The sequence below is a fragment of the Urocitellus parryii genome, chromosome 9, assembly GCF_045843805.1.
Source record: "Urocitellus parryii isolate mUroPar1 chromosome 9, mUroPar1.hap1, whole genome shotgun sequence".
NCBI lineage: Eukaryota > Metazoa > Chordata > Mammalia > Rodentia > Sciuridae > Urocitellus > Urocitellus parryii.
In genome coordinates this window covers 45,475,486-45,547,574 of record NC_135539.1, presented here as the reverse complement: position 1 = coordinate 45,547,574, position 72,089 = coordinate 45,475,486, and the positions used below count along the sequence as shown (strand labels likewise).

Genomic DNA, 72,089 nt, shown 5'->3' with positions numbered 1-72,089 from the left:
TTTCTTTTCTCTTAATGAACTATACTTTTATAATCTTTTAGAACTATTTGCTCCATGTAACTGCTGCCCCCAACCATTCACGCTGTTGCACTTATTAATTACGTGGATGGCACAGTTGACACCTGCTGCTTACTATAATGCTAATTCTTGTCCACAGCTATTTACTGTCTTTGCTGCTGGCAATTGGTGACCTCACCATTACTGTTTCTGGGTAATTAGCACTGTCCATATAGGAGTAGGCACTGGGTATTTGTTTCAATGCTGTATGTTCTTTGCTTCACTTGTTGCTTTTTTTCTCCTTGCCTTTTCTGTGCAGTGCTAGAAATCTACAAACCAACTTCAAGTTCATAGGGAATAAACTCTGCCACTGAAATAAATCCAGAGAAGAGACAGCTCACCTTGACCTACACCCAAATTAACTGTACACAAACTGTGTTAAAAATAATAGAAAAGTCAAAACCCTAGAAGGAATAATCAGGTCCCAATTAGAAACAGCTGACAGAACTCAGTTTCCACTTATGGGCATTCACTTCTACAGAAAATCAGACAGAAGACACTTTAGCAGCAGAAGGTCATGCCCTAAAAAAGACCCACACATAACACAAGAAGAGAAATCAATCCCAAAAGTTATATAAAATCTATCCCAGGAATACATGAAATATGAATAAACAAGGTAACACAATACCTTGTGATGGCAAATTTCATCCTGTAAAATTAACAGTCCTTGACAGAGAAATAAAAGTAATGACCATGTACCTCCTAGGCCTGTTTTCCTGTGCAGTAGCATACCTATTGCCTTCCACCTAAAAGTGTAAAGATGGAGAATTAAAAGAGATTATAGGATAGGAAGGTTAAAAAAAAAAAAACTTTAGAGAATCCCCCACTCACCGCCAAGAAATTGTTGTCCCAAGAAAACAAAGAAGAAATGGGCAGACTCACCTCTCCCCAGAAGAGGTTCTGCCAATTCTTCAGGGCATGCAACCTGTTCAGTTTGTCCTCATGCTCCAAGTGCTCATCAGGAGGTGGAAGTAACAGTTGATATCCTGCAGACTCAGGCTCACCAACTATATGGGCAGGTTGGCTTCAGGAGCCTTTGTTTTCTTGCTGAGAGCATCCAGGCTCCTGAAATCACAGCAAACCTCTGCTATCACTGACCCACACTTTTATGTCACTGTCTTTTGATTTACAGATAACTTCAGAGTTATTTGCTCCCTCTACTACTGTGAAAGGCATATGGAAGGAAGGCCCTCCTGTCTTCTAGCAGCAAGGATGAACTCATCCATTAGCAACTCTATTGCCACAAGGAGGTGCCACATCATAGTATAAAAGCCCCACCTGGAGCTCCTCGCCTAGAGGCATAGGACCAATGATGACAAAAATAAGGATCTAAATATTTAGAAATCAACCAATATTAAGACTTCATTTTAAAGCACTACATCCTTTAAGGCGTGAAGCCACATCTTCCAGGATTCATAATTCTGACATTTTCTTGTTGTTTGTACTTTGATCACTGACACCAGCTACTACACTGTTTAATTCCTAGCAGCTGGAAAATATATTCTATTGATGTTAATCCAAAAATGTAACAGATTAAGGTGTTTTTCTGTTATCCAAAAGAAATGCTTTTAAATACTTTCAAATCTAAAACTTAGATTAAGAAAGATGACTAAGGTGTATTTTCTCCCCTTTGGAGCAAAACTCAAGTGAATAAGAATATGATAATTTGTTGAGTTTACTGAGATTCTTGGTTTTAAAGCTCACAGCTTAGAATGTGTCTGGAAAGCACGGTAAAATGTGATGCTTTTAAATAAAATTGTTCCAAGGTAAAAAGTCTATTAAAACACACAAACAGACAGACACACACACACACACACACAAAAAAAAAAACAAACAGATACCATAAATAGGAGAATAGCACTATTCTAATTGATACAGTAATACTCATTAGTCATGACAAAATTCAATGCTCAAAAATAATTCAAATTCTTGCTCTCTACATCAACAAAATTGTTTGAAAATATTTTAGTGAAAAGAAATATTTTTGACCAAATTTTTCTGACTACATCAAAACTTATATTTTAGAAACAATAAAAGGGTTATTAATAATAACTAACTTAACTTTGTACATTATAATGCTCAAAATATTTAAAATGTATCATCATTTACAAGAAGATAACTGTAGATCTCAACTACAAATTACAAATTACATTTTGAAATATGGTACTTCCCCTTCATAAGTCTATAAAAATAAAACTGCAACTATTATGAAGTTTTTGAATGAAATCCCATACTAATTTTGTCAATAGCATTTCTATTCTCCACTTTCATAATTTCTGTAAATTTTTCTATTTATTACAAGAAGTACTGTATAAAGCAATGGAATTAATTAAGTAATACAAATGATAAATACAATATAAAAATGACACCTACCCCATCTCTAAGTCTCTAAGCCTTATTCCATCTGATGAAGTTTAAAGTTTAAATTAGGCACAGAAATGGAAAAAGCACTCAGGATACTATGAAGCTGCATGCTATGCACATTCTTCAGCCATATAAATGTCCTCCCAACACACACAAACACACACACACACACACACACACACACACACACACATCCTGAGTGGGATGGTTTATAAAAGCAGATAATGATTAAGTGGATAGTAATATAATATTGAATAGGAAAGATCTTTCTTACATTTGAAAGCAAAAATAATTTATTAATTTAGCTATTTTGAGAAAATACTTTAAAAAACTCATAATAGACTTGTAGAGACATTAGCAAGTAGAATACATCAACAAAATTTAAAAATATAAACATAAATATCCATTCCCCAAATATCCAAAAGCAAATTATAGAAACAAGATATATGTGCAAACTTGTTAAAATGTATACATTTTTTAACATCTTCATCATACTGAATTATCTGTATATATAAAAAGTGCATATTTCAGGCTGGGGTTGTGGCTCAGTGGTAGAGCACTTGCCTCACACATGTGAGGCCCTGGGTTGGATCCTCAGCATCAAAAATAAATAAATAAATAAATAAATAAATAAATAAATAAATAAAAGAAAACTTTTGAAAAAGTGCATATTTCAAAAACATTTTCCTCTCATGAAATTTGCAAATTTCAAGAGATAGATGATATCCATCCTGTATACATGACATGGTGTACTAATATATTGGCATCAGAAAACACTTAGGCCACATGTTTGATTTCGTGTGTAGATATGAAATCTTCAGGTGGAAAAATCAGTTATTACATGGACCACTATTTTCTAATGTAGTTCAAAAGCATATAAGTCTTCATTATTCTCTCTGTAAAAGGGAATTAAGTCAGGTTTACACAAAAACAAGTTGCAAAGTAATCCCAACCTGTTGCTCTCAATTAAAAATTACATGCACAACTTCTAAAACCACATTCCTTTATCCTTCACTTAAAAGAAAAACACAATTATCTAAGTAGCATTTTGTATTGTGTTCTGTTCAACTCCCTCAATGTATGTTTACACTTTGAAATTCGGTACTTGTAATCACAGAAAGAAAATGAAAATGAAATATCAAAGTACCAGGACAACAAAAGCAAAAGTACCTTATACATCTACTGAAAAGTGAGACATTGCTCCAGATGACTTGGGCTGTGTATGTTTTTTCATGCTGAGATCTAGAAAAGTTTAAGCCATCATCCAGGTGGCCTTCGTGGTGCATAATAAATAGCCTGTAAGAATGCAGAAGTGATGCCTTCATTCCAGGAATCCCCTTTCCAAGCCACTGTCAACATGATGTGCTCTGAAATCACTGAACAGTAACAGAAACAGAATCAAAAGGTAGGTGGAGGCATCCCAATACCATTGTGTTCAGATTAAATAACACACACAGCACCCTGTACAAACTAGCTTTCAATATATTCATTCAGTTATTATTTTACAAAATGATTCAATAAATATTGACTTGAATAAAACAAACAGCAGGGAATATCCACATATCTACATTCAACAAATGATCTCTGGCCTCAGAAAACTGTGAACAAGCTTCAAAAGGGAGATTACACTTTGCCTCCCACTCCTACAGCATCACAGGCTTCACAGCAGTTCCCAGGAGGCTGACCAATCACCAAGCACCGAGCAATGCTTCTGAAGCCTTGATGTTCAAAACCGAATATTTTTGTTAGCTCTTCTATTAGGCTCTATGTTTTAAACTTTCTTTGAAATGGTGACATTAGGAGAGGTAAATACATAAATCTGAAGTGCATAGTTCAATGAGCCTGATTTTGCCCTTCTGCAGGGACACTTCCAACAAGGTAGCTCAGTATCAAAGAAAAATGACATTTCATAACATATGAAAATGGTATGAAATGCAAATATAATTACCCATGAATAAAACATTTAATTTTCCTTATGAATATAGTCAATAATTCTGAATAAAATAAATACATACAAATCTAGTAGGATTTCAAAATAACAGCACGTTATGGTCAACTATGGCTTATTCTATGAATGTAGGGATTTTTCAACAGTTGGGTATATGGGTAACTTATTTATCAATGAAACAAGGACCCTAAAACATGATTTTTATCTCCTGTAATTGAAAAAAATTCAGCAATTATTGCTAACTTTTAAAAACCTAAGTAAAATCAGATAAGCAAGAGAATGCGTATATATAAAAATAACATCAGTTTTCCTAAGGATGCAAAACTTGTGACTTCTATAATTCAGGAGTGAAAAAAATCTCTCTGGTCAAAGAGGTAGGGGAAAATTTGGGAGGGAATGCTTGGCAACTTTCTTGGGGAAACTTAAGGAAAATGGAAATGTCTCACATGGAGGTATGTGTCTGGGTAGCCCCAGTGCAACCATCTGTCAAAACTCTACAGCTAAGCTTTGATGTTGAAATGTACAGAAAGTTTTCCCCTACTAAATGCAAATAAGGAACAACCAGAAGCTACTATGAAGGGGCAGAAAGATGAAAGTGCCTTAGAATCAAAATGAGAGAATTGTTGATGGTGAACCATGGATTGTGCATCATGCTACTTCTCTGTTTGTTATTTTGTTTGCCTGTATGTATTTAAATTTTTATACAAAATCATTATGTCACTGCCTCTTCTCAATATCTTGGCTCTACATTCTGTTATTACCAATAACCTCACCTTACAAGCAAGGAAGCTGGAGTTCAAGGAGTGACATGACTTGCTCAGGTAGTTAGTTAGCTGCAGAACTGACATTAGAAGCCTTGGCTTCTGATTTTCCATTCCTTTGGTGAATAATACCCTGTCAAATAAACTCTGTTATATAGTGAAAAATACAAGTTGTACAACAACAAATGAAGACTCATAATCAAAGTCAAAATATGATACATGTAGAATTTGTATATGGAAATTTGCATGAATTAGTTCCACTTCAACTGGTTTCCAAAGACAACTCCAGCTCAACTGTACATCTCCTGAGCCAATAAATGCATCACCTTGCAGCACACACATGCACATAACAAGGACTTGAAAGATTCTTATTTTACAAGCTGCACACCTGCACTCTTCCAGAATTTGGCATGGTGACTATTTCCATGCACATCAGCTAGGGGAAATGAGCACAGAAATGCTCAGGCCTTCCAGCAGCTGTGCACCAGCAGATGCTCTTTTTAACTTAACAGTCCCTGCCAGTTACCCAGAGCACAGTTATAGTTTCCCTGTCTTCATCATCACCTTTCTCCATAGAGACAGGAAAACAAAGCCATGCTTCCTAGAAACATTTGAAAACTGGAACTGAAGGTGCTGGTAACTCAAGACACTTACAGCTACCTCAAAGCCACTCTTGTTCCACATTTATAGAGCATATAAATGCCGACTCATTCCTACTTAGGTACACATAAACAACATTTTGATTCATGTCACTGGCAATGCACTCTCTAGAATCCATGTTGTGCTTTCAATGTGCTCTATTTCTGAAATCACCCACGATAACTCAGATATGTCATGTGGGTATTCATGCAAAGCACACAATGTCCCATTTTATGTTTAATTTCTTTTCAACCTTAAAATAAAAGAATGTTTTGCACTGGAATCCTTTACAGGTCCATGGATTCCAATATTCTGTGAATTTACCCATAGGATTGTCAAAACTACAACTTACTAAATAAGTCAAATTAAATATACAATTCCCTCATCAAAAAAGGTCAAAATCCTCCAATGATTAAACAAAACTTTCCCTTCATTTTCCCATTTATGGCCCCTATACTTTGTCTATTTCTCTTTAACATGGCAAGCTTTCCTGATGTAATAATTTTCTTTCATGAATATTAAAATAGGTAATCACAATCTTGTTAATATAGCCTTTATATTAAGCATAAAATAAAGACCAGAGATTGGAACTCCTGATAATACTGAGCTTACATTCTATTCATAGAAGAATCCAGGCACAGGTGTGCTCTCAGGACCATGAACATACCCTTCAATCAAGTGCATGAGGAAGGCTGCTTGAAAGACCTGGTAAGCACTTCCACGCAGGCCACTTCCCTCTCCTACTCATTGTTAATAACTCATCACATAGAGGTACGGGCTTGTGCAACAGCAACTTTCCCAGAAAATTGGCAATATAAACCCTAAAGAGACCATCTCATTGTACTGTCCTTTATCATTACACTAAGCCCATGGTCCTACGGTGCACACTTACCAAGTATTGCTCAAAGGATTTGCTAACTAGGATGAGATCACCTCCAACCCATAGTTTCTCTCCTTCTGATCACTGCTTCAAGGCAGGATGTGTAGTCCACCAACAGGTCTCATCTGCAGAGTGACAGGAGAGTGAAACATTGAGAAGTTGTCTTTTAACTTATAATCCATTTTATTTGTCACTGATTCCATTAACATAACTTCAGAAATGTAAAATTTTTATGCAAATTTCTCTCAGACCATGAAAATCTAAAGAACTTAGTCAATTTAGCTTACAATAAGACATAAGGAAATGCAAAGTTTCTTCTGATAGAAACTGGGTACAACATTTTGAGAAGGTTGGTATCTCTCCCTTTACCCCACTAAAAACTATTTAATATTTATATAAATTCACATGAGACCAAATTTAGCAGCCCCCCAGACCTGATTTCACTCTATGCAATCACATGCCATTCCCTATTCACATTGCTCTTCTATAATAGCATCTAGCTTGGTGTTACTTTAGTATCAGAAGGACTTTGCAATGTGACAGTTTCCATTATGATTATTTTGCTCTCCCAGGTTTGAGATACTTATTCAAAAAAGAATGTCAAGTGTTGTCACCATTCTGTCCCATTTTTGCTTGCTTTATTGTTATTTCAAAATGTAGTTTCTGGGGATGTGACTGTGCCTCAGTGGCAGAGTGCTTGCCTCACATATACCACATAAATGAGACACTGTGTTCGAACCTCAGCACTACATAAAAATAAATAAATAAATAAAAGGATTGTCTCCATCTACAAGTAAAAAAAGTATTTTAAAAAATGTAGTTTCTGTTAATCTCAGAGTACAAAAAGATTCCTACTATATAAGGAATGATTGTGAAAAGATCCAGTTACACATTAAATCAAATAGCTTCTTCTAAATGGGTCAAGCATAACCATAGACCATGTCCATTTATCCTACTGCTGAGGTTAGAGTGTAGGCACATCATCCTTTAATCTGCCAAGACCTGAAGGGAGGTTCTCTCCATATCTATTAGCTAAAAATTACCGTCTTTCCCCTTCCACAGGTTTTTTACTTTTCTATAACACATTTCTTCTTCCTAAACCCTGGATACTATAATGCAAGGCCCCTAATAGCCAGAACTTTGCAACATTTTATTCGCTGTGGTCTTCCCAGCTCCTAACAGCATACTGTAGCCACTCAACATAATCTGATTGAATGAATAAATGACTAATCCAACAATATTTCTTAAGAATCCTTATATTTAATATGTAGCTTGTGCCTCAAGCTAATTTTCTTACACAATATTAATTGCAGGTCACCTGGCAGAATTCCTTATCTTTGTTGATCACGTACACATTTTTAGAGTTGTAGATAGTTTTTCACTCACTCACACAAACATTTACAGTAACTACTATTTGCCAATCACTGCTCCACAACAAAATAAATCACCGGCCTAATCACCCTAATCACCTTCCTGTCTTCTGAACAGGAACCATTTTAGCACATTTAGTAATGTGCTAAAATATATAAAGTGAGAAAAATAAAACCTTAAAAAATACAGAAGAATTACTTCGCCTATAGAAAATGAAATAAAAATGAGAAAGCCTGGCATTCTCAGAATGTATTAATTAGGTTCATAAATATAGCTATTTGTCCATTTGTTGTTTATGAATTTAGAGAATATGGGAAACTATTTTAAATGTATAGCTACATGATGTATAAAATGTAAAAATAATACATACTAACAGGGTACCATGTGATATTTTGATACATGCAAATGATCTGCAATGGTCACATTAGGTTAAAGAACACCTACATCCTCAAACATTTCCTCTTTGCTTATGGTGAAAACATGTGGACCGTTTTCTTCTAGCTTATTGAAATATATCAAACATAACTGGAACCAAGACTCACACTACTGTCCAATAGCATTCCACAATGTGTGTTATGGTTCTGCTTTATTTATTTCAACAGCACCAGGGACTGAACCCAGGACCTTTCAAACACTGAGCAAGTGCTCCACCACAGAGCTAAACCCAGAACCTACCAGAAAGCATTTCTGGAACAAGTGAGAGAAGGGACTGAGTTCTCTCCTATAAAGGAATAAAGTTGGACTACTTCCTTCCATTCTTTTTTCTACTTGGTCTCATGTTTTTTAATTACAAAAGTCATGAGAAGAAGACTAACATTAAACAGGGATGAGAGGTGGGAGGGAAAGGGAGAGAGAAGGGAAATTGCATGGAAATGGAAGGAGACCTCAGGGTTATACAAAATTACATACAAGAGGAAGTGAGGGGAAAGGGAAAAATAATACAAGGGGGAGAAATGAATTACAGTAGAGCGGGTAGAGAGAGAAGAGGGGAGGGGAGGGGAGATAGTAGAGGATAGGAAAGGCAGCAGAATACAACAGACACTAGTATGTCAATATGTAAATCAATGGAAGTGTAACTGATGTGATTCTGCAATCTGTATATGGGGTAAAAATGGGAGTTCATAACCCACTTGAATCAAAGTGTGAAATATGATATATCAAGAACTATGTAATGTTTTGAACAACCAATAAAAAAAGAAAAAAAAGTCATGCAAACTCTTTGTAAAAGATTAAACAGCCAAACTGTACAGAGGTTTATAATATAAGTGTAAAGTCCTCTGAGAACTGAGAAGAGTTCTCTTATTTTGATTTTCCAAAAGAAAAAGTGTGTTAATATATACCTTTTTTGTTTCAAAAACATGGAAATGCACATATCCTTAGATAGATATTCAGCACAATGCCCTTTGGGCAGAGAAATGAAGGAGGTTTTCATTCTCTACTCTTTGTTTGAATGTTGACATTGAGTATCTTACATGTGTATACTTAAAATCTGATTAAAATGAGAGATATGTGGTGATATTTTATAAACTAGCCAGTGAACACCCAGTAAGCTGGATAGTAAGTATTAGTTTTCCCCTCCAAACTCATGAAAGAATAGAGTTTGAAACCTAGCTTGAATATCCAACTAATTACATTAGGAAAAATAGACACTTCTTCACTCTATCAAAATATCAAGTAAGAAAGAATTTTTTCCTGACTCTACCCCAAGGACACTGTTCTAACGTATCTCCAATGGCATCTTATACAATCATCCAACCCAGCCCCAGCCAGGCTCTCCACTGTCCCCAAGTCCTCACCTGTGGTGTCCTCATGCAGGCCAAAGTCAAAAGCTTATCAGTTAAAGAGCACCAAGAGGAGACACACAACAGATACTAAAAACACAGAATAAGTGATGGGGTTGTGGCTCAGTGGTAGAGTGCTTGCCCAGCATGTTCAAGGTCCTGGGTCTGATCCTCAGCACCACATAAGAATAAACAAAGCTATTGTGTCCCAGTAAAAAATAAATTTAAAAAAAAAACAGAACCAGAAGTACTAGCTCAACATTTATAGTCATGGTGGAGTCCTGTTCTGCAACTGATTTGATATGTGTCTCTCTCTTCTGCTTAGCCTTTTTCTTAAAATCTGGATGTCTCTGCACAAAGCCCAGGTTTTTAATGTCTGAAGCAGAACAGCCCTAGCACAGCATTCATTAGGAGTGATATTCTAAAGGTAATATGTCTTTTTTCCCTCATCAAAGATTAAGGAAATGTTCTGTGTCACAACCTCACAAGTAACTGGGGATGTGTTTGTACATCTCTCACTTCATGTGATATTCATGATCCCCAGCTAGAGCACAGCGTGGTCTTACAGTGATAACCAGCTTCCTAGCAGAAATTGAAAAACTATTCAATTTTATCTTCTAGTTCTGTTTTCCCCTCATTTTTAAACTCTCTGAAATCCATCCAGAATTGCTTGATTTTGGAGTGCAGCATGACACTTTACTTAAAATGAACTTTCACTGCGCATGTGTTTCCCTAGGAGGAATTGGACTCTCTCCATACTATCGTCACCCCCCACACCTAGGTTTCCCTAACTAAGTTCATAAAGTTTAGGGTCAATTTTCAGGCCAACTCCCTTACCCCTACTGCAACTCCAAGCACCTTGTTAAGTGCTATAAGGAAGAGGACACAAAATGAATGTAATATGAGCTTGCAGTACATCACCAGCTGCACAAAGCACGCTCACAGCCAGTAATAAGAGGACCCTGTGAAGAGGACACAGAGGTAGTTCTGGGGATTAGGAAAGGCCAGGCCTCTACCCAAAAGCTCTGGACAATTAACGCAAAGGATATAAATTTCCCATTATGGAATAGGGCCCATCCAGCTAATTGGCAGCCAGTAAGTGTGTGAAGGCAGGAGATGAACTGATTGGGGGAAGTCAGCACCACAGGGATGTGCGATCCACTTGACCTGGAGACCCCTTCTTGGCCTGCTGACTATGAAGCACAGGCTCTCATGGTTATAAAAGAGGCTTCAAGGGTCTCCAAACCTGTATTGAGTCAACACACGACTGTGTGTCTGACCTGGAGACAGGATCCCTGAAGTCACAGACTTCAGATACAAACTGTGTTAAATGTCTGTTTTTATTATAGAAAAAGTAGCAACTTTACAATACTTCCCAGACAAAAACAAGGTGATGCCTGTTGAAGTCATCTGCGATTTTCCTCAACAATATTACAGTCCTCAGCACGCAGTTATGAACAGACATACTCTCTTCTAGGCTTCACAGTAACACTGAGGTAGATGCTATAATCATCTTACTAACTTCATTAACTTCCATGGAGACTCAGACTTGGCCTATTCACTCTGTACTCCACACCTAGGATAGTGCCTAGAACAGAAAATTTGATCAAGCAAAGTGAATAAAGGACCCAAAGAAATTTTCAGACACATTTAAAATTTTAAAAAACCCAGCAAAATATCCATGGTTGTGTGGTAGCAAAGCATAACTGTACCCAGACCTCAATACCATGCAGAATAGACTCAACTCTAAGATGCTGTTAATGCTGAAATGCGGAGTAACCTCAGCTTAGCCACCACCAAGTGTGCAGGCTACAGCTCCTGAGTCAACAGATACCTGTAACCAGATAGCTGTCAGGTCAATGTTGATCCAGGATTCTTTTTTCATAGTTTTAACTAATTTGAACTTGGGCATGAACTTTAATGCAATTCATACAAAAAATTCCAATAACAATTCTTCACAGAACTAGAAAAAAGCAGTCATGAAATTCATTTGGAAAAGTAAAAGACCCAGAATAGCCAAAACAATCCTTAGCAAGATGAGTAAAGTAGGACACATAGTAATAGTATAGCTTAAACTGTACTACAGAGCCACAATAACAACAAGGGCATTGTATCAGCACCAAAACAGTCGTGTAGACCCATGAATGGTACAGAATAGAAGACAAAGAGACAAACTCACAAAACACAGTTATCTCATACTAGACAAAGGCGCCAAAAAAATACATTGGAGAAAAGAAAGCCTATTCAACAAATGATGCAGGGAAAATTGGAAAGCTACATGTAACAAAAAGAAAGTAAACCCCTCTCACTCTGAAAAAAAACTCAACTCAAAATGGATCAAAGACTTGGGCACTAGAGTATACCTCCTGTGCCTAACAGAAGGAAAAGTAGGCCAAAATCTTCACTATGTCAGCCTAACATCTAACAGCCTTAACGAGAATCCTACATTCCAAAATGTAATTCAAGAATCAATAAACCAGATGGATTCAAACTAAAAAGCATCTTCTCAGCAAAGGAAACAATCAATAATGTGAAAAGAGAGCCTACAGAATGGGAGAAAATCTTCACCTCATGCACCTCCGATAGAGCACTAATCTCCAGGATATATGCAGAACTCAAAAAACCGAACAACCAAATCAATAAATGGCCTATGGAACTGAACAGACACTTCACAGAAGAAGCAACAAATACATGAAATAATGTTCAACATTTAGCTATTAGAGGAAAGCAAATCAAAACTACTCCAAGATTTCGTCTCACCCCAGGCACAAACATGATTATCAAGAATACAATTAACAAATAACAATAAATGTTGGCAAAGATGTGAGGAAAATGGAGCATACACACATTGCTGGTGGGAGTGAAAATTGGTACAAACATTATGGAAAGCAGTATGGAGATTCCTCAGAAAACGTGGAATGGAACCAACATCTGACACACCTGTCCCTTTCCTCATTTTATACCCAATGGACTTTAAATCAGCATATTACAATAAAACAGCCACATTATGTTTACAGCAGATCACCTCATAACAGCTAAACTATGGAGCTAACCTAGGTGCCTTTCAACAGATAAATGGATAAAGAAAATGAAATGTGGTATGTATGAGTATATATATATATATATATATATATACACACACACACACACACATATATGTGTGTGTATGTGTGGGTGTATATACACACACATATACATAACACACAAAAAACAATTTTATACACATACATATATATATGATAGAATACAACTCAGCCTTGAAGAAGAATGAAATTATGCACTTGCTGGTAAATGGATGGAGTTTATCATTCTGATAAGCCAATCCCCAAAAAACAAAGTTTGAAAGTGTTTCCTGATGCCTTATGCTAATCACAGTAAGGGGGGAGTGGGTATGGAAGAATACATTTGCTTTAGATTGAATAGAGGAGTGAAGAGAGGGGAAGGAGTATAATGAGTAAAATGGATAGTAGAATGAATCATACATAATCATCCAAAGTAATATACAATTACAAGACTGGTGTAATGCTACATTCTGCACAACCAGAACCATGAGAAATCATACTACATTTATGTATGATATGTCAAAGTGCATTATATGGTCATGTAGAATTAGAACAAGTTTTTTTATAAGTAGATTAAAGAAAACATACAAATTTGCAGGAAAAAAATATGACTACAATATCTGCCCATAAATGGATCCACCTAGAGACAATCACGCTAACTGAAGCTAAGCCAGTTTACAAAAAAACAAAGACAAATGTTTTATCTGATATGTGGAAGGGAACCCAAAACAGGAGGGGTGATGGGAATAGAAGTGCAGTAGATTAGACAATGGGGAATGGAGGGAAAGGAGGAGGTATAAACAAAGGAAAGGCAGTGGAAAGACTGTGACACAGCTTTCCCATGTGTATACGTGGAAACAACACAGTGAATCCCACCACCATATATAGCCTAAAAATGCAACTCTAAAGAGATAAGGTATAATTATACAAATATGGACTGTATCAAAATGAATTTTATGGGCCAGGGTTTTGGCTCAGCGGTAGAGCAATTGCCTAGCATGTGTGAGGCACTGGGTTTAATTCTCAGTACCGCATATAAATAAAATAAAATAAATGGTCCATTAATAACTTTAAAAATTTTAAAAAACTGGATTTTATAACTAAAGCAACCAATAAATGAAAATTAATGAAATGAAACATTTCCTAGGTTCCTTTAAACATTTCTATAGCACTGAAATGAACTTCTAATGAATGGGGGAAAAAAAAAGCTTTTTAGAGTGGGTTTAGTCTCTCCCACTTTTCTACCAAATGATGACACAACTATTGAGACAGACTTTTCCCGGTTCTGGCCTCCAGAACTGTGGGAAATAATTTTCTATTGTTTATGAATCTCATAATTTTCACTACTAGAAATTAAAATTAACAAATTTCAATATTTAGATGCTAATTATCTAACATATAACAATACCTTTGAAACCGGAGTTTTAAGATGAACCTCCATGGCTTCTGCTGGCAGGTAGGAGTCTGCGCGCGGGGCGGGGAGGCCTCTGCAGCAGAGAGGAGTCCCAGCTCCTCATGGCGGCCATTCCATCCAGCGTTGCAGCAGACCTCAGCAGATCCTCAACCATTTCTTCTTCTTTCTGCAGTCTCTTTTGTCAAAGAATCTTCTCTGGGAACCAAAGCAGGCTGCAATGTCGGTGGAACTCCGGCTGAACTCGGGAAACTCCGGTGAAACTCCAGAATCTCCAGCGAACTCCAGCTCAGCAACCTTGAAGACCTTGGCAGCTTCTCCTCCTCGGGACAGCCTCCAAGGGGTTTATATAGCGCTTGTTCCAATGCTATTGGTCCAAACTTATGCTAATTAGGACTTGAAAGAAGTTCCAATGCTATTGGCCCAAAGTTATGATAATTGGGTTGGACACACACGAACGCCATTGGTCAGTCTCTTTTTAGTATTCATAATAGATTCATTCATAAAATCAGCCCCGAATTCCCACGCTGACATGAATGAATGGGCTGGGAAGCTGCTCAATGGCAAAGCAGCAAAGCACTTGCCTCGCATTCCCAAAACGATGGGAAATCAGGAAATACAGTAGTGTCAACCCATCGATGCACAGGGAGTACCCATGATATTAAAGCCTGTACAATATGGTTATCCCATGATTTATTTTGTATGTATTCTTGGATTGGGGATGATACTGTAAGAACAATAATTACTTTTATGAAATAATATTACAGATAATAATTTTGTCAAACTTGAGGAACAGAAAATGAAATATTACATTGGAAAACTCAATTTTATTCATTTCTATAATTTGCTAGTGACAGTATGGCTGCAAATAAAAATCTGTTGAATTTTGACTTATCTGGAATAAATAAAAGAAGCACAGCAGAAAATTCATTTGTTGATAATCATCAATACTTAGGTTTTTATTGTATATCCCCAAATAAGAAGTCAGGTTCTGACTTGAATGTATAAGGAATGAGAAGCATTTTTTAAATGAATGCTTCAAATTTTAAAAAAGTGTATCTTTTCATTTTTTTGTTTTTTAAATATTTTATATTTTTACATTGACTGATAAAATTGTACTTGCTATAAACAACATCTTGTGAATATCTATCTATCTATCTATCTATCTATATATATATATACTAAATCTAGGTTATCAACATGTGCAATACCTTGCACAGTATTATAGTGAGAAGATGATAAATATATTAACACTTTTCAAGAACAAAATACATTAATTGAAGACACCCTGTGGTACAATAGAACTCTTGAGTTTATACCTCTTATTTAAGTGAAATTTTGTAATCTAGGAGCAAAATCTCCCCAGCTTTCACCCACAAACATCCTAACCCCTGTTAATTACCATTTACTGTCTGTATCTATGATACCCACTTTTTAGATTTGGTACCTGAATGAAATGGCACAAAATTGACCTTCTGCATCTTACATATTTTATTGAACATGATGTCTCCCTGATTCATTCATGCTGCTGCAACTGACAGGCTTGTTAGTTTCATAGCTTAATGCTATTCTCTTGTACATCACATTTTCACTAGAGATTCATTCACTGATGGACAGGAAAGGTGATTCTACATCTTGACTAATGTGAATAAGGCTGCAACAAACATGGGAGTGCCAGAGTCTCTTAGACATATTGATTTCATTCATTTTGAATATATGAACCCAGAAGTAGGACTGATGGATCAAAATGCAGTTTATTTTTAAAACTCTGAGGACTCTCTATACTTTTTAAAACTATTTTTAAAATTCCCATACTAACATACATTGCCTTCATCATAGTGAAAAGGATTTCTCTAAATCCTTGTCAACAGTATTTAAGTTTTTCTTCTTACTTATAGCCATATTTACTGGGGTAACAAGGTATTGTGGTGTCCATTTTTATAATCCTGATGACTAATTTGATATATTTATATAAACATCTTGAACATTTATATTTTGAGATGACATTTCAGATAACTATTTTTTCACTCTTTTTTCCTTTTGCTGAGTTATTTGTGTTCCTCATGTATTTTCGATAATAATTCCTTATCATCGGTATACTTTACAAGCATTTTCTCCCACTCTATATGTAGGTGATTCCTTCTATGAATTGTTTCTTTTGCTTTGCGGAAGATTCTAGTATGGTATTTAATACCATTTCCCTATTTTTACTTATGTTACATGTACATTTGAGATACTCTCCAATGAGTTATTGTCGAGAACAATGTCCTATAGCATTCCCCTTATCTAATCATTTCATAGTTTTCAGTCTTTAATCTATTTTGAGATTTTTTTTATATATGGTATGAGACAAATGTCTAATTCTATCCTTGAAATGACTGTCATTTTTGTTCTCTTAGCCCCTTTGATCTCATATTTTAATATTCACTCTAAAAGCATAAGTAATTTATGTACCACCATTACAATATCATTACTTTATTCAATATTCTAAATTCCACTTTGCACTTATTTTTCCCTGTGAGTATTATGCTTTCAATTGTTTTTATATTATTTACTAGCATTTATTTATTTCTGGTTTAGGAATTCTTCAGTATTTCTTTTATGTCAGATAGGTTGGGATGAATTCCAACAGCTTTTGTTTATGAGCTAAAGTCCTATCCTCTTCAAGAATTTTACCTTATTATTGCCCTACAACCAGGTTCTATAGCTCTCATCTGCTTTTCTTAGCCACAATGAAGGTATTTTGGAAAATGGAATTCTATTTAAATTGATGTTTCTGTAAGACATACAGTTAAGGGGAGTGCTACTCAACCTTCCTGCTCTGCCTCTACTCCACAAAGTTGTTTTCTAGAAAAGGAGTTGGTGTTAGAGTGAAATCAGTCAGCAAGAGGATTCCTTCATTATACTTGTGTATCTCTTTGAAAATTCCTTATCCAGACTAAAATTTTACATCAGATTTCAACTTTTCTTTGGAGGCAATCTTCACAATCTTTTTTTCTGGGTGTGTAGTTATGTCAGGAGGCTATGTTGAAAGAGTTGCTGAACTTCACCAGCTATAATAAATGCTTTAAAATAATGCACATTGAATTGTATGCTGTGATATATTAAAATTTGAGATTTTACATACAAAATTATAACCATTATTTACTGGCTCTACATCATTCCATCTTAGAGCATCAGAAATTAATTTGAAAATATTCACCAAGGGACTGGGGTTGTGGCTCTGTGGTAAAGTGCTTGCCTTGCACACGTGGGGCACTGGGTTCGATCCTCAGCACCATATAAAAATAAATAAATAAAATAAAGGTATTGTGTCTATCTACAACTAAAAAATACTCAAAAAGAAAATTTTTACCACTATTTTTCTGTCTTAATAGATATTTAATATGACTTATTCCTAGCTGTGAATAACATCCATTGAGTATGTAAATAAGCAGATAAAACATTGTATCTTGTAATTTTCAGGCATTCTTAATGTTTGATATATTGATATTACAAATCCTTTTCATATCTAATTGCTATGAATATATAGCCCAGACTTCCCTTCAATAATCTACAATTTTATCTTTTATCTGTGCATTTGAACTCTTTTGCCTGCTGGATCAAACACTTCCTTTTATCAATAAGATGAAAATATTCTCTATGTATTATTTTCAATTAAAAAATTATCTTGTACAGAGGCAAGTAAAAGAGAAAGTAATTCACAGAATTTCATAAATATTGCATATCTTTTTGTCGAGCATGTTGCACATGAGTTTACTCACATTGCACTAAAATTTGACCTTTTGTCTTGAAAAAGATAGTACATTTTTGTTAAACCCCAAAGATATACTGGCTTATTATACATGTCTAAAATTTCAATAAAATGTGACAAGTAACATATAAACCAAAGGACCTTTAATGACCACTAAACTTATTATTATTCCTTTGTTGATGGTACATGAAATAAAATTATAGACTATAAAAATATCAAATTTTCAGTGCTCTTCATTTCAAATAACTACATCATAGCTAAGTTTGATGAATAACCATTTCCTTTAAAAACTTAGTAAATATTTACCATGCAGAATCTCATTTTAGTGGAAGTCAGATCCTCCTATAATTATTTCTATTCTCATATAAGAAAATATATAGCATTCCTGGACGTTTTGTTTGAAAAAAAGGTGGGGTTATATATTATTTTAGTATTCTGATGATGAAAGACCAAGCAAAATTTTCCTTTTCTCTGTACTTCCAGAGAAAAGGAGGCCTGCAGGTCTGGAGTTGTGGCTCAGCTATAGAGCATGCTCCTAGAACATGTAAAGTGCTGGATTCAAGCATCAGCACCGCATAAAACTAACTAAATAAATAAATAAATGCTTTAAAACTGAAGAACATTTTTAAAAGGGGAGGGCTTGTAAAAACACATTAGATTTAGAGTTCCCTAAAGAAGTACCTTGTATGGAGGCTAGTAATACCGATCTCTCCTAAATGCAGGAAAGCCCTACTTCTTCATTTAATGATGCTACCCACTTTGCACTGTCACATTTTCCATTTTAATTTGTTTTTTTTTTAAAGCTGTTTTTTCATTGTGACATAAATGTCATATTTTTTTTCACAACACTGCTATATGTTCAAAGTTTCTGTCTTGATTTTATTTCACTTTATGTTGTTCCAATCTTGGTCATAGCAATAAATTATCTCCCCTAGTTATGCTCTGGAAAGTAGTTCCCTGGGCCTTGCTACCTCCAAGTAGTAAAATATCACTGTGTCTCATGAATTGGTTTGAAAATTGTATTCAGTTGTGGTCCTGATAACCTACACTTTGCATTCAGATTTTCTCTTCTGGTATAATTGTCTATAATGCAAAGATGTGCATACATGATTGTCTTTGAAAATTATGATTAAGCAATTACTAGATTTTTTTAAATATATTTTTTATTGGTTGTTCAAAACATTACAAAGCTCATGATATATCATCTTTCATACATTTGACTCAACTGGGTTATGAACTCCCATTTTTACCCCAAATACAAATTGCAGAATCACATCAGTTACACACTCACATTTTTACATAATGGTATATTAGTGACTGTTGTATTCTGCTACCTTTCCTATCCCCTACTGTCCCCCCTCCCCTCCCCTCCCATCTTTCCTCTCTACCTCATCTGCTGTTGTTCAATTCTCTCCCTTGTTCCCCCCCCCCTCCCCTCACATCCTCTTCTATGTAATTTTGTGTAACATTGAGGGTCTCCTACCATTTCCATATGCTTTCCCTTCTCTCTCCCTTTCTCTCCCCCCACTCGTCTTTGTTTAATGTTAATCGCTCTTTTTTTCTTATTAACAAGTTTGTCGTTCTGCATCTTATCTCATTTCTTACCCACACATGCTTGAGAGGGATGATATATATATGATATGATCCCTCTCAAGCATGTGTGGGTATATATATATATATATATATATATATATATATATATAGAGAGAGAGAGAGAGAGAGAGAGAGAGAGAGAGATTTTTAAGTTTACTATGACCACAGATTTATTAGAAGATCAAAACCCAATGAGTGGGGATCCTTTTATAATAACATAACATTTTTTTTCTTGAAGGAAGAGATAATAATATACAATTACATTCTCTATGCACTTTATTATAGTAATTATAACTATATTTTTCTTTCTGTAAAGGCCCTGTGTTTAATAAAAATTTTATAAACACTGTGCCTTAGATTTCCTTCCCTAAAGTAGGGATTTGTTGGAAGTAAATTGATCACTTTTAAGAACATTTAAATAAATAATGTTGTTTAAATTATTTTTCTTCTCTATTCAATGTTTTTGTACATGTTTTCCATCTAATTGCTTGGGTATCCATATCTTCCTCCTAATTTGTTTACTGAACAAATATTAATTGATATTCTCCTGTGTTTCAGATTATCTTCTACATTCTGGGAATACATCAGTGAACAAAACAGATAAAAGTTTTTAATGACTCTAATGTTTAGAAAAAATAATCAAATAAACTGAAGTGTGCAGATATGATATTATGAGAAATAAAAGCAAAATGCCAATGGAGGGGAGGAAGTGATGAAGAAGTGAAACATCTAATTTTGATAAGAAAGGATATCCTAGCATAGAAGGTGAAAAGTTGAAAGACAGTAGGGTAAGGACTATGTGAATATTTAGGGGTAAACTGTAGCTGGTAAAGGAAAGAGCCAACTAAAGGTTGGAAAGTTATAAGGCACTTGTCATGCTGGAGGAACAATAAGAAGGTCACCAGAGCTAGGGGAGAATAAGGAGAAAGTAGTGAGAGAGGTGGAGAGAGGTACATTGGGACAAAGGGGTCACAAAATGGCTCTTTGAATTATTCTGTGGGGTGTGGTAGGAAGCCATAGAAGATTTGAATGACTGTAATAAACACAAGAAACTAAAGATAGAAAACAGAGTCTCATGGGGAAATTATCACCATCTTCCGGGAAAGAAGCAACAATGTTGTCAGCCAAAGAGACTGTTGTGCCATTGAAAAGGTAAAATTCTCAAGTTTTAAGGGCAGAGATTCCAGTATGTGCTACTGTACTGCATGGCAAGAAAAAGAAAGGAACAAGGAGCTGAGCATGTGGTGCATGGCTAAAATCTAGGAATTTAGTAGGTAAGGTAGGAGGATAACAAATTTTAGGCCTGCCTGGGCACCTTAACAAAACCTGTTTAATAATAAAATTAAAAGGACTGATGATATAACTCACCAGTACATCCCTGGGTTCAATTTGCAGTACAAAAATAAAAAAAGGGAGGGGTGGGGAAGGGATACTTGGAGTATCTACAAAACTTAGATTAGATAAGATGGAAGGACAATCATTTTGGTTAAGATGGGGAGAAGTTATTTATGCAGGTGTTAACATGGTGGTATCTTGTGTATTGCAGTGTTAATTAGGAGGGTTTTTTAAAACAAATGATAACTAAGTTGATTACTGAATATCAAAATAATATAATCAAGACTACTATCTGCATTCATCCTATAAATATTTAGTTATCTGATTCTTTTTGAATTTTTTTTAGGTTTTTAATCATTCTGGAACCCATGTGTTCTCCCTATTCTAACTAACTGACTTTACTCAATCTTTTTACCACAATTGTTAAAACTGACTATGGATCATCTTCTGAGTTTCTCACTGGCTATTCCACACAGCTTGAACACTGAAGTCAGATAAATACTTTTGAAATACAGAAGTAATTATATATCCACCCTAGATGTTATAAGACTTTACCCTCCCCTCTTCCAATTATCACCTATAGTAATATTGAAGTTATTTTTCACTGGACCCAAATTTTTCTTTTTTTTAATTTTATTAAATTTATTGTTCATTTTAAAGCAAACCAATTACACAGTAACATGACAATTCCAACTTGTTCACAAAAAGTGATAATTGAGCTCTATTCTTCAGCTCAGCTACATTATACCACTTATCACCTGATTAAATAAGATAATGAACATTTACAAAGGCACTGCTGTGTACCTTGACAAATTTAATACATTCAAGATTTCAATTCAGAAGCTTCTTTCCAACATTTTGGGAAATGTGCTCAGATACAGAACGATTAGTCATCCTTTTCCCATCTGTTACTTTAAAGATTTCGGCTGAGTTTGTCTGGCAAAAATAGCATCAAACTTACTAGCCTCTCTTTTTAACTACTATTTTTTTTAAGCTAAGCAGAATACAAAAATCTAAAAATCTCATTTGATAAATAATTTATGAAAATTACTCAATAGATTTCATAGTACAATCTTCAGTCTTGTCTTTTTCAAGCACAGTGATCAGTGCATCTCAAAAGTTGAGGGAATGCCAAAGTAATACATCTTTTTTTTTTTTTTTTTGTTCTTTTTTATTTATTTATTTATTTATTTATTTTTTTAAATTTTTTTTTTTATTGGTCGTTCATAACATTACATAGTTCTTAATACATCATATTACACGGTTTGATTCAAGTGGATTATGAACTCCCGCTTTTACCCCGTATACAAATTGCTGTATCACATCAGTTACCCTTCCATTGATTGACATATTGCCTTTCTAGTGTCTGATGTATTCTGCTGTCTGTCCTATTGTCTACTATCCCCCCTCCCCTCCCCTCCCCTCCCCTCCCCTTTTCTCTCTCTACCCCTTCTACTGTAAATCATGTCTTCCATTTGTATTCTCTTGACTTACCCCTCCTTACCTCTTATATGACATTTTGTATAACCCTGAGGATCGCCTTCCATTTCCATGCAATTTCCCTTCTCACTCCCTTTCCCTCCCACCTCTCATCCCTGTTTACTGTAAATATTCTTCTCAAGCTCTTCGTCCCTACCCTGTCCTTGTTTACACCCCTTATATCAAAGGAGTCATTTGGTATTTGTTTTTTAAAGATTGACTAGCTTCACTTAGCATAATCTGCTCTAATGCCATCCATTTCCCTCCAAATTCTATAATTTTGTCATTTTTTAATGCAGAGTAATACTCCATAGTGTATAAATGCCACATTTTTTTTATCCATTCATCTATTGAAGGGCATCTAGGCTGGTTCCACAGTCTTGCTATCGTGAATTGAGCTGCTATGAACATCGATGTAGCAGTGTCCCTATAGCATGCTCTTGTTAGGGCTTTAGGGAATAGACCGAGAAGGGGAATAGCTGGGTCAAATGGTGGTTCCATTCCCAGCTTTCCGAGAAATCTCCATACTGCTTTCCAAATTGGCTGCACCAATTTGCAGTCCCACCAGCAATGAACAAGAGTGCCCTTTTCCCCGCATCCTCTCCAGCACTTATTGTTGTTTGACTTCCTAATGGCTGCCAGTCTTACTGGAGTGAGATGGTATCTTAGGGTAGTTTTGATTTGCATTTCTCTGACTGCTAGCGATGGTGAGCATTTTTTCATGTACTTGTTGATTGATTATATGTCCTCCTCTGAGAAGTGTCTGTTCAGGTCCTTGGCCCATTTATTGATTGGGTTATTTGTTATCTTATTGTCTAATTTTTTGAGTTCTTTGTATATTCTGGTTATTAGGGCTCTATCTGAAGTGTGTGGAGTAAAGATTTGTTCCCAGGATGTAGGCTCCCTATTTATCTCTCTTATTGTTTCTTTTGCTGAGAAAAAACTTTTTAGTTTGAGTAAGTCCCATTTGTTGATTCTATTTGTTAACTCTAGCGCTATGGGTGTCCTATTGAGGAATTTGGAGCCCGATCCCACAGCGTGTAGATCATAACCAACTTTTTCTTCTATCAGATGCCGTGTCTCTGATTTAATATCAAGCTCCTTGATCCATTTTGAGTTAACTTTTGTGCACGGCGAGAGATAGGGATTCAGATTCATTTTGGTGCAAATGGATTTCCAGTTTTCCCAGCACCATTTGTTGAAGATGCTATCCTTCCTCCATTGCATGCTTTTAGCCCCTTTATCAAAAATAAGATAGTTGTAGTTTTGTGGATTGGTTACTGTGTCCTCTATTCTGTACCATTGGTCCACCCGCCTGTTTTGGTACCAGTACCATGCTGTTTTTGTTACTATTGCTCTGTACCGGATGGGTATACAGCAGAGTTTTACAAAACCTTTAAAGAGGAACTAACACCAATACTTTTCAAGCTATTTCAGGAAATAGAAAAAGAGGGAGAACTTCCAAATTCATTCTACGAGGCCAACATCACCCTGATTCCGAAACCAGACAAAGACACATCAAAGAAGGAAAACTACAGACCAATATCTCTAATGAACCTTGACGCAAAAATCCTCAATAAAATTCTGGCGAATCGGATTCAAATACATATCAAAAAAATTATACATCATGATCAAGTAGGATTCATCCCTGGGATGCAAGGCTGGTTCAATATACGGAAATCAATAAATGTTATTCACCACATCAATAGACTTAAAAATAAGAACCATATGATCATCTCAATAGATGCAGAAAAAGCATTCGACAAAGTACAGCATCCCTTTATGTTCAAAACGCTAGAAAAATTAGGGATAACAGGATCATACCTCAACATTGTAAAAGCAATCTATGATAAGCCACAGGCCAGCATCATTCTGAATGGAGAAAAATTGAAGGCATTCCCTCTAAGATCTGGTACAAGACAGGGATGCCCTCTCTCACCACTTCTGTTCAACATAGTCCTCGAAACACTGGCCAGAGCAATTAGACAGTCAAAAGAAATTAAAGGCATAAAAATAGGAAAAGAAGAACTTAAATTATCACTATTTGCAGATGATATGATTCTATACCTAGCAGACCCAAAAGGGTCTACAAAGAAGCTATTAGAGCTAATAAATGAATTCAGCAAAGTGGCAGGATATAAGATCAACACGCATAAATCAAAGGCATTCCTGTATATCAGCGACAAATCCTCTGAAACGGAAATGAGGACAACTACTCCATTCACAATATCCCCCCAAAAAATAAAATACTTGGGAATCAACCTAACAAAAGAGGTGAAAGATTTATACAATGAAAATTACAGAACCCTAAAGAAAGACATAGAAGAAGACCTTAGAAGATGGAAAAACATACCCTGCTCATGGATAGGCAGAACTAACATCATCAAAATGGCGATATTACCAAAAGTTCTCTATAAGTTCAATGCAATGCCAATCAAAATCCCAACAGCATATCTTGTAGAAATAGATAAAAGAATCATGAAATTCATATGGAATAATAAAAGACCCAGAATAGTAATACATCTTAAAATTTAAATTTTTAAAGAAATCAAAGCCTTCAAGTTGTTCAATGATGAATGAGGTTTGTATATTCAAAAGGTAGTGTAAAACTATAAAGCATTAAAAAACAAAACAAAAAAGAAAAACAAAAAAACGAGGAACTACATTTTGCTACACACTGGGACAGAAACTGGACTTTTCAAATAGCTTCTATCCAGAAAATAAAGATTAATAACTAATAGCGGCCAGAGTTCTTATACTACTATTAAAAAAATAAATAAAAAAGGATTTAAGCTTTTACATCCAGTTTGAGATCAATTTGAGAATATAATACCTGCCTAGCAGCTCTTTTGTAAAATGTTACTATAGAAAAAAGAAAATAAGCATATTACCTTTTTTATTCCTAACAAAAATAATATGTAGAAAACACATGTCCAGTTTCTTTAACATAGAGAGACTTAAGTGTCACATGTTAAAAGGAGGCACTGCTGGTGGAAGACCCTAAAGAACAATGCACACCACAGCCCTCAGCCTTATAAGTCATAAGAGTTACTCAAATAGCATGTTTTTTTGTTGTTGTTGTTGTGTGTGGGTCTGTTTTTTAGAGCAACAGAACATAGTTTCTCTAATCATCAATATTCAGGATATCAAGAACTCATATAGTTAACAATGACAAGACTTTCCATTGCATAAGTTTGAGTTTTGGACCTTCATACAAATTTTGAAGGCAACATCATTTATAAAACTAGTAGGCAAATGTATAACATTTTTTAATAGTAAAAACTCATCATAAATATCTCCCATGCCAAAGTATTAGCATATATTGCACTCTGGCCACCATATATATTAGTTTCACTATTAGAAAGCAGAATCAAAATCTTTCAGGCAAAAGTTACGTAAACAATTCAAGTCTGCTTTAAAATCTGAATAATCATTTAATGAGAGGCTCTTAGTTCCATAAATAAAACCAAGTTAATAGTAATATATACCAATGACTGCCCAAAGTGAAATCTTTATGTAGAGTAACATTTTACAAAAGTTACCATAAGATATATTCACACACAACAAAATGAGATTTAGCACTGTCATTCATATTTTCCAGAATAAATTCTACTTTCTTTCTTAAAAGTAAAACTGCATTCACAGGAAAAGGACTAAAGTGCTAAAACTTTTTTTTTTATAATTTTCTATGGTCACTAAAAATACCTAACGTAGTTAGTATAGTTAACTCCTAAGTCATTTTTTAAAATAGTAATTTTTCTTAAAAAACCAAAAATGCCTTTTCCCCAGTTTGAAAACTTTACTTACTTATTTGATGGGGAACATTCCTTTGGTTATTGAATACAATAAAATCACAAAACCACAAGAAACTAGGATAAAATACTTGAAGTTCCCTATTTAACACTACACCTTAAATATCCAGACTGTCACTAAAAGCTAGAAAGTAGGAATTTCTAATAAATGTCTCAGCTCTCCTTAAAAACAGCAGTTAAGTCACATGAGAAAAATCATGAGGTAAGCATCAAGTACATTGGTCAAAACACAATGGCAAAATCCAATCCTAGTACAATGCTTTAAAAATCCATCCTAAATTAAAATTATACTGAACAGCCTAATGTCTTCGTAGGAGGCTTGAGGCATTTGTGAACAAGTATACTAAAGATCTGCCAACATGTAACTTATCCATGTACTGATACTCATTTCGTACTTAAATAGCCTGCTGGTTTTTCAGCAATTTTCTTCAGGCTTCAGAACAAACCACCATAAATCACACATGCCTAAGTCCTATTGTATGTTGTTCATTTAAAAAAAAATTGGACTCTGGGAGTGTAGCTCAGTGGTAAAGTGTGTGTTTAATATGAATGAGAACCTGGATATAATCCCCAACAACATTAAAAAAAAAAAGCTGAAGGATTAATAAGTCATTTTAAGTCCAACCCCTGACTCTAAGACAACATTCAGAAACCAGTAGTTTAAGAGAAGCTATCTGTTCTGTGCCATATTTCTAATGAAATCAAGAATCTATATGCAAATAAAACCAAATCTGATAACTCAAACCTTGATCAACAGTGATGTATAAAAACAGTGCACAAGTTCTATCTCACTTCATCTAGATGGTCTAGAATTTGTTATTGGCACTTAAAAGATTTCATGAAAGTATCAAGGCACAAGGAATAACTCCTTGGACACAAAATATAAATGCAATAAACAGGGACATTACTAAGTGGGCTGTAACTCTTAAAACTGTTATTTAACCAACAGAGCTTATAAATGTCGTAATCAGGATGACATGACTGGTGACTAAAACCACTGGCATTCTGAATGGGAAGGTATAAAGGAATGAACTACAGAGCTTGGGAGACCTTTAGAGAAACAAAAGGGAAAGACATAATACAAGATTACTGTCACTTCTGTACTTTTCAGTTCTAGAAATTCAAACAACTCAAAAGTAATAATACTGTAAGACTGTTAAGGCTAAAACATTCTGATTCCTGCCACGTTATCAGAAAGCTCCTAAAGGCTCTAAAATTGCAAGAACACTAAAGTCTTAAGATTTCCCCTGGCAAAAGAAAAAACAAAAAAACTTACCAACTTGGCAAAACTCACAGATAAAATTAAAGTATAAAAGCAAAAAGCTCCTCAGAATAATTACTCCAAATTAAGCTATTATTCTCTACTACCACAGAGAGCAAAGATCGTATTTCTACATCTACTTTTATGTCCCCCGAAACTAGCATATAGGAGGAACTCATATTTATAGAATGAACATACATGTTATGTCCATGAGCCCAAAATATATGAGTGAAAACCTATCAATTCCTCTAAATTAGTTAAGTTTACATTCAAAAAAGTAAAAAAAAAAAAAAAAACCAAAACAACCTCGACAGGTAATTTTGCTTCAAGTTTACTTATTTACCATAGTAATTTTAGATAACTGACTTTTCTCAAGCTTTATTATATTGGAAATCAATTATATTTAATGAATACTTAACCACAGCCATGCTAATCTGATCTTCTTTAGAATTAATACTGGCTCTAAAAAGTAAACTGGTACCATGGTTGATTTGATTAGCTGGTTAAATAATCATTAAGAACTAATGGTTGTAATTTGGGGGTTGATTCTTCAAAGCAATCAATCCCATTATGATTTTTCCTCTCCATAACTTGAGAGAATACAATCCTATACTCCAGCCAGCTAGAGAGCTACTAGATAGTGCTATGTGAGCCACTATTCACATGTGTCCAGCCATGGAATGTGGAGGATTTGGCATAGATGCATCATCAACTCTTTACTGATATCTAGTCATTATGTTTTTTCCAAACGTGAAGAAGAATTCGTTAAACTGCCAACAGTTACCATAAAATGCTTCTCTGGTACAGGCAGCTTGAATGCAACCTAAATATGTATTTTTAAAACTATTTTTGTATTGTAATTTAATACCAGATTATATGGAATTCTCAGAAGACACATGCTGTAAAATAAACAAGCCTCAAAAATTAATGATTGAAGAAAAAAATTCAATATCCATTAAGAGTATAGTTTCCTAAGTTAAAGCCTGACAAAAATGAATAAAGAAAGTTTTCCTACTTTCCAAGGACCAAATGAAATATTGTAGAACTACACCACAAAATTTTTTCTCTGATTAGAAGTGGAATTAAACCAAGGACTAAAAAGATCTAATATTTCACTATTTTCATCTGCTCAACTCCCCACTTCCTACTTAACATGCAATCCAAATCTCAAAACGTCCTCTTCTTGCTCTTGCTACTTACTTTCTTTTATGTCCATGAGCCCTTATTTTGAAAAGGAACAAATAATTCTCATGTATGTATAGTCTTCAAAATTTGGCTTACAGGACCTGTATTCTGTTTCTTGTCAAAGTACATAAAGCAAATTTACTGATCTTCAACACATCTTCAGTCAATAAAATCACACTGCATCCTGAATGTGGGTACTTTGCAATCATTATGTATGAAAAAGGTCAGAATGCACCATCTATCAGTATCATACATGAAAAATGCAACGTATGGATGGATTATATCTGACTTTGAAACAAAAAATGATACAATCATGATTTTAGAACCTAATGGTATTCTTAAATGTAATTCAGTAGTGAAACATCATAGTCTAAAGGGTATTTATAGCAATACGGCAAATAACATTGAGTTAATTCACAATAGTCAATATCTGATGTATAATTATTGCTAGACTACCCTGCATTTTTTGTCAGGTGTGTTTATAATTGTGTCGATCACAATTTTTAAACTGTACTGAAACAGTTGTTCATAGAAATTTTTTCAGGGCTCACACAAAAGAAAGACTTATAAAAATGCACATAAATGTTCAGCATTTGAACAGTAAGAAGCTATAACTTGAATGCATTCAGACCTGTAGCAGGCTGTTGCTGCTGCGTAAGTGTTGCAGCCATGGCAACGGCTGCTGCATTTGGCATGGTGCTGAAAGGGGTTGGTCCAGTAGTAACTCTGGGTGCATTCTGCCACTTCTTAGCTTCTTCTAGCCTGGCTTCAAATACATCTACAGCATCTCCCAAGAACATTTTTCTGTAGCCAAGGTACTGTTCTTTGAGTACCTTTACATTTTCATGAATAGACTGAAGTTGTGCAGCTAAAGCTACAAATGTTTGATAAATTTTCTGCATAGCCATTGACAAATCTTGAGGGGTTATATGTGAATTATTTGCTTGGGTGGCAAGATGGTTTTCTAGTTCTTCAATCTGCTGTCTGTACTGTTGGAGCTGTACCTCAAATTGCTGAACCAAGATTCTGAAGTAGTCAGCAGGAGCTGTATTTTCATGTTGAAGTCCAGGTGGTGTTTTTTGGGTTCTTAAAGCTATTTCAGCATTCTTTAACTCCTGAGCAGTTTCTACTTTCAATTTATCAATATTAAGAGTGTTTCTCTGTAATCCACTGGCAGCCAACGATAGAAGTTGCTTCAGAGCTTTAATATCTTCTTGTACTTTAAGCATTGCTTTTGAAGACATTCTACTAATTTCTTCTTGGACCTGTTTTTGTTCCTTCACAAATTTCTGGAGATTTTCAACATCCTGGCAGATGACAGGAGGTAGATTTTCATCCTTCAGTGCCTTACTATCCTCTGGTCTTGTTCCTGTTTTATCACTCTTTTATCTGATGAGCTACTAAAATCTATACCACCGAGGCCTTCATTGCCTGCAGCTGAAGTAGCTGCTGTAGTTCCCAAAGTCAGGCCTAAAGCATTTTGTCCAAGTCCTGATGTTGCTGTGTTTGTACTCTGGAAAAGTGAACCTCCCAAACCAGCTAAGGCTCCCCCTAAAGAAAGGCCTGTTGATGCAGTTGTAGTTGTGGCTGTTGTTCCTCCCAGATTATTTAGAGTAAATCCAGTGGATGCTGCTGGAGTTGATGTCAGAGCAGATGAAAGAGTGAGACGCTTGCTGAGGTAGAAGTAATAGGAAGAGCAAATGGTGTGGCAGATGCTGCAGGTTTATTGAATCCTAAACTGAAGCCAGTTGTAGATGCAGATGTAGTGGCTGGTGTTCCCAGAGTTAGTCCTGTAGTTATAGTTGTTGCTATTCCTGTGTTTGTTCCTCCTAGAGTGAACCCAGTGGTAGGCTTAGATCCAAAGAGTACAGTTCCAAAACCACCAGAAGAAGTAGACTAGTTGCTGGAGTTGCAGTGCTTCCAAGAGTTCCAAAATTGAGCCCCACAGAAGGGTTGCTAGATGCTCCAGTCCCGAAAGAAAAACCGCCGCGAGTGCCGGTCCCACCGGCCGCCACGGTGGTGGAACCCAGCGTCCTGGACCCGAAGGGCGGAGAAGCCCGTGGCCATGGCTGCCTCGGGCTGGATGCCGTCAGCAAGCTGAAAAAGGTCGGAGACCCTCCTCTAGCCTTAAAGCCGAAGTGGACCGGGCAGCATGGTTCTTGGCCAGTTCCCACTTGGCGGGCACTTCAAGCCCTAGCGGCGACCTCGAACCACGGCCAAAATGGATGGAGCCACTAAACCAAAGCACGCCCAACGCCCGCCGTGAGCTCCTAGCACGCTGGAAGTGACTGGACCCAAATTTTTCAAATGATGATATGATTTGATATCATTTTTTATCAAAAATTAGAATTAATTTTGTTGATTTTTTAGAAAATAAAGGATGGCGAGGGCTGGGGATATAGCTCAGTTGGTAGAATGCTTGCCTTGCATGCACAAGGCCCTGGGTTCAATCCCCAGCAGTACACACACATACACACACACACACACACACACACAAAATGAAAATAAAGTATGGCAGAATGCATTACAATTCTTATTACACATGTACAGCACAACTTTTCATATCATATTTACTATTAGCTAAAGCTATTAGCTGATAAAACTGTGATTGAGACTTTATTTTGAAATATAAAAATAAAACTGTAAGAATAACTTATTTTATAGACAACCAGCCTTAGAGTATAATTGCTACCAAGTCCTAACTCCAATGGCTCAGCATTGGGGACAGAAAGATGATGGAAGCAGCAGATTGCCTGGGGCTGGTATCCAACACAAAATCACCCAGGACATTACAAGAAGGATTTTCAAGTTTCCCATTCAGCATTCCTTCAAGCAGCAATGCTATCAAGTAAACAGGGAATGGATATGTACTAACCTGATTGGACACCTACTCTGACTCAATTCAATGGCCAGCAAAAGAGGCAACACTATAGTAGTTCACAGAAATTCCTTCAAATTCTTACTCCCGTGACCTCAGTCTTCACAGATATCACAAATCTGTCTCCAATTCCTCCTCAGATCTTCCTCTAAGATGGAACTGAGCAGATTGTACAGAGGTCTGCCTCCAATAACTTCTTACTTCTTTTCATATGTTTTTACTAATTTTAATGTAATTAGCATTGTAGAAGCATCATCATCAGAGCACCTGGGCTGGGGAGTGCACAGCTGAGCCTTGGTTAAACTTTCATCCTTTGTTCAGCCTTCAGTTGTGTTCTTCAAGATCCTGAACGTTGGATGTCAGCCAAGATGGAGTGGAAGAAATTATTGGGGAACTAAAAGTAAAGCTTGAGTAATGATTTGTAAAGGGGTTTTCTTCTTCTTTGTTTTCCCATCCTTTGTATTCCAGCTTTGATCTGAGATGGCATCAAAATTCAGAAACAGGCCATACAAACTCAAGGAGAGAGCCCTTTATTCTCACTACAGGTCTGGTAGAGGGACCTCTGCATGCTAGTAGGCATGGAAGAGATCCTTTTTTCTCCTTTCCTCTTTTTTCTCCCAGCCCTGCCTTAGGCCAACCCCCATTGGGGAACAGATGTGCTGTGACAGCAACTGTGATATTTAAAATCCAGAGAAAGGAAGAGAAAAACTAAGTCTCTGGCCAGAGAAGGAGGGGTAAAAGGCCTCTGGGAACTGGAGGCATGTGTATCAGGCAGACTCAAACAGCACAGCAAAGGTTAAAACAGAACTGATACCAAAACCACTGCTCTGAAAATGAGAGACAACTTAAGGTCTGACTACACAAGTGCTCATGAATATGTACACTTAAATTATTATTATGGCCTGCCAACAACATCATTATCATAAGGATTCAAACATGCTACTGAGAAAAAAAATTTTTTGTTCTTGGTTGCTTTCTTCTGATCATGGTTAAGACTGTGCAAATGGTAAATGGGTACTTTGTAAATATTTGAGATCCACAAAAAGAAATAATTTTCCAAGTTTTAGGCATTAAAAATTATTTTAAAGTTACAGTTGGCAAAGAAAGGGTCTGCTGTGTAAAATCAACTTGAGATCAGTTACATCAATAATTTTACAGAACTCTCTATAGGAAGGTATAAATTAAAATGTATAATACCCCAGAATAAAAAGATTGTAAAGTCTTTGGGGAAAAACAGAAGAGTTTTTAATTAACGATTTGAAAAAGGCATGGACATATCTCCTTCTCAGGGCATATAATTTTGGTGGGGCAATAGTTCTTTTTTAATTGATTTTTTATTTGTTCTTTTTAGATATATGGAACAGTGAATATATTTTTGATGTATTATACATACATGGATTATAACGTAATGGGATCTAGTTAGGATCCCATTCTTGGGGTTGAACATGATGTCGAATTACCCTGGTGGTGTATTCATATATGAAAACAGGAAAGTTATTTCTGATTTGTTCTACTTTTTTTTCTAGAGGGAATACTTTTATTATGCACAATTTAGTAAGTCTTTTTTTGCAGACAGTTCTTTATTAAAGGAACATATAAAGCAAGTAAGCATTCATAAGCTCAAATATTAAGATGGATGGGTTACTTTAAAATTGAATGGAATCGCTTATACAACTAATGAAACTCACCAGTTTTCATGAAGCCAAGAGACTGAAATACTACCTATTTTTGCTAAAAGTATATAAATTTCCACTTTCTTCTCTCAGGATTTTCATGCTCCCTCAGTTAACAAAACATGATTTACTAAAACATTAGCAGTTATGTCTGCCAATGGTAACATACTTAAAAGCTAATGAAGAATACTTGGTAAGTCAGAGATAGATTTTTGACCTAGTTCCTTTTTCTTTAGGAAAAAAAAAAAAAAAACTTTCACCTGGGCATCAGGCCCAACCCCTACAGTTACAAGACCTTTCCAACTCCTTTAAAAGCAATCTAAACAACCATTTAATAGTTAGATGTGGATTTTACCCTTCAATCTGAAAGTTTTTAACTTTGAAGTTGTCAATTTTCTCAACCTTTGGAAGTATTTTGAGCTTTGGGAAAGCTCTTGGTTCTCATAGAAGCTGAATTTTCAGTGGCTCAATGTGATTTAGTTAAATATGTGCATCTCCCAAAGAATGCATAAAGTCCCCTGGCTGCAGGTCCCTGATGTGTGCAACCATGTAAGGTAAGCAGGGCATAGCTCTCAATGCTGAAAGGCACGCCTAAGCCCATGACTCCTGATCTATGGTACAGCCAGCAGGACAGCTCCCATTCACCTTGTAGAACTGGCATGGCTTAGAGGCAGCACCATCAGAGGAAAATCTTTTGGTTTCCAAACACACATGATAATTCTTCTGGCCTCAGGATTGGTTTTGATGGTGTCAAACACTTTTTGCATTCTAATCCTTGATCAGAATAACCTGAAACCATATCTTTGTGTTGTGCCCAAAAATGTCTCTACTGGAAGCCATAAACTGGGCCCAGGTCTCTTTCTTTTCTGGTGGAGAATCCCAGGCCATCCCAAAAGGCTTGAGATGCATTGGTGTACCAGATTTAGTCCCTTGGAATATAGTTTTTTAGCATTTGTGGATCCCTTGATAAATCATAGCAACTCCTCCAAAACACCATTCCAGAATACAGATTTGGTTGTCAGCAGAGGAATTCATCTCTCAGGCTGTAGGGTGATTTCATGCAAAAGAGAGAGAGAGAGAGAGAGAGAGAGAGAGAGAGAGAGAGAGAGAGAGAGAGAGAGAAAGAGAGAGAGAGAGAGAGAGAGAAGGTGCTGATGTCTATGCACTCTTCCTTCCTGAAGCCACAGCACATGATGTGCTTTATCTGCTCCAGGTACTGAAGCTCCCTGGTCTGCAGCTGCGGCTCTGTATTCTGTTTCTGCAAGGCAGGTGACAGCATGCAATGCAACTCAGAACTGGGGGCTGTTACAATGAAGACTTTTTTTTGGTAGCCTTTTTAAAATTAATTAATTTATTATAATTAGGTATATATGACAGCAGAATGCATTTGACTCATTGTACACAACTGCAGCACAACTTTACATTTCTATTGTTGCACATGATGTAGCATCACACCATATGTGCAGTCATACATGTACCTAGGGTAATGATGTCCATCTCACTCCACCACCCTTCCTTCCCCCATGCACTCTCCCTACACTCCTTCCCTTGTGTCCAAAGTTCCTCCATTTTTCCCATGCCTTCTCCTTCCCATTATGTATCAGCATTCACTTACCAGGGAGAACATTTGGCCTTTGGTTTTCTGGGATTGGCTTATTTTACTTTGCATGATATTCTCCAACTCCATCCATTTACCTGCAAATGCCCCAATTTTATTCTCTTTTAATGCTAAATAATATTCCACAGTGAGTATATACCACAGTTTCTTTATCCATTCATCTATTGAAGGACATCTAGGTTGCTTCCACAGTTTAGTGATTGTGAATTGAGCTGCTATAAACACTGATGTGGCTGCATTACTACAGTATGCTGATTTTAAGTCCTTTGGGTATAGACCAAGAAGTGGGAGAGCTGGGTCAAATTGTGGTTCCATCCCAAGTTTTCTAAGCAATCTCCAATATTGCTTTCCAGATTCCTTATACCAATTTGCAGTCCCACTAGCAATGTATGAGTGTGCCTTTTCCCCCATATCCTCACCAATATTTATTGTTGCCTTTATTCTTGGTACTGCCATTCTGACTGGCATGAGAAGAAACCTTAGCTTAGTTTTGATTTGCATTTTTCTAATTACTAGAGATGTTGAACATTTTTTTCTATATTTGTTGATTTAATGTATATCTTCTAAGAATTGTCTGTTCAGCTTCTTAGCCCATTTATTGATTGGGTTGTTTGTGGCTTTTTGGTGTTAAGTTTTTTAAAACTTTTTTGTTAAGTTTTCTTTATGTATCTTGGAGGTTAGTGCTCTACCATGTGTATGTCATCTGGTAAAGACTCTTAGTAAGTCTTAATTGATAAGAAATTCTCAGCAATTATTGTAGGTCAAATTGTTACACTATCTTTGCACCTGAAAAAATCTAAATGCACTATAAGCATAACCTAATTATAAACTATTTATATCAATAAAAATTTAGACAATAATTAATGAGGACTTGTATTTTCAGATGAAAAGATTTTTGCTGATAGTTAACAATGTACCTCTCATTTAAGAATTCAAGTTACCATTTGGTAAGCTAATATATGGGGTGGGTTCTTATAAAATATCTTGAAAACTTGGTTCTTAATAAATAGCAAAAGTGAGACATATAAAAACTCCTATTTCTTGAGAGTAGATGGAAAATTAATCACTTTGGCTAATATTATGTAAATGTAGACTGATGTAGTAGAATGATAGTTTTAAAATTTTAAAGGTCTCTGAACATGTGTTATTAATTTTATAGCATAATAATATACTGGTAATTACGTTTAAAAATGATTTACTTTTCTAATTTTTTTTTTACCTGGTGATATTTCCTCAACTAAGGCATTAGGTAAAGTGTTCAGTGCCCTTTCTTGTAGAGAAAATGAGGAACCTGGTCAGCCAAGCATGGATAATATAAATCCCACATAGGTTTGAGAACTCACACAAACTGAGACTTGTACCCTTCTGTCCTGGATACATGATATCTAGGAAAAACAAGGACTACTTGACAACTGCTTAGAATTCTTCCGTTCCCCAGGGTCAAGAGAGGCAGCACTGTGCAAGGGAGGCATGCGAATTACTTAGAAGATAAGAAAGACCTAAATCTTTAAGGTCAGCAATGAGGGATAGCTCAGAAACAGCTGCATGGTGAAGTGGGCACCATTATTAAGCAATGACTGAGGCTGAGTAGCCAAGGCCAGACAAATGATAAAGAGGGCAGCCAGGATTTATACCCAAGTAGACAAAGAATAAACTAATGGAACACAATAGCAAGCTCAGAAACAAACTTATACATTTGCAAACTTTATTGATGACATTTTATACCAGTGAGAAAAGAATAGACTATTTACAAAAGTTTACCTGGGCAACACGAAAATTGAAAAAAATGAAACTAGTAATCCTCCCCAAGTCATACATAATAAATAATACAAATGTTAATTATAAAATTATAAAAACTTTAGAATGTAGGAGAATGTTTTATTAACTGTGGTTTACAGGTATTCTTAGATATACAAAGAATAATCCATATAAGATTATATTAGTTATTGACAAAACTAAAACTATTTCCAACTTACAGACTATAAAAAATGGTGGTGGCGGGGCCGGGGGGATTCTTTAAGTTTTTATTTTATTTCTTGGTTATGAAAAAAATATCTTCAGTTTTCCCTGGACAAAAAACAAGAAAATTATGGTGTATAATAATATTTACATTTATATAGTGGTTTAGAAACTAGTTTCATAAAAGCCATTTTATTGAATTTTCAAAAATCTCCTGCAAAACAAAACAAGTTAGGGCTAGGCTTACTGTTCTTGTTTTATAGATAAAGAAACTAGATTGTTGTGTTATGTTCAAGCCAGTGAATGTTAAATTCAAAGGAGAAGCTGGGTCTTGAAATTGTATCACAACAGAGATTATAACAGTTTGGTTAAGTAGAGAAGAGATGTGAATTCAGTATGGAGGGAGAAGGGAGAGAAAGGTCCCAAGAAGGTTCTTCCAGCAGAGCAAAGCCTAATCCTATTCTTCCTGTTCGTCCTGTGCTTGGGAAACTAGTAAATGGTGTCTAGACCATTTGAAGCAGCAGAATTTCATTCTGATACTTCCATGAGGATCAAACTCTAATCTGAGCATTTACAGAGCTTTATTGGGGTTTATGATCTTAAAGACATTACAAAGATTGTGACATTTGAGAAGTCATTTTATTTTGCTTCAGTTTATTAGTAAAGATATCCGAATTATAGATATTTTCATTATCGAGAAATAGTATGCATATAAAATAGGGTAATGCACTTGAAGTTTGCACATGAAAAATCTTGTGTTCTAATTTAAGTAGCTTATATCTTTCCAATTAGTAAAATCTTATATAAAATTTCTCAACAGTCTTGCATTGTTCTTATTTTTCCCTATGTTTCTCCTACATTTTTCATTTTTTATCTTTCTTAGTTATTTCATTGTGAATTGAATCATTTTTTTTCTAATTGTATTTTGAAAATTGTTTGCCTATGTTAAAACTGCTGCTTTATTGTGTGTATGGACACAACCATGTGTATGGCTGTTTTCTTGTTAATTCTTATTTTTTCCTTAGATACATCCCAAACAGTCAGAAAAGGTTAAAAATATATTTGTTGTGATCTTTAAAAAAAACTTGCAATTTTGAAGCTGTTTATACATTAGGCCATTGATTCAATATACTCTGTATTAAAAATCCACTGTTCAGAGACTAAATTTTAAGTTATTTTACAAGAAAGGTTGTGATGCCAAAGGTCTTTTTGACATCCTGGCAAATAATTCCATTTATATTATACACACACATCCATATGCACATACACATACAGTAAGGTAGCAATTTTAATATAGGCAAATAATACTCAAAATACAATAGAAAAAAAAATGATCCCGTTCTCAACTGTAAGAAAGAACATGAAATAGCCACGAATGATTTTAAAAATGAAAAATGTAGCAGAAATGTGAGAAAAATAAGAAAATGCAGGATTATTGAGAAATTTTATATGTATATAAAATCTATACATAGAAGTTATATATTGATAAATTATATAAACATTAAGAAATTATATATATTCCCCCAACCTCATTTAAGACTGATGCAGACTCCGACTAGATGATCTCTTTTGGTCTCATTTATAATTCTCCTTTGATATAATCCACAGACCCATTTAGATTGATTGTTATCTTTGCCTTGTGAAGGGAAAAAAGCATAACCCAAAATGTTCCTTGCTACCTTTCATGGAATCTAGCCAGCTTGTACCTCATCCCTGCACCCCGCTCCCACCGGGTATCCCAGTTTGTCCAGCCCACTGGACTTCAGCAGGCCAGAGAGGGCTGGTGATTAACAGGCCCTAGCTTCCTTAGCAGGCTGTCAAAGTGAAATGATGCCCGTGGCGATCTTATTTGCCACTTGCTCTCTCAGGAATGAAACCAAGGTTCTTTACCAGGCTCAGAGCTTGACTGCCAGAAGATTGCATCCTCGTGGTTCCAGCACTCAAGTATTTGGGGGAAGTTCCTTGGGGTTTGGACATCATTCAGAGCAGGAAGAGACTTCCCTTGAGGCACTTGCCTATGGGCGATCCTGCAAACCAGGGTGCTCCAGGGTCGACTCTAGGCTCTCTTGCTTCCAACACCAAGTCAGAGGGGCCTCAAAGCCCCTTTTTGTCCAGCCCAGGGTCCTGCGAGTAGCCACTGTTAGTGGCTATTAACCAGGGGCGGTGGTGTGGCTGCAGGAGGAAGAACAGAACTCCCACGGGATAGGGACAGTGGTCCAGGGACCTAACAGACGCCTTTCACAAAGGTGAGTCCTATCCACTCTTCCCATCCATCTCCGCCCCGCCCCGGGCAGGCGGCCAGGTCCCATTTCTACCAAGGCAACCACGCTTTGGGCCACCCAGCCGCCTGCCTCCAAGGAGCGCCTGCTACCAGAGAACACTAGGGACTAAGGAGTGCCAAGCTTCGTGCCCAGGTAAGGGTTGGGGCAGCGCCTGGGACCCGCGGGGAGGCTGTGGCAGGGAAGTGGTGCTGAACCTCAGGCGCTGGGGACTTGTGGCAGGAACCCGGGCTCAGAGAGCACCAGGCCGCATAGCCTCCAACATAGATGCCAAGAACCTTTGGGGATACAGAGGGCTATGAGAGCTGACTTTAAGGAGAGAATAAGAGGGAGCAATTGAGTGGTCCTGGAGGGGTGAACTGGAGAGCTAATGCGCCCCTGCCCTGGTCTGCTTGGTGAGGTTTTGTGGTATGCGCAGCCGCCTACAGCTCATCCCAAGTCCCCAAATTGTATTGAAGGGTGATTTCTCTAGGAGCTGAGGTCCCTGTCTCATCAAAGCGTCTATAAAGGAATTTTCCTTTTAAGAATAGAGAAAGCAGAGAAGTGCGATCCTTATGAAAAAGAGAGAGAGAGAGAGAGAGAGAGAGAGAGAGAGAGAGAGAGAGAGAGAGAAATCTTGCCTGAAATGGAGTCCTTCTCAGCTTGCTCACCAGCTGCCCTGTTCTCTTCTCCAGGGCTTTGTATACACACCTTGCTAAAATCCCCCTTTGAAAATTTTTAAAAACAGTTGTGATTTTTAGGATGGAAATGGGCTTATAAACCTTGACATAGCTGTTTTAATGACACTAACTTTAAAAAAGGGCATGTGTGTGTGTGTGAAAATCCAAAGTATTTTCATGGGTTTTTCTTGTGGTTTCTGTAGTTTGGTGAATTAACTGATTGTCCAGGAGTCCAAACTCTCAAGAATTTTTGTAACTCATATTAGTCCAGTAGCTTTAAAGTTATTTTAGGGGAATTAGGAGCTTTGTATTCCTTATGTAAAAGTGCTAAACCTGAAGAATGAGTTACAGTCTTGCTGTTCTTGCCTAAAGTGTTTAAATTCAGATCCTTATAATGGCTTTTTGTTTTGTGATATTGTTGTGTGTTACAGGCCCAGGACACCAGCTGCAGCCTTAGACATGTATTCTGTGTTTTGGTATCTGAACATTATATTTTCAAGCTTTGCTAACTTGGGTTGATAAAGTTCACGCATTTTCTGAAAATGGATTTGGCAGAGCCTAAGTGCTGAGTTTTGACAGATGAATGCAGGTGTATGTTGTTCATGCTGTATTGATTTTTAATACATTATTAAAGATAGTTTTTTTAAATGAGAAGATTTAGTAATGTATAAGCTTTCAATGTATATTCCTTATGAATATATTGATGTGATGTCTAGCTTGTGAAAAATTACTCTCATCTTTCTTGGTCCCTTTTTATTATTATTCTTGAGGACAAAAATGCAATGTAAGAGATTCAATTTGATGATCTTTAATATGTCCTTAGTACACGTATCTATTGGAAGAGATTTTGGTCACATCGCAAAATGTAATAGCATCATCCTGCAATTCCTTTTTCAACTGTCTTTTCAGCATAATATTTTGGTGCTTACATTCTTTGAAAATATCCTTTATCTATTAAATCTAAAATATTTGAAGGTCCATAAATTGCTACTAATAGTTTTGTCAAACAAATATTTTAAAGCTTAAATATACTTTAGGATATGTAGTGCTTTGTGTAACATATAAAGATTTGATGTAAAATATTTGTCATTTTAATAATTTCTGCATTGGAGCTGGTGTTGTGACTCAGTGGTTGAGTGCTTGTCTAGCACATGTGGGGCTCTGGGTAGGATCCTCAGCACCACATAAAAATAAATAAATAAAGTAAAGATATTGTGTCAAATTATAACTAAATATTAAAAATAATTTGCATTGTATTTTCTAACTTTTCTTCTTACAGTGACCCCTTAATTAGTTTATATGATTTGATAATTTGAAAGATGATTCTAGCAAACTCTCTTTTCCCTGATAATAGGAAATAGTTTTCTATTAGGCTTTTAAACTAAGTCACATAAGACTATTATCAATTTGGGGACAGATAGGGAATCAGGAACCTCAGAATGGGAAGAATTGCTCTTTTAAACTAAACTGCAATCATCTATTACTAAACACCTAATATTTACTGTGGACTTTGACCTGGTTTGTGTCTTGACTCATTTAGAGTATTAGGACCTTAGGTACTTTTCAACACTCTTTCTTCTTTCTGAAATTATAGGTTACAATAATAACTTTCCTTAAAATTTTCTTATAAGTATCAACTGGCATAATGAATACAGAGCTATAAGCACACTGGGTGCCTAGAATACAGTAAGCTAACAGAAAAATGCTGGCCATTGTCTTTATCCATTGTTCCTATATCTGAGGGTAATCAAACATAGATGTTTGTTTTTTGGACATTATTTGATAAGAATACAAAGCCTTGTGTAAAAATCATAGGTTACTTTAAAAGCTGAATTTGAACTTAAAACATGTTTACATGAGAATCAGTTTACTTATCAACATTTTCAAATCAGTGAAATTTGCATAAATTCCCAGAGTCCAAGCTTTTCTTGAAAAACCTAGGATGGGTTGCCCACTTTTCAGGAGGCATACTCACTCCACTGTGCCACAAGGCTTCCACTCCCTGAATTATTTCATCATGACCTGTTTCACTCATGTGTTTCACCTCCCTTGTTCCTTCAGACATCTGCATTTGTATCTTTTTAACTCTGGAAATATTCCTTACTAAACTGAACAACTAATTATGTGGTCCAAACTATAAGCCAAACTTCATCCTTTAAAATGTGGAGGAAAATAATCCTATATTACAATTTACAAAGCACTTCTTCAAAAAACTTAGGGGATACTTATATCAACTCTAAATATTTCCTTGGTCATGATTTATTATTCCATTTTACAGCTATAACATTTACTCCTACTTTTATACTAGCACTTAAAATATTGATCTAATAATTCAAAAGGTTTTTTCAATTTTTAAATTTTCTATAATGCTACTTTTTAAAGATGGAGAAAATTTCTCTGGAATGATAATCTGCTGAGACAGGAGGATTGCTAGTTCAAGTCCTGTAGCTCCAAATCCAGCATCTGGAGCACATTACACCACAATGTTCTCTCCAAATGGCTTGCATAGCTAGGCCCCTATGGCTTTGCTGGTTGCAGCCTACATAGCCTCTCACTTGGCTTGTGTCTGTTGGATATTCTCAGCTTTCTTAGGCAGATGTTCCATGTTACTGGCATATCTTAACTTTGGGAGTCTCTAATGCAGCTTTGTTGTCCTTCTCACATCTTCACATATTGCCCTTGCAGTGGTGACCCATAAAGACTCTGTCTTTGCTGTACTTTGCCTGGCCTCTAATGTCTTTCTTTGAAATCTCAGTGAAAGACTCCATGACTTCCTAACTGCAGCATCCTACATTCCTGCAGAGCTAGGGCCACATGATTGACACCAAAGTCTACCACCATCTGGGGCCGTAGTGAAGCCTCCTGGGACCATGGCTGCATGGGTGGCTGAGCAAGGCACAACAACTTCCTAGGACCTCCCTGTGTAAGCCAGGTTCCCCCATTGTGTCTTCTCAAAGAAATTTTTACTTTTACTCCTTAAGCATGAGATGCCCTCAAGCCATCTTTCCAATTGTTTCTGGGTGAAGTAATTAGCATTCTTTTAGTGTGTATTTTGTTTAACAACCATATTCCCTTTAACAACCACACCTTCTTAGTCCCAGTTTTCCTCCCAATTTTCTGGCCAAACTGCAAGTTTTTCAAATCTTTCTGCCTACTTTCTGCTCCTGATTATCACAACAAATTTGGCCTGCAGTATCCATGCCACCACCTGAATGACACCACTGAGGAAGTACACTAAACATTTCCAATAAAACTGAATTTCTCAACTTTGCCTTTTCTTTCATTTTTAATTTTACATATTTTATATATTTTGATTAGTTTTGGACTTTTACATTTTTTGGTGGATTAAGTCTTCATTGCATATAGTGACCCATTTTACTGCTAATAAGTATTTGTCTTAAAACATATCTTGTCCAATATTAATCTAGACACACCACTTTCTTTCATTAGTATTTCTATAGTGAATACTAATATACTAACATCCTGGTATCTCCGTTTCTCCTATCCTCTTATTTTATTTCCAATATTCCTCTATAAGTTTTATGTGTATCTCTCATAAATCTCCTATGGTTACTAATTTCTGCCCCCCCCCTCCCCGCCCCCGTTGGTGAGTTGGTGTTAAGAGCTCATCATCATCATGTTTCATTCTGATGGTTTACTCCCCACCCCTGCCCCAGGGATTTCCTTTTAATAATACTATTTGAGCTTCCTAAATTTGAATGTTTATACCTTGAACTTATTTGGGAAAACTCAGCCATTACTGATGGCTTTTTTTCCATTCTCTAGTCTCTCTCCTCTCAAACTTAGATGAGATGTGTGCTTGACTTACACAGTCAGGAAAAGAGAGTTAAAGCCAGGCAATTTGACAAAAGGAATTCAATACAGGGAACTAGTTACAAATGTTTTGGTGCATCTAAAAGCCAAATAGGAGGTAATGAGAAAAGTTAAAATTTAGAAATAGCAAAAACTATTAGCTTTCCTAGGACTATTGGGATACACCGAGAAAATAGCCTGACCAGAACTTAGAAGTGGAGGGTATCTAAAAACAATATGTTTCTATCCTATAAGAAGAGGTATGATAGAGGACACACAGTCATTTATGGAGACACTACCACAAAACTCAGAGAAGAGAGAGGAGAAATATCCTGGTATATCCCTTTCTCCTATCTTCTAGTTTCTGAAGCCAGTATTGCAACAAGTATGGAGAATATAATTTCCAGATGTCAGCCTTAAAGATTAGGTCACAAATAATCATGAATTATTCTGTAAGCAAGCTAGTCATTTAATTCTCTCCATATCTTTTAACTTGGCTTTTATATTTTCTGTTGTATTGTCCCCTTGTATTGTATTCTGGGTAATTTTTTTTGTTTTGTAAAACAAATACTGAATAAAACATATCCTTCTAACCATTTTTTGTGTGCAGTTCACTGATAATTAACTTCACTGAACCCATACAACAATAATCTCATTCCCCTTTCTCCTACATTTCTACTTTCTATCTTTGCATTTACTATTCTAGACACCTCATTTCTCTTTTGTTACTGGGTTATTTCACTTGGCATTTTTCATAGGCTCATCCATGTTGTAGTATGCATTGAAATTTCTTTCCCTTTTTAAGGTTGAAGAATATTTCACTATCCAGATATAACACATTTTTATCTCTTTATCCATCAGTGGAAACATATGTCATTTCACTGCTGTAAACATGGAGGTACAAGCATCTGTTTGAGCTCATGTTTTTAATTCTTTAGAGGTATTTTGGAGAAACAGAATTGCTGGGTCATATGGTAGCTAGTCTGCTCAATTGTTTAAGGAACTACCATACCATTTTTCACATGTAACCCAGCTATTGCTGCAGTCCGGCTGCAGCAAAACAACCGCGGAGGGGGGGGGGGGAACGAGGAACTTGCATAGATTGATATACAGCAGGAGTGGGAGCCATTTATTGTAGGACAACAGAGGTATTTATACATTCCACACAGCTTATCTTAATTAGCATAAACTTGATACAGCAGTCAACCAATAAAGAATCTCCACACTTAATGGCTAGCTGGCTTTACTTCACAAACCACTCCCTCTGGCAAAATGCCAGGCGCCATCCAGACTTGTTTACAGACTCTAACATTCCCCTGGCAATATGCCAGGCGCCATCCTGACTTGTTTACAGACTCTAACAAGCTATCCCACTCCTGAGTATTTATGATAAGAAATAAAATGAGCATACTATATTGATACAGCCAAATCAATGTTTACAGCAAAACAACTCATAATAGCCAAGTTATGGAAATAGCCCACGTGCCCATTGACAGAGCAATGGATACAGAAAAGGTAGCATATACACAATGGAGTTTTACTCAGCCATTAAGAAGAAAGAAATTATGGCATTTGCTGGTAAATGGATGGAACTTAAAAGCATAGTGCTAAATGAAATAATTCATTTATTCAGTAAATAAAGAGTTAAATATTTTCTCTCTTATGCAGAAGCTAGTCCAAAATAAGGAAAAAAGAGGGAAGGGGGATCCCATGAAAATAGAAAAGAGATCAGTGGAGTGTAGGAGGGAGTACAGGAAGGCACTGGAGTAGAGAAGGAGAGATGGGAAAAGGGAGGAATTGTGGAATGTAGTTGACTACATGTGCTAATTGCACATGTGAATACACCACAGTGAGTTTCACCCTTATGTGTAATCTATAAACCATTAATTTAAAAAGAACTGTAAGTAAATTAAATGCCAGTAAAGGTAATGAATGGGAATGGTAGGAGGGGAGGGAAAGGGGAAGTATGGAGGATGGAATTGGAGCAAATTATATTCCAGTCTCATATGATTATAACAATATGGATCCCAATATTATGTGTAACTATAACTAACTAATAAAAGCATTGAGGATTTGATAGCAATTACATTTAATATGTAGATCACTTTTGGCAATATTGAAATTTTACCCATATTAAATCCTTCAATTTATGAACATGGGATGTTTTCCATTTATTTGTGTGTTCTTTAATTTCAATAATCTTTTATAGTTTCCAGTGTATAAGTCTCTCATATCCTCAATTTAGTTTATGCTCAAGTATTTTATTCTCTTTGTTGTATCTGTAAATAGAATTGTTTTCTTAATTTCTTGTTTCCTTTAAGATTGCTCATTGTTAATGTATAAAATACAACTTATTTTTTAGGATTTATAAATTTATATATAGTTTTTCCTAGAGAAGACAAAAACAAAAACAAATGAAAAACATGGTGTGAGAAAAAACTGGAAGATGAAATCCTGCCAAGACTTAGGAAAATTAACAAAGGAATTGTCTGCCTACAAGCCAGCAGAAAGTAAGAGTGATGGGTGCTCTTCTTGTCCCTCCAGGGAGGCCTGGTTATAACAGCAGCCCTAGGAACCCAGCCCCTATGGCAGCCAGATACAGGAGCTCCCTGAAAGTGACCCAAGGTGTGGAGGTGGGACACAACAAGTGCACAGACAGACAGCCTTCCCTAGAAAGCGCCCTTCACTGTGGGGCTTCCAGAATTTAAAAGGGTCATTTTCCTTTTAAGAAAGATGCTGAGTCAAACAAATAAACAAACAAATCACAAGAGGAGAAAATGTTCCTGCTGCAGTGAAAATCTTTGGTTCCTGCTGAAGGAAGGTGAGTCCTGTGCACGGGACAGTGTGGGGTTGGCTTGCAAAGCTCTCCTTGGACTCCTGGATCACACCTTTGCTAAGGACTGTCATTTTGGGATATTTTATTTTCTTCTGGTCCAGCACGTTCTGAGCCTAAAATAACAAGTTTCTGTAATTTTGTCATCTTGGGTGTTGACTCGCGATTTTCATAATGTAGAACGGCTTGGTTAACCTCACTCCAAACCTTTTGCTTTTGCAACCTGTGAAGGAGGTCTCCGAAGCATGACTCCTCAGGGCTATAGAGGGCCAGCTGGGCCAGCATGCGCTCCATCTCTTTGAGGCACTCTGCTCTCTTAGCCCTGCTCTCCTCCTCTAGCACCACCAAGATCTGTCGCTGGAGGATCAGCTTAATTAAGTACGTGCTGTTGCTGCAGATGAAAGTAAAGGTAACGGTTTGTGTCCAAGAGCTCCGGACAGGGACTGTCAATCAATGCGGTGGCCTCCAAAATCTAAGCCTTCAGAATCATCTCCTGAATCTTGCTTCTCTCATCAAAAGTATCTGGATGCATGCTGGGTTCAATCCCAGATTCCATGGGACAGTTCTCTGCTGCTTCCTTAAAGACTTCTGTGACCAAAGAGTTAATGATGAGGCGATTCACGTCTTTCCACTGGGAGTGTCGGTTGTTGATCCTTTCCATCCACTCATCTTTCCTGATTTCATCAGGCTTTTCTGCATAACTCATTCTGGTTTATTTCTTCGGGATCCAGCCTCCTGCGCAACAAGTTTGGGCGGTGGCCACAGCGCCTCAGCATCTGCTCCCGAGGCCAGGGAGGGGCAGTTGCGGCAATTGCCCAGCAGAGGGAGGTGGAGGCCAAGGAAGAGGCGGAGGCCCGGCAGGGAACCAATGTAAGTGATTTTTGCTTGCTGGTTTTATTTCCTGAAACTTTGCTCAATTCATTCTAACATCCACCGCCTCCCACCCCACCCCACCCCCCACACACACACATTTTGTAGCTGGGGATGGAATAGCTCGGACATGCATGCGCGCGTGGTGCGCGCTTTAGGGTGTTCTGCATATAAAAAAGTTATACATAAACAGTGGTAATTTTATTTCTTTCCAGCCTTTTATTTCTTTTATTTATTCATTTGTTTGTTTGTTTGTAATATGTAATATTACAGTAATATTTTAATATGTTAAGCAGAAGTGAAAGTGGGCATCGTTGTAGTCCTCCTCCTATTAGGGGGAGAATTTTTCAGTATTTCCACCCAGTATGATGATAGCTATGGGCTTTTCACATATGCCTTTATTATGTTGAGGTAATTTTCATCTGTGTGTAGTCTGTAGAGTGTTTTTTTTTTTGAGACAGAATTGAACTTTTTCAAATGCTCTTTCTGTATCAATTTTTAATATATTAGTTGTATGTAATAGTGGGTTCATTTTGACACATCCATACATATATACAATATAATTCACTCCATTTCAATTCCTAGCATTTCCCTTTCCTTTCCCTCCTCCCTCCACCAAACCCTTCCTCTATTCTATTGATATTTCTTCCATTAATTTATTGTTTTTAAATTGTTGCAGTATAGACATACAAACAATGGAATTTATTTTTTAAATATTCACACATGCCTATAGCATAGTTTGATCAATTTTATTCTACACTTCCTCCCCTTTCCCATCCTTCCTTCCTCCCCCTGGATTCCCAACCTTCATTCTAGTGTTCTCTCTTTTATTTTCATGAGATCTCCTCCCTCCCCCTTTTTACTTCCTTATATCTCTTTAGCTTCTGCATCTTGGGTGAAATGCATTTGACCCTTGGCTTTCTGAGTCTGGCTTATTTAATTTAGCATGTTCTCTGTTCCATCCATTTACCAGCAAATGATTCAATTTAATTCTTTATGGCTGAGTCAAATACCATTGCAGCAATTTAAATGACCATGTGTTTATTTTTTCTTTATTCTGTTAATATGATGTTTTTCATTGGTTGATTTTCATATGTTGAACTATCCTAGTATATCAGAAGCATATCACCTATGGCATATGGTAATTTTAATATGCTTTTAAAAATCAGGTTCCTACTGTTTCATTGAGGATTTTTGCAACAGTGACCATTGGGATATTGGTTTGCCATTTTCTTCCCTTTCTCCTCCTCCTCCTCCTCCTCCTCCTCCTCCTCCTCCTCCTCCTCCTCCTCCTCCTCCTCCTCCTCCTCCTTCTCCTCCTTTTTCCTCCTCCTCCTCCTCCTTTTTCCTCCTCCTCCTCCTCCTTTTTCCTCCTCCTCCTCCTTTTTCCTCCTCCTCCTCCCCTCCTTTTTCCTCCTCCTCCTCCTCCTCCTCCTTTTTCCTCCTCCTCCTCCTTTTTCCTCCTCCTCCTTTTTCCTCCTCCTTTTTCCTCCTCCTCCTCCTCCTTTTTCCTCCTCCTCCTCCTCCTTTTTCCTCCTCCTTTTTCCTCCTCCTCCTCCTCCTTTTTCCTCCTCCTCCTCCTTTTTCCTCCTCCTCCTCCTCCTCCTCCTCCTCCTCTTTCCTCCTCCTCCTCCTCCTCCTCCTCCTCCTCCTCTTTCCTCCTCCTCCTCCTCTTTCCTCCTCCTCCTCCTCCTCCTCTTCTTCTTATTTGGCTTTGGTGTTATGCTAATGATAATGCAGGCTTCACCAATGATTTAGTAAATGTTCCTTCTTATTAAAATTTTTGAGAATATTTGTGAAGGATTGGTGTTCATTCTTTAAATATTTGGTAGTAATTCACCAGTAAAGTGATCTAGTCCAGAAGGTTTTTGTTGTTGTTGTTGAGAGATTTTCAGTTACTGATTCATGTCCTTACTGTTTTAGGTCTACTAGGATCTTTCTGATTCTTCATGTTTCAGTCTTGTTAGTTTTTACATTTCTATGTATTTGTCCATATTATCTAGTTTATCCAATTTTTGGTGTATGATTGTTTATAATACTCTCTTGTGATCCTTCTTATTTCTCTGAAATCAGTAATAATTTCTTCTTTGTATTTACAGGTTTAGTTATTTATATCTTCTATATTTCTTTCAGTAAATTTACCTAAAAATTTGTTAATAGTTTTTAATTTATCTTTTTCAAGAGTTGACTCTTGGTTATTGATTTTTCTTTCTTTTTTTCTATATTTTATTTATTTCCACTTTCATCTTTATTTTTTTTCCTTTTGCTGCCTTTGGGCTTATGTTTCTCTTCTTACAATTCCTTTAGTTGTAAAGCTATTGTTACTGATTTGCTATTTTCCCTCCTTTTAAAAATTTACTGTTGATAGCTACAAGTTTCTCTCAAAACTGTTTTCACCTCATCCTGTAAGTTTTTCTATGTTGTATTTTCATTGACCCAATACATTTTCTAATTTTTTTGTCTATGACTTATTGGTTGTTTGATCTATACTATTTAATTCTTACATTTTTGTAGATTTCCAGTATTTCTTTTTTGAGAGAGAGAGAGAGAGAGAGAGAGAGAGAGAGACAGAGAGAGAGAGAGAGAGAGAGAGAGAGTTATTTATTTATTTATTGGTGAACACAACATCTTTATTTTATTTTTATGTGGTGCTGAGGATCGAACCCACTGCCCAACACATGCCAGGTGAGCGCACTACCTCTTGAGCCACATCCCCAGTCCGGATTGCCAGTATTTCTAATGTCAACTCCTAGTTGCATTCCATTTTGATCAGAAAAGATACTTTCCATATTTTCAGTCTTTTTTTAAAAAAGTCTCAGGGAATGTTTTGCAGCCTCACATATGGTTTGTCCTAAAGAATGTTCCTTATGCAATTGAGAAAAGTGTATATTCTGTTTGTTTGTTTGGGTGTTATTGCACAACAGTCATTTTTTTCATTTTAGTTTAGTTAATGTTCATATATATTGGAGCACTAATGTTTGATGCATATGTTTATAATTGTCATATCTTTTGGAAAATTCACAATTTAATCATTATATGATGTCCTTCGTATCTTACTAATGGTCTATTTTGTCTGATATTAGTATAGCTACCCCTACTCCATTTTTGTTGCTATTTGTATGGAATAACTTTTTGTGTTCTTTATCTTTTCAACCTATATTTTATGGAAATCTAAAATATGTCTCTTGTAGATAGCATATAGTTGGATCAAGTTTTTTCCTCATTCTACCAATCTCTGTCTTTATTTGAAGAATTTAATCCATTTACAGTTAAAATATTGAGAAGGACTTACTATTGCTTTTAAAAATGTTTTCTGTATCGGTTATAGCTTTTTTTTTAATCACTCATTTCTTCCAGTTCCATCCTGTTTTATGTTTAGTGTTTTTGCAGTGACATGTTTGGGTTTCATTCTCTCTGTGTGTGCGTGTGTGTGTGTGTGTGTGTGTGTGTGTGTGTATTTTTTAATAGATATTTTCTTTGCTGCTATTATGGAGATTAAATGTAGCATCTTAAAATTTCAGAAAATTATTTTAAACTGGTACTAACTTTTTATTCCCAAACTTTAAGTTATGGGTATCACAAATTATATCTTTATATATTGTGTAGTTATTAACATAGATTTATAAGTATATGTATGCATTTTATGTTTCAAATCCTATGGAGGATTTTAAAAAGTGGAGTTACAAACTAAAATAACAAAAAAGGCTGATTTATATATTTGTCCATATAATTATTACTTTTACTGGACAACTTTGCATTTTTATTTCAAGTTACTGCCTAGCAACTTTTTATATTTCTACCTACCAGGCTTCCTTTATAATTTCTTATGGGAAAGATAAAATGGTAATGAACTTCCTCCATTTTTGTATATCTGACAAAGTTTTAATTTCTTCCTCATTTTTGAGTTTTGCCAGGTACAGAATTCTCAGTTAACAGTTTTTCTTTCGGTACATCAAATACATTATCCCATTGTCTCTGGCTTGCAAGATTTCTTCTTATTATTGGAGAAATCTACTGATAAAATTATTAGGAGTCCTTTGTATGTAATGAATTGTTTTTCTCTTGCTACTTTTGGATTCCCTGTTTGACTTTTGAAGCTTTGATAATAATGTATCTTGGTATATGAGTTTCTTTGGGTTTAACACACACTTTACTGAGCCCTTGGATTTACAGCGCCATGCCTTTTCTTAAATTTGTTAAGGTTTTAGACAATATTTCTTCTTTTCTCTGTCCCTCCTTCTTCTTGAATTTTTATAATGCATCTAGTGACCTGCTTGATGGTGTTTCATAAGTCCTTTATGCTCTCTGTTCAGTTTTTTTCATTCCTTTTTTTTTTGCTTCTAAGAATATAATATCAAATATCATTGATTTTTCTCCCAGCTCAGTTTGCTGTCAAAATCAATGAAAAATTCAGTTTGGGTATTTTATTACTCATATCCCCAAAAAGTGCATTGAGATTATAATATTTCTTTAGCTCTAGCGGGGCCCAGAGGGTGGAAGTTTTCAACTTCCAAGTTTTGCAACAACAGAAGCAAGAGAGGGAGGGGGGGGAAAGAGTCCAGAGCAGAAAAGAGAGTAGTTTAGAGACAAGCAGGAGAGCAAGATTTACCCTTTGGGTTTTTTCTGGAGATCCTTTAGATACCCCTGGGCTGTGGATGATGGCGGTAGCAGCAGCAGAAGGTAGCAGTGGCAATAGCTGCAGCAGCCATTGCTGCTTCTTAGCTTGGCCGGGTCAGACTTGGGGCAGGATGGGCAGGCGGGCACTGTGGGGCCGGCGAGGGCAGCCATGGCAGCGGCTATAGCCTGGATCACGGGGGAGTTACCTCTTCCGCCCAAGAGATCTGCGCTCCAGTCCCCTACCTCATCTCCAGCTCTCCATTCCCTGCAACCATCCCGCCCTGAGCCGGCCCTCTCTGCGAGTGCCCTGCCACCCCGCCTACTCGCTCATGGCCACCCTCACTTGATCACTGTCCCCCTTGCTCATGCAAACTCAGCTTCCTGCAAGGTTCTTCCTGGGATCACCACTCCTCAATCCTGCGGAAGTGTTCTGGGGGCTGTAACCTTGAACTTTCCCAGCCTGTGGACACATTCTCTCTTTCCTTGCCAACCGCGCTCCTGTGCCCTCCTCCCCGCCTTTTAAAAAAAAAGCATTTCACGATCAACCACCACCCCAATCCAACCCACAATGAACCTTCGTGTACCCCCAAACCCCTAATAACAGCAACAACAACTGCAAAACAGAAAATAAATCCCCAAACCCAGGCATAAAGCAGCTGACAAGAGCTGCAGTGGTGAGGTGAGCATGGCCTGTGTGCTCCGACTGCAAAAGGGTTAAAAGTATAGATTGGATTTCACCCCTGGAAATCTAGCTGGCTGCAAGAACTTGAATCTTTCGCTATTTAAGGAGGTCTGGGTTTGTTGTGAAGTCCTGGTGATCCAGCGCAGAGTCTGGTCCTGATCCATCGCTTCGCGGGACCAGATGACTGTAAAATGAGTAGATGAAATTCTTCCTTCTGGAAGATTTTCTTGGTGATCTTTGGGAAAGTGCATTTGAAGATCTTCTTCCTCACCTGCTTCCTGAGGTGGACCTAGCGGGGCTGGCCCTGGCCAGAGAGGCAGCTCCTGGTGGCAACTGGTGCTGCCTGCCTACTGCTACCTGAAGGACTTCTTGGTGTGGCAGTGGTGGTCTTGGCCTGGGGGGACAGGGCTGTGCCCCAGCCCACGCCCCCAGGCGGTGGCGGCAGCTGGAAGGTGGTTGTTGGTGCTGAGCTTCTTCGGGCTGCTGAAGTTTGCACACCCAGTGCAGCTTGGGCACAGCATCCTGGTGCTGCTAGTCACCAGCTTGGTCTGGTGGGTCTCCTTCGCCAGCCTAGGGGTGCTGCCCATAGGCCGCTGCTCTCCTGCGTGGTCAGGGCGTCTGAATCCTGCTGGCCCTGAGTTGGGATCACCTTTTTCACCTCAGGGAAGCCGCTCATCATCCCTGGTTGTCCAGTACCTTGAAAGAAAAAGTGCCTGTTATCAGCCCCCAGAGGAGGTCCAGCTGTGCATCCCCAGGAGAAATGACAGCGGGTCACTATGACAGTGGCAAAATGTTCAGGAGACCTTCATTGCCTTGTAATTCCAGTGAACAGATGATTCTTTGGGATTGAGACTTGAAGCAGTGGTGTAAACCTCATTACCAGAATTCCAGAGGTGGAAATGGAGTTGATCTTTCAGTGCTAAATGAAGCTCTCAATATGGTGTCAGATCTTCTGAGTGACCCAAGCCCTTCCTCCACAAGTCATTTCTTCCCTAGGAAGTATGAGTAGCTTGATGAGTGCGTTCTCTGGATCTTGTAGGACAAAGATTAATCCTCTCACACCATTTCCTGGATTTTACCCCTGCTCTGAAATAGAGAATCCAACTGATAAGGAGAAAACTTTATCAAGAATCAAAGGAGAAAACTTCACAAGGTTAAAATACAACTTTATCCCTATTGATAACATTTAATGACATTTTCAGATTAAAATTCCTTCTTTTTGGGGGGTGGGGGTTGAACTCAGGGGCACTCAACCACTGAGCCATATCCCCAGCTGTATTTTGTGTTTTATTTAGAGACAGGGTCTCACTGAAATGCTTAGTGAATCTCTATTGCTGAGAGCGTAGCTTTGAACTCCTGATCCTCCTGTCTCAGCCTCAGGACCCACCACCTACTGGGATTATATATGCTTGCCATTGAACCTGGCTAAAACTGCTTCTTTTAAAGATATATACAATTTTCTTTTGAAGGATCAACCTCTTTTACCTCTTATTGATCTGCTTGGGACTTTATAAGAGGTTTATAAACTCAAATAATTCTAGATAATATTTAGTTTATTAAAAATAATATTGCTATAATTAGAAATAGAGCTTGTTTGGTAACAACTTTATATTATTATTGTTATTGTTGTTAAGAAGTATGAAAAATAATTACATTTAGTTCTAGGCTTGTATAACAAATTAGCATTAATCTGTTGTACTCTTTAGAATCCAGAAATTGTTTTTATTGAACCCCAAACCATAAATGATCATTCCAATATTCATTTGATTAATTACACAGTGTTACTTAAAAATAATTCTCATGAACTCTGTTTGTTCCCCACACATTTAATCCACTGGAATTGATATTTTTCAATATTAGATATGGAATTAATTTATCTTTATCAGTACTACAAAATAGGATTTCCTTTAGAATATTACTATTCTAAATAGGTATATATCATGCTTTTACAGAGTGCTTTTATTTGTTTTATCTTATTGGTATCTTCACCATTATCTCAAACTAGAAACTTTTAGGGATTATCTTACTTCAGGTAATTTACCCTTTAGGTAAGAAAACTCAAGAGAGGATAAAATTAAAATTAATTAACTTTGTCAATTCTATTACTGGAATAGAACTTAGAAAAAGGTAAACAGTTTTTGACGCAATTTTCATAAGATAATTCCACTTTGTACAGATCTCAGCATTATGATTTAGCAATGTTGAAAAGTTTAGTGAGCAGAATTAGAGCAAAATGATTTGAAATTTATTGATCACTCTCTGGATCATGAGTAGTTATGTGATTCTTTAATTTACTTACTTATTTATTTAGGGACCAAAGATTGAATCCAGGAGCTATTATCCTCTGTACCACATTCCCAGTCCTTCTTTTTTAATATTTATTTTTAGTTGTATATAATACCTTTATTTATTTTTTTATATGATGCTGAGGATCGAACCCAGTGCCTCGCACATGCTAGGCAAGCACTCTCCCACTGAGCCACAACTCCAGCCCCAACAGCCCTTTTAAATTTTTTTCCACAGCCACACTATTCAAACTGAGAGTATCTGTGTCTATGGCATCTGAGGTTTCCTACACAGCAGCTCATAAATCTAATTTTTTCATTGTCCACCTGAAACACATATTATATATCCAGGTCAAATTCCAAATTGTTATAGACCATTGTTCTCACCTTCCCCTTCTCTTTGCAGACTAAACACAAACTCTGAAGACAAAAGGAAAGCAAAAGAAGGCGGTAGCTTATTTCACACACAAACCATGAATCTAGCATCTACCTATTTGGAGGAATGAGGCTGGGGGGTGCTTCATGAATTTACAGTTATAAATGTGTATCAATGCATATGGCCCTTGAGCATGCAACCAGCTGGGTTAAAGGGGAAAGGATGACTCAGCCCTTTTGAAATAATATCTCAGAACCATGTATTCCAGATGATTTTCTCAGGAACAGGGGACCAGTTTTAAATATTGGATTTTGGTGTTAATTTTTCCACAATCCTTCTTTCTGCCACAATCATATTCCTCCCTCTTTGAAAGAGAATATTTATTCTGTGCCACTGTATATTGGACTTAGGAAACTTATTTTTTTTATTTTACCAGTGCTCATGGTCAAGATCTTGCCTTGAGTCTCAGAGGCGACTTTGGACTTGAACAGGACTATTTGGGCAATGCTGGATCTGCTAAGAGTATGAAACTCTTGTAAAGGGACTAATGGCTTTTTATACTATTATAAAATATAAATATATTTGTACTTTTATACTATTATTATATTTATAGCTATTAGGGACTAGGGGCAGAATATTATGGTTTGGATATGAGGTGTCCCTTAGAAGTTCAAGCTAATGCAATAATATTCAGAGGAAAATAAATAGATTATGAGATCTATAACCTAATCAGTCCAACTGAGTGGTCACTGTAGGCAAGTGGGACAGGGCTAGAGGTGGTGGGTTACTAAAGGTGTGTCCTGAAATTGCTATTCTTCCTAAAGTTCCTTCCTTTCTGTTCAGCTTCTTAACCCATCATCATTAGAGCACATCTCCTACCCTGGGCCCTGTCCCCATGATGTGCTGCCTCAACGTGAACCCACAACAGAGAAGTTGGCATTTCATATACTGAGAACTCTGAAAATTGGAGCCCTAAATAAACTGTACTGCCACTAAATTGTTCTTATCATGTATTTTGGTCACAGTGATGCAAAAACTGACTGAAAAAAGGCCTAGGTCCTTTGGTTTTCTATATCCCTTTACTCTTTCCACACATATAGCAACAGGTTCCTCTGTTGCCATGGTAGTCAACAGTTTCAGAACACAGACTTCTAACAGTTGGATGTTTAAGCCACTGGGAAGAAGGATCTGAAGGACTTCGACTTATGCCACTGGATTTGGCAGCATCACTTTGTGTGGGCAGCAATCAGAGCTCAGCGTGACTGATCTTCAATGTGAGTGTGTGTGTGTGTGTGTGTGTAAGAGAGAAAGAGAGAGGATAGAGAAAAAAAGAGATATTCTGCTCGTAATTTGCCACACTTACATGCTGTGGCATAAATGAAAATGCTGGAATAAAGATGCCATCATATGATGGGAGAATGGACACTTAAACAGCTCTACTTTCTAGAGAAAGAAATTTAGCAGTAACAACATAAGACATTAACATATTTGTGAGCTTTGGACCACTGATCCAAAAAAATAGGAATGTAAAGAGAGAGAGTGTCAAGACATTGATTGATAAAGAGGTATTGACTAATATTAATAATAAGAAAATTATTAAAGGTCTTATTAATCTAAGGATCAGTGAATACAAAACTAAATGCTCATTAATAAGTAACCACTGATGTAGCATTAATAAGAATAGGATTAAGAATAACACAATGGGAACTGGGGCTGTGGCTCAATGGTATCTAACTTGCCTTGCATGTGTGAGGCACTGGGGTCAATTTTCAAAACCACATATAAATAAATAAAATAAATAAAGGTTTATCAACAACTAAAAAAATATTAAGAAAAAATGCACAATGGTCATATGTGTGTTTCCTACTGGCTGTGCTGTCATATATAATAATCTCTCTACTGATGTGACTCCACATGTATATAAATGTGTGTATAAATGTACAATGTATGTTAATACAATTATGTGTGTATGAAGAAAAAGGAAAGATTATGAGGAAATCCACCAGATTCTTTTATGAATATCACATATTTCCTCTGGATCATGGCATGAGAGTGGCATTTATTTTCCACTTTACACTTTCCTGAATTTTTCAAATTGTCTTCAGTTTGAAATATAATAGCAAACATCTTGAACTATCTTTCAAATATCTTGAAAAAATGTAAGGTGGAAACAGGTAGAGGTGCTCATATTATACAATACAATAGAAAGAGAAAGGTCTGTCTCTTCTCCCCTTCACTGGAGAACACAAACACAGGACCCACTTCTGACAAAGTGGGTTAGTTATGAATGAAGAAAGGAATGGGAATTATTGCTAAAGTGCATGACTCTCTTCCCAATACCTTATAACAAGTTTTTTTGTTTCCTTTGGAAGTTTGCAGATTGAGGCAGAACTTGGATCTGTGCACAATGGAAGATACATTCTACCACAGCAACTGCACTGACAAAGAAGACTGCATTTCTAACTGCAAACCAAACCTGAGCCTCTCTGGAGGCTATTGCCCCTATAAGGACAGAACTGACTGGAAGGACAGTAGTAGCTCCTCTGAAGACTCTACTTCCGAGGCTTCTTTCTGCTACTCCCTCCCTCCTGTCCAAGAGGGACAGCTGACTGAAAGTGAAAGTATGACCATAGGGAGAAGAGAACAAATCCATGAGTCAGAGCTGCTTTGTGGACTACCTATTGTCCGTGTTGTGGATGTTTATCTGGGCTCCCACTATGAAGATGCACTAGCTACTCTCGATCTACACAGAGACTACCAGTGGATGGACAAGTACCCAAGGGGGAGGATGAGAAAGATTCTCTGGAAAATGGAGGTTCTAATGAGATACCTTAAGGTATTTCCAGATGATCTGAAAGATGATGATGATGATGATGATGATGATGATGACAATGAAGATGAAGATGATTATGATGAAAATGAAGACCATGACAATGGAGACTATGATGAAGACACAGATGATGATGATGATGAAGATGAAGATGATTATGATGAAGATGAAGACAACGACAACAGAGACTATGATGAAGATGAAGATGATGAGGTGAGCATGGAGCTGCCAGATTTCAGAGCTAGGGATAGGCCCAGTGGGGGTGCCAGGTTTGACAGCTTGGATTCAGTCATTCTACCTGCTGTGAAGCAGAGGTGGAACCCAGTATGCCAAGAGATGAGCAATGAAAGAAGGAAGGCAGCTAAGAAAGGAGGTATGGGAGAGATATAAGGAAAACGCCAAGGAGCACTGAGAGAGACGAGAGAGGGGGAGGAACAAAGAGAAAGATGAATAATAATTCCTTTAAAACGTGTGTGTGTGTGTGTGTGTGTGTGTGTGTGTGTGTCTTTCTAATGATTAATGAGTACTTATAGTTCACATTTACATTCAGGCTATTTTGGTTAAGAAAAAAATTAGATTTCCATAAATGAGCAAACATTGACTTTATTGCTGCTGACACTACACATTTCTAACTCATCCTCATTCTCTTCTCAGATGATAAGTCAGGAGACAGTCACTGAAGATGCCCTCTCGGTCTCATCAGGGCAGTCAAAGGAGGGGGACATGCCTATCGACTCAGAAACCACATCGTGTCTGAACATCAGGTCCGTCATCCACTGGTTCAGAAAGCGGGTGGTCTCCTCCCTACCTGGGAGAAAGCGCCCTGACACAGCCTAAAAGGACCCCAGTCTGCTGTAATCGAAGAAAAAATGTTTTCGTAGAGGCAAGAGAATCCAACCTCAGTAGCCCCTCAAGTTAGGAAACCCTATATACTCATAGCATTTAAAATTTGTTGAAAAACCCCTATTCAATAGTCCCCATAGTTTTAAGTTTTTTACAAATTAAAAAGTATTGTTGTTATCCATGACTTCCTTCTCTTCCATCATATAATGTGGGTCAAGGTTCAAATTATATATGTTGTCTAGAAGAGTTATATGCATTCTCAGGTATCTCAGGTGGTGGTAGCATTCCTAAACTAAAGGCATTCTGTTTCTCTCTCTCAACATCCCTTCTTACTGCATTTGTCCCCATTGTATTTGTTTTATTATTTCATGTGTTTCATCCTCTTTGATCATTAACTCATCTCCCCACAGCCAGAAGGCAGCAGGACACCTGTTAGACTCCCACATGGCAGGATGGTTTTGGAGGAACTTCTGGGTCTTGAGCAAGTGGCAGCAGAAAGTGAGACAAAGAGGAAGCTCATTCCAATTAATAGTATTTGGGGACACTCAGAAAGCCATTCTGATGATCCTGGGCTGGTTCTGGTATGTGGTTCTATCACCTCCTGGCCTATATGTAGGGATTAAACCTGAGATGCTTAACCATTGAGCCATATCCCCAGCCCTTTTAATTTTCTTTTGAGACAGGATCTTGCTCAGAGCCTTGCTAAGTTGTTGAGGCTGGCTTTGAATTTGTGATCCTGCCTCAGCCTCCCAAGCAGCTGGGATCAGAGGCTGTGCCACCATCCCATCTGCATATTTGTACTTTCATGTGAACAGAATGTTAATCCACATATAGCAAGCCTTTGCTTTTTATTTGCCACTTAACATCAAGTCATAGGTTGTCACACTAAGAAGAGCAACTACTTACTGTTGCATTCAATTTTCCAAATGACAGCTTCATCTCAGTTTTCAATAACACAGTATTGCACTATATAAGTATACTATAATGACACATAACTGTGTTGTTAGGATAATTTTATCCTATATGCAAACAATTTTACAGTCAATGTCCTTTCCACATTTGTACAAATATGTCTGTAGGACACATTTTTTGAAGCAAAATTCCCAAAAGTTAAAAGAAGATACCTAAATTTTATAGTACGCATCAGAGAAAGGTTTGTCTGGCTTTTTGAATTTCATCAATTTACACTTCACATGAGAATACCTTACTGAACATTTTCTCCAATGATGGGTATTATCCAAATTTTTATCTGTACCAACCTACTAAGAAATATGTCCTTATTTATTATTTCACTTTGCATTTCTTTATTTGCTCTGTTGAATTTTTATTATTTATTATTCTTTGACTGATGTTTCTGACTGTTGCCAATTTTTCTATCAGGTAATATTTCCTTTTCTTATAGATTTATAACACTCAATGTGTTTTAAAAACTGGGCCTTTATCTTTTGTACAGGTCACATGTTTTTGCAAATTCCCATAGGTTTTTGATTCTATAATTATATTACCTTAAAAGATGCTGATGCCATAGTCAATTTTATCAGTCTTTGTTTACATACTAATTAAGTAGTAAGTATTATTCAGATGGAGAGTGTCATTCAGATGGAGAGAGCAGTCCAGTCAGTAACTGATAGGCAACAGACGGATAGATGTGAGTAGTGGGACCATGAGATTATAGGAGGAATTCTATAAACTGGACTACTGTGCTGACCCCTACAGGCATTCTTTTACCAAGCAATTTACCTGCAACCCTACCTGGCTTAAGTCAACAGGAACTTTACATTCCTTAACAAGATACCTGTTATTTGCAGGAAAAAATGCAACCCCAAAATACCTATAGGAAGAACACGGTTATCTGGAGGGAAAGTTTTGTGACCCTTACACAGACCAGATCCTAGAACTCCAGGAGATTAGGAATAATTTCACCTAATCATAACATCTGTAAGAACAGATTGTTAGAGATTTTACGGTTCCAATTAGAACCAGTCAGCAACGGCAAATTTGACCTAGACTTGCCCTGAAACCTTGCCATGTGCAATGGGACTTGGAAGTCTGATGCCATCCTTCTGTCAATCAAAAGTCTAAAGGTGGACCTGGGAGGGACTCTGGAAACTTCCCTGGGACCTACAATAAATTGGGAGGGCAGGAGGGGTGCACCTTCCTTCTATGAAGACCCAATCTCTCCTTTGAGAAAGTACCCTTTTCCATCCCTCTAAACTCAATCACATGGCCAAAGTCCTTCCTGTATGATGGCAACAATCAGTGAGAAAGGACTGCCTGGCCACCTCAGCTCCACCATGGGCACTGCAACACAACTACACAGCACTGTGGCTGGCTCTGTTATCTTTGCTAACCATCCCTTTCATGCCACCATGAGCTCTAGGAGAACAGACACTCTACCCTGGCCACCAGTGTCCCTCAACATCTGGATCAGAGCCTCTCCCATGACAGACATTCAATCCATCTTTGATGAGTGGGTGAAGATTCTATCATAGTCTGAAAGTCTGGGTCCCCCATCCCAAGATTTATATGCTGAAATCCTACCCCTAAGGTGAGGGCCTTGGGAGGTGGGGACTTTGTGAGGGGATTAGATTGTAACAGCAGAGACTTCAGAAATGCAATTAAGGTCCTCATAACACAGAATTCAGAGACACCCTCTCCTCTTCTGCCATGTGAGGACACAGTGAAAATGTGCCACCTGACCAGACAGAATCTGATGGAGCCTTGAACTTGGACTTCCCATCCAGGATAAAGAGAAACAAATGTCTCTGATTATAAGGCACCTACTTTGCGGCCTTTTGTTATAGAAACCCAGTAGAATTAGAGCTTCTATCAACACCAAGATTCATCAGATACCAAGTCCATGTGACCCCACCCTGACAGCCTCTCTTTAAAAAATATGTCCCATCAGGAAACCACACAAGGAATTATAATGCTTAACTAAGTTGACAGAAGGGAAAAGGAAGCTTTCCTGGGGTGAGATATTTAAATACATAAACACTCAGAATTATCTGGAAGAAACAGGTGTGGGATGGGTGGGCAATTAATAGGAACTCCCAGTGAAGCAAGAATTAAAGACAGGCAGTCAGTATAGACAAGATGGACAGCAAAAATGGAGGCTAGTTTGGGTCTGGGAGATTGGAGACCACCCTTGGATTGTTAATGCCTCCAGAGCCCTTTGATTACCAAGATCACCTGCCTATATTGCCCCTCCCAGAATGTTGTTAATGAAGCAACCCCTTAGCAGCTAGGAAGTTGATAATTAATGCCCTTGAGCTGCTACCTGCCTGGATCACTCCATTTGGCCCTTCTCTCTGCCCATATGCTTCTCACCTTTGGTCATCCCACCAGTGTCTCCTGAGCCTCCTCAGTGTGCAGAATGGAGAGAGATAAGGGGAAAGAGGGAAGGAGAACAAAGACAATCTAAAATGTATAAAAGTTGTAGGACACTCCAACTTCTTGGGACAACAGCTATGGTTGGCCCACTTTCCCCTCCCAGGAGAAATCTGTGTTACTACTTTTTAAATAAAACTTACACTTGTCTCAGAGCACTTCTCTAATGCTCAAACTTTAACATCTGAGGAAGCAGAACTGAGAACTGGCAGTTATCTCCAGGAGTAGGGATTTGCAAATATAAAGGGAAAATGTATTTACATACTGGGGCATTTTCATTTTTGAGGGAAGTACACTAAGAATTTATCTCTTGTTCTAGAAAAAAAATAGTTTAAAAGTTAAAAATATTCATGTGCCTGAAATCACTATGTTCTTAGTGACACACATGATTATTATACTACTATCTTCCATTAAGAAAAAGTTTCAGGGAATTCTAACTGTGTCAATATTGAGTAAAAGCACCCTCAAATCCTTTCTTAATCAAATGAGATGTTAATAGTTAAGAGAATTGGGTTGGGACCATGGCTCAGTGGTAGAGCGCTCACCTAGCATGCATGAAGCACTGAGTTCGATCCTCAGCACCTCATAAAAATAAAATAAAGATATTGTGCCCATCTATAACTAAAAATTAAATATTTTTTTTAAAAAAGAGACCTTCTGCTGAGAGAAAATGCTAACCCAACTTAAGAAAGAAGTCTGGCTCAAGTCTGCCTGTTAATCATAAAGAAAACTGAGAAAGCTTATTCAAAAGATGACAAGACCCACATTTGCGCAGTAAAAAAAAAAAAAAATGTTCTTCAAGTAATTCAAGTGCTTTAAACCCCAAGTGCCATTTTCAAACAGCAAGGGAAGAATAACAAAAATACTCACCTCACAGTTGCGTTTGCACACTTTCATGCTAGACTAAATGAGTCCATCATAAATGGCAGACTATTGTTAAGTAAGCTTCAGAGAAGATCCTTGTTCTTAGGTATTGCTATAATCATTTAATTAAAGACATAATAAGTTACAGAAAACCCCATGAAAAGATTAAAATTAAATAAAAACCTTCTAAAGTGGTTAACTTTTGAAGATTGGTGATGGTGGACTGGAAGTCAACTACATTTCCAGTTTCTCCATGATGCAAGTTTCAAGCATCAGGACCATTGCTTCCCAGTGACATGAGTGAAAGCAGGAATTGACTGAAATTGTAGCATCACAGAGAGTGTTAGAGAGACTCAGAAATTTGGGTTCATTGACCAAAGAATAAGAAAGAATATGTTGCAGCCAAGCTGGCTATGGCAGCAGTGCAGTGCTCTTCCTATAGAGGAGAGGAAAAACAGAGAGAGAAACACAATGGACAGAAAACCTATATATCAGAGAAGCTGCCCGAACCTAGCTGATCCAGAGGCTGCACTGTGAACCTGTATTTGAAAAGTGCTCAGGGATTTTCAACTGGCCACAGAGAACTTGGTGAGAACCATCTGGAGGCAATCTTTGTACAGCTGCTGCTGCAGAGTTGGAAGGTCACAGCTAACACTGCCACACTGTCCCAGGAAGCTTGTGCCATGTGGCCTAGGATATACCTCACAGAACATGATTAAAACAGGCACAGAGAAGACTGTACCCAGGGGTCAAGTCAGAAATATGGAGGGTTCTCCTTCCAGTCTGGTAGTGCAAATATGACCCTAGGGGCACCCCCTCCTTCACAGAAAATATTAAGCTATTCCAGAGACCCTCACCATAATTGTTCTTAGGTTATCAGCAAGAATACCTGCAAAAGGGTTCAAGTAGCGTCAGAGTACCTGTTTCTCTGTCTCACAATAACTAAATTTGGCTGTGAGCCCTGAAGAGATCAGCACTCTAGATTCGGAGCACATCTTACTTTTGCACAACATTTACGGGCAGCTAGTGTCATAAATTTTTGAGTCCAAAATGATATATGATTGTATGTAAGAGTTTTCAGGTAGGAAGTGTGTTTAAAAATGCAGAGTGCAAATCATGCTAATTTTAGTTCTTCTTTTCCTATCCATATCCCTTTAATTTATTTCCTCTAATTGTACTGACTAGTATTTCAAGAACAATGTTAAATAGAAGTGGTAAAAAAGGGCATCCCTATCCTATCTAGTTTTTAGAGAGAATGCTTTCAATTTTTCTCCATTTAGAATGATGTTGGCCTAGGGCTTAGCATAGATAGCTGTGTTTTTGATATGATTCTGTGTTCAACTTGCCAGTATTTTATTGAGAAATTTTGCATTTATGCAAGAATATAAAATCAATACCCATTAATCAAAGGCATTTCTATATATCAGTGACAAATCCTCTGAAATAGAAACAAGAAAAATTACCCCATTTACAATAGCCTCAAAAAAGATAAAATACTTAGGAATCAACTTGACAAAAGAAGTAAAAGACCTCTAAAGTGAAAATTATAGAACACTAAAGAAAGAAAATACAGAACATCTAAGAAGATGGAAAGATCTCCCTTGTTCTTGGATAGTCAGAATTAAAATTGTCAAAACTACTGTACTACTAAAAGCACTATATAGATTTAATGCAATTCCAATCAAAATACCAATGATATTTCTCATAGAAATAGAAAAAAATAGTCATGAAATTCATTTGAAAAAATAAGAGACCAAAAATTGCGAAAGACATCCTTAGCAAAAATAGTGAAGTAGGTATCATCACTATATCAGACCTTAAACTATACTACAGAGCAATATTAACAAAAACAGCATGATATTGGCACCAACATAGACTTGTAGACCAATGTTACAGAACAGAGAAAAAGAGACAAACCCCCATAAACATATATTCGACAAAGGCATCAAAAACATATATTGGAGAAAAGATAGCCTCTTCAACAAATGGTGCTGGGAAAACTGGAAATCCATATGTAACAAATTAATCCCCTATCTCTCACCATGCACAAAACTCAACTCAAAGTGGATCAAAGGCCTAGAAATTAAACCAGAGGCCCTACACCTAACAGAAGAAACACTAGGCCCAAATCTCCATCATATTGGATTAGACCCCAACTTCCTTAATTAGACTCGTATAGCATAAGAATTTAAATCGAGAATCAATATAAATTGGATAGATTCAAATTAAAAAGCTTCTTCTCAGCAAAAGAAACAATCAGTGAGGTGAATAGAGAGCCTACAGAATGGGAGAAAATTTTTACTACACGCACATCAGATAGAATACTAATCTCTAGGATATATAAAGAAGTAAAAAACCTTAATACCCCAAAAACCCAAATGAACCAATCAATAAATGGGCCAAGGAACTGAACAGACACTTCTCAGAAGATGAAATACAATCAATCAACAAATATGAAAAAAGTTCAAAATCTCTAGTAATTAGAAAAATGCAAATCAAAACTGCTCTAAAATTTCATCTAACTACACTCAGAATACCAGCTATTAAATTTCATCTAACTACAGTCAGAATAGCAGCTATTAAGTACACAAACAACAGGGCCATGGCTGTAGGTCAGTGGTAGACCACCTGCCTTGCATACGTGAGGCACTGGGTTTGATCCTCAGCACCACATAAAAATAAATACATAAAGATACTGGATCTATCTACAATTAAAAAATACAAACAACAATAAGCGTTGGCAAGGATGTGGGGATAAAGGCAATCATACATTGCTTGTGGAATTGCAAATTAATGCATCCAAAAGTGAAAGCAATATTGAGATTCCTTGGAAAACTGGGGATAGAACCACCATTTGACCCAGCTATCTCACTCCTCAGTCTATACCCAAAGGACTTAAAATCAGCATACTACAGGGACACAGCCACATCAATGTTTATAGCAGCCCAATTCACAGTAGATAAATTGTGAGACCAATATAGATACCCTTCAGTAGATGAATGAATAAAGACAATGTGGTAAATATACACAATGGAATATTACTCAGGATTAAAAGAGAAGAAAATCATGGCATTTGCAGGTAAATGTATGGGGTTGGAGAATATAATGGTAGGTGAAGTAAGTCAATCCCCAAAAAACTAAATGCAGAATGCTCTCTGGTATAAGGAGACTGTTTCATAATGAGGATGGGGTGGGTAGCATGGGAGGAATAGATAAACTTTAGATAGGGCAAAGGGGAGGGAGGTGAATGGAGAGGGCATAAGGGTAGGAAGATGGTGGAATGAGATGGACATCATTATCCTAAGTACATGTATGAAAACATGAGTGGTGCAATTCTACTTTGTGCACAACCAGAGACATGAAAATTTCGGCTCTATTTGTGTAATATGAATTGAGTTGCATTCTGCTGTCATATATAACAAATTAGAATAAATAAAATAAAATAAAGAAAGAAAAAAGAAAGCAGAGTGCAATAAATGCCTCTAGGTTTGGGCTGGGAGCCTTCACAGGGATGTTCACACTTCAAAGGAGAGTAGTTAGATCCTAGGGAAAATCCTTTACAATAAAAAAATATGAGTGAATGGTGCTAATTAGGTTCCCTGAAAACCAGCTGGTGGGGGAAATGGGAGCAGAACCCTCCCTTTTCCAAGCACTACTTTTTCAGTGTCTTTGGTATTCAGGGCTGGGTTAGTTACCCATTCCAGTAAAAGAAGAAAAAATACTTTATTATATAGACTACTTCAAATTGGGAGCCTCTGAGCTTCCCCCTCCCTACACACTGGGTATAAAGCTCTAAAGAATTCTGGACTTGGACTTCAGATGGACAAATAAATTTAGGTGAAAGCCCCCACTATGGAGTTAGCAGCAGCCAATAAACCTGCTTCCTGCTAATTCCTCACTATCTAGCCTCAACTGTCCTACTTCATGACCAGTGGAAGCAGGTGTGAACACTCTCTGGGACTAAGTCTGGGAAGGCTGCGTTGGTGGGCAGCAGCGGGGGTAGAGGACTGGCTCCCTCACCCCATGTGTAGAATGCTTGGGAGGCTCCTGAGATCCAAACTCCCAGCAGAGAGCAGTACCTGCCAGGCCCTAGGGGTGTGCTGATCTAATCTCCCTCAGAGCATACACCACCCAGCAAAGCCCCTGAGGCCTGATTAAGAGTAAGCACCACACAAGGAACACCCCTCATAGAAATCTGCTGCAGCCCCACCCTGGCAGTGCATCCACATGGTCAGTCTGTGTGTACAAAATGCCAAAGGACAGTTCTTCCCACTATCTCCTACATCACACTAATTATAAGGAAAGAAGAGAGTCATCAGAATCAGCTTCAGTGGAAGGCCACTCCAACTAGAAGCTCCTTGGCCAACACAAAAACAAGGGGCCATTCTAAGGTGGTAAAAAGTCCAAGAAATGGAAAGAAAACCCTTGGGAACAGGCATTGACAATCCATCTTTCCTGGACAATTTTAACTCCCTTAGTAGGGACAATTCTTTCACTTTTCATTTTGAATATTTTTCCTTCTTTTTTTTTTTGGTGTTCCTGCTATACTGACTGGTTCATAGTATATATACATACACATATTTCTTTTTTCTCATCTTTAGCATTTTTCTTTTTTTTTAATTTTTGATATTTATTTTTCAGTTTTCGGTGGACACAGCATCTTCGTTTGTATGTGGTGCTGAGGATCGAACCCGGGTCGCACGCATGCCAGGCAAGCGTGCTACCGCTTGAGCCATATCCCAAGCCCCAGCATTTTTCTTTTTTATTTTTATTTGTTATATGACAGAATGCTTTACAATTCATATTACACATTTAGAACACAATTTTTCATATCTCTGGTAGTACACAAAGTAGAGTCACACCATTCATGTCTTCATACATGTACATAGGGCAAACCTTTAGCATATTTTTTTGAAAATTATTTTTTAGCAACTTTGTTTTGTTTATTTACTTTTATGTGGTGTTGACGATAGAAACCAGGGCCTCAAGAGAACTAGGCGAACCCTCTACAGCCACAACCCCAGCCCCAAATCTCTAACATTTTTAATAGTTATTTTTCCTTGCTTTGTTTGAGGGTTATGACAATTTATTTTTGTTTTGTTTTTGTTTACTTGTTTCTTGTTTTTCTTTCTCTTCCTCCTTCTCCCAATAACAGCTAAATTCCCTTGTTCTTTCTTGCCCCCTCTTTTTTTTTTTTTTTTGTCTTTGTTGGGAAAAGTATAATCAGCAGCCGTACCCCAGAGAAAAAAACCCAATATGGCGCCAAAGGACTTCTTTTTCCTACCTTCTTCTTCTCTACAGTGGCGCGAAAAGTTCCCGCCCTTGTGAATTCTCCAGCTGGCACCAATTTCAAATCTCGATGGCGGGGAACCTTAGCCCCAATGAGAACTAATTCTTGGGCGTGGGAACTGATATCTGGAAGAACTTGCCAATAAACGGGTGGCCTGCCATTTAATTAAGCCCTACCATCTCCCCTTTAGTTCTATATAAGCACACAGCTTATATAGAACTGTGGGATTCTCCCGGCGAAGTGTCTTTGCGTGGGGGATTCTTTCAGTATTTGCCATTTATTCTCCTGCATACTGATAACCTTTAATTCTCCATCTTTACACTTTTAGGTGGAAGGCAATAGGTATGCTACTGCACAGGAAAACAGGCCTAGGAGGTACATGGTCATTACTTTTATTTCTCTGTCAAGGACTGTTAATTTTACAGGATGAAATTTGCCATCACAAGGTATTGTGTTACCTTGTTTATTCATATTTCATGTATTCCTGGGATAGATTTTATATAACTTTTGGGATTGATTTCTCTTCTTGTGTTATGTGTGGGTCTTTTTTAGGGCATGACCTTCTGCTGCTAAAGTGTCTTCTGTCTGATTTTCTGTAGAAGTGAATGCCCATAAGTGGAAACTGAGTTCTGTCAGCTGTTTCTAATTGGGACCTGATTATTCCTTCTAGGGTTTTGACTTTTCTATTATTTTTAACACAGTTTGTGTACAGTTAATTTGGGTGTAGGTCAAGGTGAGCTGTCTCTTCTCTGGATTTATTTCAGTGGCAGAGTTTATTCCCTATGAACTTGAAGTTGGTTTGTAGATTTCTAGCACTGCACAGAAAAGGCAAGGAGAAAAAAAGCAACAAGTGAAGCAAAGAACATACAGCATTGAAACAAATACCCAGTTTATGGGCATTCACTTCTACAGAAAATCAGACAGAAGACACTTTAGCAGCAGAAGGTCATGCCCTAAAAAAGACCCACACATAACACAAGAAGAGAAATCAATCCCAAAAGTTATATAAAATCTATCCCAGGAATACATGAAATATGAATAAACAAGGTAACACAATACCTTGTGATGGCAAATTTCATCCTGTAAAATTAACAGTCCTTGACAGAGAAATAAAAGTAATGACCATGTACCTCCTAGGCCTGTTTTCCTGTGCAGTAGCATACCTATTGCCTTCCACCTAAAAGTGTAAAGATGGAGAATTAAAAGAGATTATAGGATAGGAAGGTTAAAAAAAAAAAAACTTTAGAGAATCCCCCACTCACCGCCAAGAAATTGTTGTCCCAAGAAAACAAAGAAGAAATGGGCAGACTCACCTCTCCCCAGAAGAGGTTCTGCCAATTCTTCAGGGCATGCAACCTGTTCAGTTTGTCCTCATGCTCCAAGTGCTCATCAGGAGGTGGAAGTAACAGTTGATATCCTGCAGACTCAGGCTCACCAACTATATGGGCAGGTTGGCTTCAGGAGCCTTTGTTTTCTTGCTGAGAGCATCCAGGCTCCTGAAATCACAGCAAACCTCTGCTATCACTGACCCACACTTTTATGTCACTGTCTTTTGATTTACAGATAACTTCAGAGTTATTTGCTCCCTCTACTACTGTGAAAGGCATATGGAAGGAAGGCCCTCCTGTCTTCTAGCAGCAAGGATGAACTCATCCATTAGCAACTCTATTGCCACAAGGAGGTGCCACATCATAGTATAAAAGCCCCACCTGGAGCTCCTCGCCTAGAGGCATAGGACCAATGATGACAAAAATAAGGATCTAAATATTTAGAAATCAACCAATATTAAGACTTCATTTTAAAGCACTACATCCTTTAAGGCGTGAAGCCACATCTTCCAGGATTCATAATTCTGACATTTTCTTGTTGTTTGTACTTTGATCACTGACACCAGCTACTACACTGTTTAATTCCTAGCAGCTGGAAAATATATTCTATTGATGTTAATCCAAAAATGTAACAGATTAAGGTGTTTTTCTGTTATCCAAAAGAAATGCTTTTAAATACTTTCAAATCTAAAACTTAGATTAAGAAAGATGACTAAGGTGTATTTTCTCCCCTTTGGAGCAAAACTCAAGTGAATAAGAATATGATAATTTGTTGAGTTTACTGAGATTCTTGGTTTTAAAGCTCACAGCTTAGAATGTGTCTGGAAAGCACGGTAAAATGTGATGCTTTTAAATAAAATTATTCCAAGGTAAAAAGTCTATTAAAACACACAAACAGACAGACACACACACACACACACACACACACAAAAAAAAAAAAAAACAGATACCATAAATAGGAGAATAGCACTATTCTAATTGATACAGTAATACTCATTAGTCATGACAAAATTCAATGCTCAAAAATAATTCAAATTCTTGCTCTCTACATCAACAAAATTGTTTGAAAATATTTTAGTGAAAAGAAATATTTTTGACCAAATTTTTCTGACTACATCAAAACTTATATTTTAGAAATAATAAAAGGCTTATTAATAATAACTAACTTAACTTTGTACATTATAATGCTCAAAATATTTAAAATGTATCATCATTTACATGAAGATAACTGTAGATCTCAACTACAAATTACAAATTACATTTTGAAATATGGTACTTCCCCTTCATAAGTCTACAAAAATAAAACTGCAACTATTATGAAGTTTTTGAATGAAATACCATACTAATTTTGTCAATAGCATTTCTATTCTCCACTTTCATAATTTCTATAAATTTTTCTATTTATTACAAGAAGTACTGTATAAAGCAATGGAATTAATAAGTAATACAAATGATAAATACAATATAAAAATGACACCTACCCCATCTCTAAGTCTCTAAGCCTTATTCCATCTGATGAAGTTTAAAGTTTAAATTAGGCACAGAAATGGAAAAAGCACTCGGGATACTATGAAGCTTCATGCTATGCACATTTTTCAGCCATATAAATGTCCTCCCAACACACACAAACACACACACACACACACACACACACACACACACACACCGAGTGGGATGGCTTATAAAAGCAGATAATGATTAAGTGGATCATAATATAATATTGAATAGGAAAGATCTTTCTTACATTTGAAATCAACTCCCCTACCCCTACTGCAACTCCAAGCACCTTGTTAAGTGCTATAAGGAAGAGGACACAAAATGAATGTAATATGAGCTTGCAGTACATCACCAGCTGCACAAAGCACGCTCACAGCCAGTAATAAGAGGACCCTGTGAAGAGGACACAGAGGTAGTTCTGGGGATTAGGAAAGGCCAGGCCTCTACCCAAAAGCTCTGGACAATTAATGCAAAGGATATAAAATTCCCATTATGGAATAGGGCCCATCCAGCTAATTGGCAGCCAGTAAGTGTGTGAAGGCAGGAGATGAACTGATTGGGGGAAGTCAGCACCACAGGGATGTGCGATCCACTTGACCTGGAGACCCCTTCTTGGCCTGCTGACTATGAAGCACAGGCTCTCATGGTTATAAAAGAGGCTTCAAGGGTCTCCAAACCTCTATTGAGTCAGCACACGACTGTGTGCCTGACCTGGAGACAGGATCCCTGAAGTCACAGACTTCAGATACAAACTGTGTTAAATGTCTGTTTTTATTATAGAAAAAGTAACAACTTTACAATACTTCCCAGAC

At 37.1% G+C, this 72,089-nt stretch overlaps 4 pseudogenes; 1 reads left to right on the top strand and 3 right to left on the bottom strand.

Moving 5' to 3' along the window:
• Window positions 1-29,301: 29,301 nt before the first annotated feature.
• Window positions 29,302-30,760, bottom strand: LOC144256987 (nucleoporin p58/p45 pseudogene; annotated as a pseudogene).
• A 22-nt stretch (window positions 30,761-30,782) lies between these two features.
• Window positions 30,783-34,523, bottom strand: LOC113178444 (thymidylate synthase-like; annotated as a pseudogene).
• An 11,773-nt stretch (window positions 34,524-46,296) lies between these two features.
• Window positions 46,297-47,111, bottom strand: LOC113178395 (glucose-induced degradation protein 8 homolog pseudogene; annotated as a pseudogene).
• A 4,950-nt stretch (window positions 47,112-52,061) lies between these two features.
• Window positions 52,062-53,583, top strand: LOC144256986 (cGMP-inhibited 3',5'-cyclic phosphodiesterase 3B pseudogene; annotated as a pseudogene).
• Window positions 53,584-72,089: the final 18,506 nt, after the last annotated feature.